This window comes from Stenella coeruleoalba (genome assembly GCF_951394435.1).
Source record: "Stenella coeruleoalba genome assembly, chromosome: 3".
NCBI classification, from domain to species: domain Eukaryota; kingdom Metazoa; phylum Chordata; class Mammalia; order Artiodactyla; family Delphinidae; genus Stenella; species Stenella coeruleoalba.
In genome coordinates, this window is record NC_137148.1 from 42074506 (window position 1) to 42132423 (window position 57918).

The 57918-nt window shown below is 39.6% G+C and overlaps 2 protein-coding genes across 3 annotated transcripts; one reads left to right on the top strand and one right to left on the bottom strand.

Moving 5' to 3' along the window:
- Positions 1 to 1847: 1847 nt before the first annotated feature.
- ESM1 (endothelial cell specific molecule 1) lies at positions 1848 to 9630 on the bottom strand. Of its 2 annotated transcripts, XM_079916996.1 has the most exons (3): positions 9297 to 9630; positions 6011 to 6163; positions 1848 to 2386 (listed from the first exon to the last, which is right to left on the bottom strand). In XM_079916996.1, exons 1-3 carry the CDS (start codon positions 9595 to 9597, stop codon positions 2286 to 2288), a joined length of 555 nt encoding a protein of 184 aa, XP_079773122.1. In that variant the 5' UTR covers positions 9598 to 9630; the 3' UTR covers positions 1848 to 2285. The 2 variants fall into 2 exon arrangements, with proteins under 2 accessions (XP_079773122.1, XP_079773123.1); XM_079916997.1 differs by lacking the exon at positions 6011 to 6163.
- Positions 9631 to 30599: 20969 nt separating this feature from the next.
- On the top strand, positions 30600 to 39076 carry GZMK (granzyme K). Its single transcript, XM_079918276.1, has 5 exons — positions 30600 to 30714; positions 30991 to 31138; positions 36081 to 36231; positions 37001 to 37270; positions 38686 to 39076. Exons 1-5 carry the CDS (start codon positions 30651 to 30653, stop codon positions 38845 to 38847), a joined length of 795 nt encoding a protein of 264 aa, XP_079774402.1. The 5' UTR covers positions 30600 to 30650; the 3' UTR covers positions 38848 to 39076.
- Positions 39077 to 57918: the final 18842 nt, after the last annotated feature.

Consider the following 57918-nt stretch of genomic DNA (forward strand, 5'->3'; position numbering starts at 1 on the left):
ACTATTCTTTTTTATAAATTTTACTGAAGTATAGTTGATTTACAATGTTGGGTTTAATACTATTCTTGTATATGATACTCTCAAGCTTCAAAGCTGTATGTTACTACTCTCTCTTTTTTATTTTTATTTTTTTTTAACTACTCTTTTATGGACACTGAAAGGCTTGTCTTTGCCAAACTGAAAGGTTTGTAACCACTTTCAAACACCAATAGAAGCTTTTTTGGTTTTTGGTTTTTGTTTTGCCTCTGTGGAATAGGTTAATGTATAAGGACCAACTTTTCAGGAAGCTCTAAGGCATCGGTTGACCAAAAACGTGAGGCAGAAATACATATTCTGTCCACCTCATTACAAATAGCTCAATTTCGTGGACTTGAGGATATAGGGAGGGAGAAGGGAAAGCTGTGACAAAGCGAGAGAGAGGCATGGACATATATACACTACCAAACGTAAGGTAGATAGCTAGTGGGAAGCAGCCGCATAGCACAGGGAGATCAGCTCGGTGCTTTGTGACCGCCTGGAGGGGTGGGATAGGGAGGGTGGGAGGGAGGGAGACGCAAGAGGGAAGAGATATGGGAACATATGTATATGTATAACTGATTCACTTTGTTGTAAAGCAGAAACTAACACACCATTGTAAAGCAATTATACCCCAATAAAGATGTAAAAAATAAATAAATAAATAGCAACAAAAGAAATACATATTCTGGTCTCACATTTTGACAGAAGATGCTTATCTGTTCAGAAAATTTACATGAGGAGCCTGTCCTTTGATATGTATTAAAGAGTTATTCACTGAATGAATCATTTAAATATTTTAATGATTAACGAAGTCATGAATGGACTCGGAGAGGCTGTCTTGTTTGTTTTATTGATCAGTAATAAACTTGTCCTTTTAAAACAAATCCTAACAGCTTATTCAGCTTACATTCAAAGACCCTGCCACACACACATTCACAACTCTGTTGGCAAACTTTGAGAATAAAATACAGGTAAATAATGAAATGATTCTTAAATAATTCTTCACTCCAAATAAAATATTTCTGCAAATATTTCCTAACAAAATCTAGTACAACAGTCCTGTTTGTGCTAAGATCCTTCCAAGTGTACTCATAATTCCACTTATCAACCAAGTTTAAAGAAAAAAATACATTAATATGAACTATATTTTAAAGTTGACATTTCCTGCTGAAATTGACTCTCTTCCAAACCTTCTAAAAAGCTTTTTCTACTTTGAATTTAAAACTCATCTATGTCACTGCACTTACTTTTAAATAAATTCCCTCTGTTGCTCATGTTTTTGACCTTTTATAAATCCATAGTGACTAAATTTTTCTAGGTTTCTCGTATACTTATTACTGTTAATATTACTATAATTATTAATAATAAATTTACCATGCCTTGGGTGTTTGAAAACCTTATAGAGTTATACCTTTATTCTAACCATTTTAAACAACAATATTATGTTTATTTTCTCAAGAGGGTGATAAATATGGGTATGGAGGATGACTTGTACTAACAACTGTTTACAAAAATATATAAATATTTACCTTCACACTTCCCCCAAGTGGGCAAAATACTTCCTTGCTCTCTCAATCTGAGGTGGCATTCTTTAAAACCATTTATGGAAGTGTGTGTTTGCCCTGTGCCCCAGAACCATCCTTCAGATGCGGTAACCTGGGAACTACATTAGCAGCCCTTTGAAACCTGCTTCAATTCAAGGCTACTACTCAAACTCTGCAAGTTTCCAACATCCCACTTCCTTCAGGGACTGTTTTGTTTTCACTTTTCCCAAAGTGAAAAAAAAGCACAATTAAATTCTACTGAGGCTACCACAAGGAACATCTAAATGTCATACTCTCCCACCCCCAGTGCCACCTTCTCTTGCTCCTAACTCTTCCTCCAGCCCATATCCCAACATTAATGTACATCAAGTCAAGAACCGTGGACTCGCTGTGGTCTTCAGGTTTGGCTAGCTTTCCCTTTGGCTGATCTCCCTCCAGGTTAAGATGATCTAAGTTGCATTTTTAGTTCTTCACTATTACTATAAACACATATTAAACAAATCTATACGCATTCAAATATTTAACAAATATCTAAGAGTCTCCAGTCATATGCATTTTATGGATTGTTAATAGCCTACTTTTTTTTTCTAGACCCACCCTGAATCACACTTATTCTCCAAAAGTTACGTGTCCATATGCTATAATACAGACAATTCCTAAAGTGTTGGCTGTGTGTTGAATGATCATTAAAATAGAGTCTTCTCTTGGAAATCCCACCCAGGATCAGCGTGGATTTAACCACTTCATTACAGGAGACCGGGCAGCATTCTCCTTCACGAGTTCTTCTCTCACAGCATTGCCATCTCCAGACGCCATGTCATGCTCTGAAAGTAGAAGGAATACAAATCATGTCCAAATGTTTGTAACTTCAAGATCAAGTACGGTTTTGTCTTATTTTTGTATTACAATGGATTTACAATGAAATCTTTAATAGATTCCAAGAGTCTATGCTGTGTTCACCTGCTATCAATTAGCACCTCCTTGAGTTATTTCTCTTCATTCTCCTATTATCACCTGACATTATTCTATATATGCATTTGTCTTTTGTTCCCTGTATTATCTCACTCCACCACTAGAGTATCAGCTCCATGAAGGCAGGGACTTTGTTTTGTTCACTGTTGCAACAGTGCCTGGAACATAGTAGGCACTTAATAAATACTTTCGGAATGAGCAAATGTTGTAAGTATAGATCTCTAAGTAAGATTCTTATACTATCTGATATGGAAAAGGAATTAGCTTATCGATGTGACTCCAGAATGCAGAAGGCAGACCAAAGGGCAGAACTTTTATAAAGATAGTTCTTGCTCTACATAAAAATTTGTAATATTTAGAATTTTTTAAATGAAGTTCTCAGCTTCTAAGAAAAATGAGGTGTGTTTGCTTTAGCAGTGCACATTCTGCTATATGAAGATTAGCATGGCCCAGTAGTTAAATGAATGTATGTAAATTCATGAAACTCAATAAATCTTACCACTACCCCGTACCCACCCCCCTAAAAAAAAGCTGCTTGTGAATTCCCAATCTTAGAAAGGTGGAGAGCTCACTACTAAACAGCAACAACAACAACAAATGAAGAAGGGAAACCAGGAAGTCCATTTGCCAAGAATGTTGTGACCAACAGGTAGAAAGTTAGAGAAGACAACCTCATGCAATCAAGGTATGAAAGGCACCTCCAAGGTCCCTGTGCTGAGGAACCTTGGTGCCATTTACAAAGGCTTTGCAGAGGTGATATGAAGCCCAAGACAGGACAGAGGCCCCAAGCCCCCTCCTGTAAGCAGTAGCACCTGAAGCCCAGGAAGTGGACAAAACAAAACTGAACGGAAGGGCTCCCGGGCAGCCTTCCCATGAGGTCTTTAGGATATTCTGCGCTCCATCCTCAACCTGACTAAGGATAACCGAGGTCACACTAATAGTCATCCTTAGTTGCTCCTTTAGCTCAGGAAAGGCAACACCTTAGGTCAGAAAATGCTTTTTCCATAAATTTCTAATAAGAATCTTGATACCTAATCTGGGCACAGAAATATTTTTTGTGTAACCCTTAATGTAACTTTCATCCAGCAAAATACAGTTGACCTTGAACAACGCTGGTGTTAGGGATGCCAACCCCCATGCAGTAGAAAACCCACCTATTGTTATACCTGCCCCCAAACAAAGGAATTGGTAAATGACTCACCCAAGGGCGGGAAGCTGAAACGGTTTGGATAGAATCAGGACTCAAACCCTAGTTCTTTGACTCCACGGATTGTGATCTCTAATCGAAAACAAACTGTTCCCCACACTTAGTTAATCTAAAGATCTGTAACATGACAATACAGGTGCTATGTTTATTAGGGAAAAAATGTGCATATACGTGGATCCACACAGTTCAAATCCATGTTGTTCAAGGGTCAAGTGTATCTGTTTCCAAGGCATCTATACAGTGGTCAAGATTTTTGCAGAATCTGCAAGCAAACGAGAGAGGGTGACAGGCCCGAGGGAAAGAGACTGCACAAGGGTCCAGAGGAGCAGAGGATGTGCTCCTGTGTGTGCAGCAGGAAGGATGGAGGTGAGACAACAGAGTTCCATCACTGAGGAATATTCCAGAGGCGCTCGAGAGCCCCCCAGACCTTCATCCCAAACAGCAACAAAGATTCACCAGGGATTTAACTCTCTCTTGGTGGGAAAGATTCAGGTGCAATCTTAAACGAGTGAAGAGGGATTCTAAAGGTGCTCCTTCAATGTTCTTTGTAGCCTACGGTTTTAAGAAAGCAAAATAAGACAAAAGGAGCTACAAGTGTTTGAGGCAGCTAGCTGTGCTGAGGTAATAGGTTTCCCTGCACTAAAGACAATCAAACCATTCAAAACATTCCTCGTGTCAGGGCTTCCCTGGTGGCGCAGTGGTTGAGAGTCTGCCTGCCGATGCAGGGAACACGAGTTCGTGCCCCCGTCCGGGAAAATCCCACATGCCGCGGAGCAGCTGGGCCCGTGAGCCATGGCCGCTGAGCCTGCGCGTCCGGAGTCTGTGCTCCGCAACGGGAGAGGCCACAACAGTGAGAGGCCCGCGTACCGCAAAACAAACAAACAAACAAAAAAATTCCTCATTTCCGAAAGTAGATTGGTGGTTGCTAGGGGTTGAAGAGTGGGAGTAACCGCTTGATGGGTACTGGTTTTATTTGGAGCTGAGAAAAGTGTTCTGGAACTAGATAGAGGTGGTGGCTTCCCAACACTGTGAATGTAGCAAATGCCACTGAATTGTTCACTTGAAAAAGGTTAATTTTATGTTAGGTGAATTTCACCTCAACAAAAAAATTTTTCCAAACTTAAAATTCAATTTTCTTCTATTTTGCTTTTCAAGAACTATAGGGACAAGTCATAAGTATTTATAATGTTAATACTGATCTCAATATCCAGATCAAGTATTCACGTAGATATTCACCTAATAGGTTAAAAACAGGTTTTCAATTTAAATTAATGTTTAAGGGCATAGCCACACTTAAAAATAATAATTCACTGAAAAACACAGTATTTCCCCTTTATCTTGATGTACTTAACTGAACCCACATGTAAGAAGGAGGTAAAGCTGGGAAATAAGCACATTTGTCAATATTTCAAATCTTATTTAATTTGAAGTGCAAAGAACCAGAAACAAAAACTGAAATAGATTTGGACTGTCAACTATTTGTATCTGAGGGGGAAAAGTATACAGTTTGTTGATACTAGCAGTTGCTCTGGCTACATGTTATTTTAAACATGTAGCTACTTCCAATTTAATAAAGCTTTACTGTACTAACAATTTATTCAACAAGATAACCAAATAGGTTAATAGTATAGTCTTATAGGCTGTATTTCTCACATTCTAACAACCTGTGTAAGAAATACAGAAGCACTAACAAGCAGTATGTGAACATTACACACTTTCATTCAAAGGTTTAGAGATGATTCCCAAATTTTAATCACAGATACTATCTCTTATTCTCTCCAAAAGCCACAAAAAGGCATGCTTGGAATTATTCCATTTAAACACTTCCATTTGGTTTAAAAAAAGAAATGTTTTCTATTTTCTATGTTGGCTCTTAAGTCTTATCCAATAAATTCCTCAGAGTACTCTTTCTATGTGAAGTTGGGAGAGAAGCAGCTTTGTCTAGTATGTATGTAAAACAGATCACTGAAGAATTTAAATAACTTTGTATATCTCGGTTATTTTTTATTACAGGTTTTTTCTGTAATCAATATTTATCCTCCATATAAACTGGATAAACTTTACAAAAATTATATAATCTTCAAAATTATTAATGAGGTTTCTTTGAAAAAAAAGCAACAAATTTCAACAGCCTCCCACCTTTCCTTTAAATTAAATAAAAGAAACTAAATCATTTAAACCAACGTCTTATTCTACTCATCCATATTTTTTCTTATTCAAACTGAAAATGAGGCTATGTTTCAATGTTTATACAGGAATCAATTCTTACCTGTGTGAGAAACAAATCTCTGGTTGGCAGCCTTGGCTACTGAATATTGGAAGAAGGGAAACTTCAGACATTTGCCGGTCACCCTGTCACATATGCCCGACTGACAGCTGCAGGTCTGCTTGCATTCCATCCCGAAGGTGCCATACGGACAGTCTAAGGATAAAGGGAAGGTTGAGAGAGGGAGCTGCTTGTTGTACATAAGCGTCCATCCTCACAGCCCGTATGCACAGCCTCAGGAATTGGACAAACCTCATGAATATTGACTATCAGATAAAACCCAATTCTCCAAAAATCCCAGGCTTTGAAAATTGAAACCTTGTCACAAATGTGAAATCACACACTAAGACCAGATAGTGGATGCCTCACTTGTAGTGTCTTGCTGTGAAGTTTAACTGAAGACAGATACACGTAACCAATATCCTTGAACCAGTCTTAATTCTGTCTACTTTCTGCTTAGATACCAAAAGACAAGGTCTCATGGGCTACCTCTGTGACAGCTCAGTGAAGGTGGGCAATTGAATAGACATGTGCATCAGCTCCTCACAGAGCTTAAGAGATATGATGCTGTATTTGAATCCCCTGTAATCACAGACAATTTACTGTTGTAAAGGTACAGGAAAGGGCTTAAACTAACCAGGGGCTAAGAGGGCGATCATCCTAGCTCTTCACGAAGTGGCTAAACCTCAATCTGCTCCAACTCTTATCAACTTCCTTATCTATCAAAATGGTGGTACAAATGTACCTAACTCCTCCAGATGTTAAGAGGATTCACTACTAAAACCCTCTGCAGAGCTAAGATCCAATATGCTAAATGAAAAGGAAGCTGAGAATGTATTCGTATACCTAACCAAATCTGGAAGCTTTTAGAGCTTCAATGTTTTCATACTTAGACTAAAACATACTATATTGAGCAAAAGAGAACAAACTCATTTAGTAAAAATGCATGGGTTTTATGATGTAAATAGCATCTCAATAGACTAACCAGGCTTGAACAGCCAAGCAGAATATTTATTCTCATGGCATAAGAATATCCTTGTAAATGTACAATCCCACATGGGTGAAGAAACAAGTTGTGAGGCATCTAAGTCTTTAGCAATCTAATATTCCACAGAATGATCAAGAGAGATATTAATGAACTATATTTTTTAAAGAGATTTAGGACTGCTGCACTCTGCATCCTACAGATTAGAGAAGCACCTGGCTTTAAACATTGGCCTCTCTGTTGGGAAGAATAGTTCTTAAAAGGGGTCCTGAAAAAAGTATCTGGCAGAAAAGCACACAGCATTGGGATCTGACTGTGTCTCCAGTGATATTGAAAACTAAAACTTTAGCCAGATTCTCAGTTATGCTTCTATTGTATCCCTCAATGTACTGAAAAATGCTGGGCAGATAGTAGGTGTTCAATAAATATTGTTATCTGGGCAACGCGACACCAAACATCTGAATATTTAAAAAACATCCAGATATGCAGCTAAAGTATACAGTTTTCATAGGGGTGTTCTTTTAAAAAAAAAGCTAAAGTAGAGAGTTTGCCTATAGCAAAATATAATGTATCTAACTGCTGAGGTTCACACAGCCTCACTATTTCCAGCAGAGAGTAAATGTTCGAAACCAGACTCACTTGCAATCTGAAGGATGTCCAAGAGCTATCCTAAACAGCTTTTAAAAATGTATCTTATTAACAGCTACCTCAATCATTCAGTGAATATTGGAGTGCTAAAGACTCCAGATGCCTTACAGCTTGTTTCTTTACCCATATGTAATTGGACATTTACAATCACACATACAGAGTCAATTTTTATGCCAAGAGAAAAAGCAATCCACGGCGTATACTTGTTATATCACAAGTATGATTGTGTTAACCACTTCCTCCCTAATTTCCCTGTGTGAAGTACTTTTTTCTTGGCTGATAAGCCCTATAATTTACAGAAAATAGAGATCCTACTCAGCTGAAAGAAATGTATGTGAATGTCCACCAGAGAAAATGTTTCCTCACTATTCTACTTTTTATTGGTTATAAACAAAAATAAGCTAAGCAAAAAATAAAATTCTCCTAAAAGTTCAAGCATTTATTTCCTAACCTTTAGTATGTTTTGTGGCCTAAAAGGTAATTGATTTATAAAATATTTTTCTAAAAGAATTAATGGGATTAGCTCAATACTGGATGATTACCATTCATAAAAGCTTACAGTTGTATTAAACACATAAAATAAGAATGATTTAGAAACTTCTCAGTCCCTTTAATTTTAAAAGCTTCTTTATAGCTGATTCACTTTACTGTACAGCAGTAACTAACACAGCATTGTAAAGTAATTATACTCCAATAAAGATGTATAAAAAATAAAAATAAAAGCTTCTTTGTACTGTAAAACTGATGAATGGGGCTATAACATATGTGTTGAATCTTAATAATAGTTCTTAACATGAGATCATGAGGTATCCATACACAGAGTATTTTAAAATCACCGTTCTTTCGTTTCTAAACATGTTAAACATTGTAAACTACAGTCACTAAGTTTGAAATAAATTTTACAAATGTTTAACTACATTGTTTAACTATAATTTCAACCTAATAAAGTTTTTCTTTAAGTCTGTAAGAGTGCTAACCTCTTTCTTTACAGAGTTCCAATTTTAGTTTTTCTTTAGGTGTTATTTTTCCTGGTCTTACACTCATTTTTCTAGATGACCAAAACCTTTTATAGAGTGGAATGAGGTTTGTTTTATACTTCAGGGTATCTTCCTCCAGGAATGTGAGTCATTTTGCTAGATGACTTAAGCTGCCCTATTTCACAAAGTGCATTAGTGTTCATCAGAAATATTTGATCTTGAGAGGTGCCCTCCATCCCGTGGACCCTTTTAAGATCAAAGAATCACTAAACCGCAGGGCTAGCCACCACTCCAAGAGGTTATCCAGTGCAGACCTCTGTAATCACTGACTGCAGAAGAGAGAACACCTAAACCATCCATAACAGATTACCTGTCAAGTTCCTGAAGTTTTCCAGAAAAGGAGGCAAACACAGTCTTCAATGGGAACTTGAAAAAAAAATCTCCCAGGCATAATGAGTGAAATGCTGTATTCCTTTCTGGGCTTTCTTGCACACTGGGTTCAGTTGCAATCTGCAGAGTTATCTTTCTCTCTCTCTATGACAGCATCAGTGTGGGACCTGGTCCCTAACCCACCTGCATTTTCCCTCTTTGCATTTTGAGAAAAGGCTCCTCATCTCTCGCGCTGGCTAAAAGCCCTCAGTGTGCCCTGGGCGGGGAGAAGAAAGGGGTCACTCTTTACCTTTGCAGATACCAAACTCGTCACCAAAATCATCCTCCTCACTGTAAAACTGACACCTCAGCCCGGGGCCACACTTCACGCCATCCATGCCTGAGACCGTGCGGTAGCAAGTTTCTCCCGGACCAGCGGCGCACACCCGGCAGCAGCCACAGTCGTCCAGCACCGTCCTCTTACAGCGCAGGCTGCTTTTGCACTCGTTAGTGTCACAGCGCTCCGGGCAATCGACCGCGTACTTGGTGCTCCAGGCCGCCGCCAGGTGCGCGGGGACCAGGAGCGTGGCCAGCAGCAGGAGGCTCTTCATGTTTCCCGCGGCGGCTCGGGCTCCGCTTCCCGCGGCGGGGTCTTTGCTGGCGGGAAGAAGCCGTCCAAAGTGGTAGCTGAGCCTCTGCCTACACGTTTATGAGTTTTATACACTGGGTTGCCCGCATGCTTCCCCGTCATCAATTTCCTCAACCCAGCAGCAGCGCTGTCCTCCTGCCAGGCTCTCTTGTTTTAGTTTATGAAATCCAGGATGAAGGCTGGATTAACATGCTGCTGCCATCCAGGAATTGAAAAGCCCGAGCTGATGTCATCTGTTATGTTTAGATGGTTGTTTTGCATGAGGACTAAAACACTCGCTCACATCCGTCTCAAGGGCTCAAGGACGTCTGTGAAAGGGGAATAAAGAAGGCTGCACACCCTCCTCCAGGACAGGAATTGTTCGGACACCAGCACATCAGTTGAGGCATAGCTTTGTCTACGAACCTCTGCAGTCATGAGGAAAATTATATCGACATGAATCATCAGGACCGAAGAAGCTCCTTTTAAAAAAATAAATAAACATTTGGTATTTCCTTTCAATAAATAGCTATGAGATCATTTGGAAGAAGAAAGGGTTATGGTGGGCCTTTTCAATACTTAGAAGAAAGAAAATATTTTGAAAGGGATTTTTTTAAAGACCCTCTCTTCCTTCCTCTCACCCCTCATCCAATGTTATTTCTAAAACAATTCACATGGCATATATCTAAGTTTATCAGAGATGTAGCTATATTTCTAGTAAGATGTGGAACGGCCGCTGAGAATTTCCTTTAAAATCAATACAAAACCCACAAAAGTGGTACGATGCTGCTGACACTGTTTCTGGCTTACTCAGTTCTGGAAAAACTTATCAGTTGGACTTGTCCTGACCCAAAACTCACTGGGGAGAAGACTCATCCATCACCAAGTCTGCTTGTCCAATGATTGAGCCCATTCAGAGCCCTTCCCCTCACCTCCTGGCATCGATCGGAATGCTCACTAAAAACCGCCAAACAAGGCAGGCAGCCCAAGGAAACAAATGAGCCAGCAGGCAAATCAGACCGTGGCCCAGAGAGGCAAGTCACAGGGAAGGGAAAACATTACCCATCAGGAAACAAGGTCTTCAAGCTATGGAGGGTCACAGGGCCTAGGTCCCACTGGGGAAGACAGAGCAGTCCTCTTAATATATTAACTGGATCTCGGCCTCATTAAGCAAGGTTTGTGGGGCAGAAAGAGCAAGTTTGAAAGAGAGAAGAGAGTTCTTACACTAGCTACATGTTGGAGTCCAAGCCCCACCACCTATGAAAATAGACATATTCCCACAGTCATCTAGTAAATATACAACCAACGAAGTCGATCGCTCTTGGTCAGTCACAAGTTAGTGATGGGCAAGCCACAGGGCTTCTCTCAGCCTCTGCTTCCCTTTGGAGAACTGACAGTATTAGGCTAGCTGATCTCTAAAGTTCTTGTCCCTTCTAGAAGATGAGGTCGAGTTCATTGGATGTGACTTGATGATTAGCCTTCAAATATGCAATTTTAGGAGGATGGAGGGAATGGAAACCGAACTGCAGGGAACTGAGGAGATGGGAAGTGAAGGCCAGCAACTTAGCCTCCAAATTTCCCAAATTTTTCATGACAATCCAATTTAAAATATTCTATCTTCATCTCCCCAGAAGCAAACAGCACACTCTGATTAATTGTTTTCAATAGTAGGTAACATCCACTGAGTGCATGGTATGTACCAAGCACTGTTCCAAAGCATTTTACATGTATTAACTCACTTGATCCTCACCCAACCTTATGAAGTAGACATTATTCTCATACCCATTTTACGAATGAGGAAAATGTGTCAGAAAGAGGTTAAATAATTTGTCCAAGATCCCCAAAATGTCAGAGGATAAACTTGAACCATGTCAGTCTTGTGTCAAAGCCACACTCTCTATTGCCTATTACAACATAATCATGCTTCCATGGCCAATGCTCTGATGGCCTAGTTCACAATTTAGGCCGACCCTGGGAAAGGTTTCTTGTTCAAACTTTGCTGAACCCCACTTTCTGAGGAGAGTGGTTAATTGGTATAGTGGTCAATAATAACACCTAACTATTATAGAAAGCTTATGAGATACTAGACACAATGCTAAGCACTTTATGTGGATTACCATACTTTCAAAACAACCTCAAGAGCTAGGTACTGTTCTTATCCCCATCTTAGAGATGAGAAAACTGAGGACTAAAGGAGTTAAGCAACTTGTCCAAGGTCACAGAGTTAGCAAATGATAAAGCCAGGACTCCAACCCAAAGACAGACCACCTCCAGAGACTAGAATAAGGACTGCAAAATCAAAGGCATGCAGGTGACCCAGTTGGGTGAGGTGGTGAGCTACACAAGGTGTCATGCAATAGGAAGGAGAGGATTTTGTCCACCTGAGAGTACACACCTTCTCTAAGGGAAGTAGCCACTCCGTAGGGCTGGCTGACTGCTACCATACAGGAATATGAGCACACTGTGCCCAATCTTCTAATTTCTTCAAAGAGAAGTTAGAATCCAGACTTTTGAAAGTAATCTCCTAATTTTTAAATGTTGACCAGCATTTCATTCAAATTAGAAAACATTATCTGTGCCTTCATTTGTTTTAGACTGGATCCAGTCTGCACACTAGTTTGGGCTTGCTATAAATTTTGGATTCTGTCAGAGCTGGATCTGATCTCCGCTCTGCCACTTACTCCCTAAGGGAACTTAGTTTAATGTCTCTAAGCCTCCATTTCCTCGTGGTGTACAATGGGGCCAATAATACCTTCTTAATAGGGTTATTGTTAAGATACGGGATGGGAAGTGTCAAGCAATATGCATTCAATAAATGATGGCTATTCTTCATTTTAAAAATATAGTCACCTTAGAATTGGCAATGAATAAAGAAAAATAATAAAAAGTAAGAACCTTCTGATTTTTACAGGAATTTAAGGAAGAAACAATAAAGGCCTTTTTTTTTTTTTTTTTTTTTGCGGTACGCGGGCCTCTCACTGTTGTGGCCTCTCCCGTTGCAGAGCACAGGCTCCGGACGCACAGGCTCAGCGGTCATGGCTCACGGGCCCAGCCACTCCGTGGCATGTGGGATCTTCCCAGACCGGGGCACGAACCTGTGTCCCCTACGTCGGCAGGAGGACTCCCAACCACTGTGCCACCAGGGAAGCCCCTAATAAAGCCCTTTGAATGTCAAAATCCCAAGTGTTAAGGGGAAGAAGAAGAGGAGCTTGTGGGCACCATCTTCTGCATTTCTCAAAATTGATAATACCTCTGGTAAATGATAATGACATAGAGAGAAGATATAAGTTGAGGATACCAAATCCACAGTAATAGTAAACCAAAACACAGTACACAGAGGGGTGAAGAAACTATGCTCAGCAGAGCTCATAAATGGTGGAACTATCTCAATACATAGTACCTAACAGCTCATTCTGGGGACTCCTTCAATTCCTTCCAAGACCCAACAAAGACTTGGTCCCCACACAGTCCCTAATGGATTCTTGTCTAGTTGTATTTTTATCTTTCCCAACTTTGAGCTTAGATCAACCTATCTTATGAAGAAAGCTAGCTATGACCACAAGGAGTTAGGAAATCAGAGCATGAGTAAACAAGCAGCCAACTTTAATCTGCACAGAAAAAAAATGATGTGAAGGCAGAGCTGGTGATGATGAGAACTTGAGGTCCCCCTTGGCGGGCTTGCTTTGAGCTGGGACTGACAAATCTCTAACCTGTTCTGTACATCGGTTGTCAGTGAGGCCAAGGGGAATCACATAAGCTTTCACAGCTCTGCAAATGCAAGTTCAAGCTATGGTGGGTCAAACAGACCATCCCAGGATCCAAAGGACAACACGTGGCCTCCTGCAGCGGGGGCCAGAGACACGATAAAACCACATAACAATTCAACCCAGTATACCTTGCACATTTAAAATATCATTGTAATTTTTTTTCTTAAACCTGATATTGTGCCAAGCAAGAAAATAAGCCTAGGTAATGTGCACTGGTATTTTGTATTTCATTGTGCACATTATAATTGCTTGTAACCAAATATCAAGCCTCTTTTCCAGATAGGTAAAATGGGAAAGGCTCTGAGAAGGTTCCAAACCCTCACGGTCAATTCAAATGGTACCATGCGTATTGTGCCTTCCTCAGAAATTTCTTTACCAGATAGGTTTGATTTCAATTGAATTACGAAGGCAGCCTTGAAGGTGAAAATTTCCAAGGGACAAGCAGAGAGGTTTAGGTGTATGAGACATTGTTTTTAGTTTAGTTTTAGTTTTTGCTTTTGGCACCATCTGAAAGTCTTCCTGTTTGACACCAGCTGATGGCAATTTTGCATGGGTCCAGGGCAAGGTCTAGCATATAATAAGAGCTTATACTTAATAAATATGTAAACATAATCAACTGTTTCCCAGAACCATTTTCAGAGAATAGTGAGTTACAGCGGGCACCACTGTGTTCCCCAGGGCAAGCAAAGCGAGACCCAGGTTCTTGGACGAGTTGGAATGAGGTAGAAGTTTCAGAGACAACAGAAGCAGCTGAGGGTGGAGTGGGGTCTGAACAGAGACATTGGTCCCATCATGTCAGCTCCTGCACAGCTAACCAGCTTTGTCCTCTTGACCTTCCAGCCTTGGGTGTGGCAGCACCACGTCCACCCTGAGAAGGAGTTCATGGAGCTCCTCATGGCCGATAGACCCTGATGAAATATATCTCTGCCAAACCAACTTTTACAGCAGTCACAGGTCAGCTGTCACAGGCCCTGGAAATAGCTTGCAGGAGTTCTAGAAACAGCCCTGCCACTACCAAGCTATGTGACCTTAAGAAAGTCACCTTAAACCCCTCATCTCTCCTCTCTACCTCAGTAATGATTTAAGAAGACCAAAAGGGGCATCATGACTATCATTATGAAGAGTCTAAATTTCTAAAGGTTTGCTTCATTCCTTAAAAATGATCTTATGTCTTGGAGTAAACATTTTCCCAAAAGAAATATCTCTCCAGTTCTCTAAGTTTCAGTTCTTAGTGAAGACAATTCTAATAGCAGAGAGGGATTTGATGTCACAGGAAATTTTCAAAAACTACACCTGCTTAGAAGAGTACAGAGAAGTGGACTTTTTAAATTGGGTTTCTTGCCTGCATGGGGTTCTCTGATTTGTCTTAACGAGAAGGTCAAGGCTGTAGGCAGGTGGGGGACAACCACAGTTGCTCGCAGCAAACAGCCCTGCAAGAACCGTGAGTGTGGCAAAGTCTGAGAAGATAAGCACAGGACACCCACAGCATCTCTGACAAACCTTGACCCTGAATCTCTGGGCAGCCCCCAAAGAACTTGAACACCATATCCATAGCTCTGATTCCAATGGAGTCCCCTGAGAAAGCAGCCACAGAATCAGGTTGTTTTTGTAACCCTGGCCAAATCTAGAAACTTCCACCGTGGGCTCAGACTGGCAGGAACTCTTTTAGAGTGAGAAAGTCTAGACTTGGGGACATGTGAGGAGCTCTCACTTCCCGGCTGCCTGCGTCTCCTCTTTACCCCGAGTCCCGGCAGGTGCTAATGTGAGGAGTCAGGCGAGTTTTGCTAACAGCTAGCTCTTTCTCAAATCAGGGTTCTGAGTCTATGAACCTATCTGCAAGATGTCATACAGTGTTCTTCTGCCTCCAAATATGAACCCACATCCAGAAGCACTGGGCACTTCCTGGATACCAGACGAGAGGCAATGTTGAGTACCAAAAGCAGCTCTGAACTTGGAAACAGGAGACCTGAGTTTGAGCCCAGCTCCACCATCGGTCTTGGTACAAGACACCAGCCCGCTTTCCTGATTAACATGATGTCATTTTTTTTTCCAGCAAAATAAAGGGATAGAAACACTGTCAGCCCTTTCTTAAAGAGATGTTGTGAAGATCAAAGATAAGGTAAATGTGAAAACATGTTGTCATCTCTAAGTTACCAGGTGTGAAACACTGTTACTTATTCTATAAGACAAATTATATACCAGGCCTCATTCCCCTCACCTTCTTCAAGGTGCAATTTTTCATTCACTCAGCTCACAGAATGATGGCTAAACGTCCATATTCTGGCTTAAGAGGACTCCACCACCTCTCCCTGCAGCCTCGCCCCATCTGGAGTGAGATGATTAACAGCCCACAAACTGCTCTTGTGGGCCCAAAGAGTTGTTTTTAATTACTAGTTTCTAAATGACTGAAGAATTAGCTTAGGCATTGGAAGTCATTTAGACATTAGAACTATCTGACATGAGAGAACATAGGTTTAAAAAGTCATGTTGGAAGTTATTGCTAAGCCACTTGGCATTTTCACTAGGAATTTTGGAAAGACTAGGGGTTCTGATTAACACAAGATCATAGGAAATGATTCTGCTACTTTGTTTCTCAAATAACGTGGCACTTCCTTTGCCTGACCTTAAACCGACCCCTTTTATAATGTAATAAAATATTAATCAGGACCACCCTCACCAGACTCATCAGAGTTTGTCTAGTGATGAAGAGCCTTAGCCTTTACATGATATGTGGGTTGAATAAATGATCTATTGTTTTTGAAAAAATATAAAGGTAAGCACTAGACGGGGAGAAACATGAAGCATACCTTCCAAGCCTCTTATTTAGAACTTTTTAAGGAAATAGCAATTTCAGACACACTCTCTAATCTGGTGTTGAAATATGTTGGCTCCTTTATTCCTAGGATGTTCTCAATGAAAGGCCACATTGTGATCTTGTTTTAAGTGCTTTCTTTTGGCTGCCATGGAGTTCATGAAGTTTCCAAGCTTACAATCTGAGAGCTTAATGTACACCAATGGTGCCTCAGGCAGGGCTTGGTGCAACGTGCTTCAAAGCACTGTTCCCCAGACCACCAGCATCCGAATGTTCAGGGGAGCTAGTCAAAATGCCACTACCAGGGAGTCCAGTTTGATGGGTCAGGGGTGGGCCTAGGAATCAACATTTTTAACAAGTAAGCCACTTGATTCTGACAAACTCAAAAATTTGAGAAACTTCTAAACTACTGGTTTCTCTCAATCACATCTCTTCACATTAGCAGAATTAGTACATGATATTTACTCTGGAGATTTCTGAAAGGAAAAGCCCATCTTTGAGGGATTGACCTAGAATTTTTAACTATATTATGCACTTCAAATTTTTTAGCATATTTTACTGATTCTAAGACATACATCTTCACACATTAAAATGATTGAAGTTGGGATACAGCCATTACGATGTAATTATCATTGCTTACATATGCACATCAGAACGTGCAGGATGAGTGCCAGTCACTTGGAAAAGAATCTCAAAGACAAATAGTGGAGCTAGTTGTTCAGAAATGCTGCATTACTAATCATCTCTGTGGCCCAGGGGCCTATAATCTATCAAAAAGATATGACATTGACTTGTGATTCAGAAGGACCAGATATGAATGTGGAGTCATTTAGGAATATTCTAACCAATTTACTGAATTTATATTTTTTCCTCCTATGAATGTTCAAAAGTTCTAAATGATAGAAATCTATGTCCAAAAAAGCCTACAAGAGTACTTTCAATAAGTATAAATAAAAATACTAGTGATAAAAAAGTACTGGAAGAATTTCACAAATTCTTCTAATTGGAAGAATTTTTTTCTTTCTCAATGGTATATAAAATAATGGCACATAATATACTGATAAAATTTTAGATTTAATAAAATACAGTATTTGTCTAAATAAAAATAGACCTGCTTTTATTTTTATTGATCCACCATCAATAGTTTACTTAGCAGCAGAATGAAGTGTTTCATCAGTCTTTAATCTTCCACTAGAACCTTATATGATGAAATCGAAGCCCCAGCTCTTGCAAGCTGCCTGATAAACATCATCCTAACCTGATCAGGTATTTCAGGGTTCGATATATGTGCTGTAAAGCCCAAGTTTAATATCGCACTCTCAGTTCAAAAGTGCACGCGTGTGCGCACACACACACACACACACACACAGCTTACATTTCTAACAGTGGATCATGAGCCTGTGTACACATCACCACTTCCAGACAGCACGCTGAGCCTGTCTCCTTTGTAAATATATTTAGGAAGTCGTCACTGAATAAAACACCAAACAATGTCTCCAAGAATGAAAGGAATCCAATGTACTTTGGGCTTTCAGCATTCAAAGTGTTCTCAAGATCAAAATTTCAACCTTCATGTGGTCTAGTCTAGGAAGGACCAAGAGTATAACAAATGGATAATTTTGGAGCATTGACCCACGCTGGGTTTTTTTTAGCATTAATGCCTTCATTTTATAAATTTAAATAATGGGACTTCAAATAAGGTCACGAATGATCACCTTTTAAGCATCCCACATCCAGACAAGAGCTTATACTGAAAGCAAGAAAATGTAGGGTACCTGATCCTACCAGGGAATATCTGGCAGGCACTGTTGAAGGGACCTGAGAGGAACCAGTTAGTAAAACTGTTGAGAAAGGGAAAACACATGTTGCACGCTTGCCTTGATAAGCTCTTCCTAGTTGGTTAAAACACAAGCACACAGACACACATGCGCGCACACACACCTCATAAACGCAACAGCAGCAGCAACAAAAACAGTTAGGGGTTCACTCTGTCAAACAATCCTACGTGGTGAGCTTTCAAAACTGTTCACCTGCAATTGGAAAGCCATAGAAACCTGCTGTAGGAAGACAGGCTTCTCCTTTGAGGGGTGGATACATCATCAGAGTGCTTCACATTCAGTTAGGAGCGTTCAAAACCTCAAAACGCAAAGTACAGCTTCCCTCCACATACAGTCCCACTGCCAGGGCAACTAGAATAAACAGGTAATCAAAGACCTTTAGTACCTGAAAAGAGGAGAAAGGGGTTGAAGCAATAAATGTGACCCCAGAAAGTGTCTCAAGACCTAAATACACCAGAGCTTAGAGCTAGAGAAAGTCTGAATTAAGAAGTGTTTCCAGGTAAGTTGTTTATTCAACTGCCAAAGAAGTCAGAGTTAAGAAACAGTTAATAACTTGGGGTTTTATACTTTATTTTTAACTAAATATTGTTTTAAACTTCTGTTTTTAATCTTGACCTGTTGTAATTATACAACACTAGTATTTACAGTTGAGTAAGTATTTCTCGTCATTGAAAACAAAAATGACCAGATTGGGGCTTCCCTGGTGGCGCAGTGGTTGAGAGTCCGCCTGCCGTTGCAGGGGACACGGGTTCGTGCCCCGGTCCGGGAGGATCCCACATGCCGCGGAGCGGCTGGGCCCGTGAGCCATGGCCGCTGAGCCTGCGCGTCCGGAGCCTGTGCTCCGCAACGGGAGAGGCCACAACAGTGAGAGGCCCGCGTACCACAAAAAAAAAAAAAAAAAAAAAAAAATGACCAGATTGTAGGCAGATGCGTCCACAGTTGATGACAAATGTGACCTGGGCTGAGTCTGCTCCCCCTCTTTTCTCCATCCATCAAAACACTTTGCCCCTCAAGGCAGAAATGTCAGGGTTTGTATGATGCCCCCGCTGAGCTCCTCCAGGCCAGAATGGACCCCTCACCCAACATCGCATCTCGGCACTCCGAACACAATTCTTGACGTGCAGGGGGCCCTCTAGTTCCGGTGAGCAGGAACCATTTTATGATCATTGTCGTGATCTTCACGATGCTTCCCTCAGGTCCTGAACATCCAAGGGGCTCGAGAAATGGCATAGGCTCTAAAAAGAAATAAGCAAACTTCAGGGACAGCCTCACAAATTCCAACCCTCACGTAACAGTGACTGAGACAGCCGTCCCCAGCCCCCAGCATCCTCCCACCCTGCCGAGTTCTCAGGCAGCCGTGGTTGCAGGCATGCTCTTTTCACTTCACCCTCTTCTGAAGTTAAAACGCTAGAAACAGCTCCAGCATTACATCACGAGCACAGTAGTGAGAAAGAGTTTATCAGATCACTTTCCTTTCTGCCCCCACCAACCCCTCCTGCTGCACGCCTACCACTCCCCGTGACTCCTAGCTCCACTGTTAGGAATTAAAGGGAGGTAGAAGCAGCAGATTTATTTCGCTATATAGAGCAGTGCCTAAAAAAGTATGATTTGGGGTCAGATCACTTGAATTTGAATCCTGAGTCCACAACTTTTTAACAGAGCAAACTGAGCACATTTGAAATCTCTAAGTCTTGATTTCCCCAGATGCAAACACACATGAGAATACCTACTTCCTAGGGTTAAACTGACACACCCAGCCAGCGCATGGTAAGTAGTGAGCTCTCAAAATATACTCAGCAGCAATGGCTCCTGAGCTTGCATTTCCCTGGGGCCCTTTACCTTGCCCGCACCTCTGTGAGTCGTCCTTTCATTAAAGTCTCTTCATTTGAATCACTTGGGTCAGATTCTATTCCCTGACAGAACCTGATTGAAACAGGTATCTTTCAGCAATAATATCCTGTGATTCTAACACTTGTAGCCCAAGCAGACGCTTTGTTGAAACAACATCCTGAAAGAAGTACATTGTGGGCATCAGAATTATGACTTGCAACTCAGGTGGGTTTTGTTCTGCCCCATGAGTAAGTAAACCTACCTGGCTATTTCTTTACCTTTAGACTTCAGGCTATAAAAGGATGTATCTCATTATATCAAGTTTACTAAACAGTTACCTTTAAAAGCATATATAATATATATATATATATATGAACATATATATACATACTAAAATAGTATTACTGGTAAGAGTTCAGGTAAAAACTTTGTGTTTGCTAATGAACTGGATAAAACAGAATAATCCCTGTTGGAGACTTGTCTGAATTGTCCCTTGTCTCTTACTTGCACTGTCCGCATTCTGATGACCCTTGTGTGTACGTTCCATGTTGATTTTGTTTTGCGTCCAGGGCTTGGTTCGCGGTCTGTAAAGCGAATTTCAGCAGGGACTAATCCTTCACTGCTAAATTGCTATGGAGTCTTGGCTTCGCTCTGACACACTTGGCAAAATGCTGGCTGCCTACTTCTTTTATTCCTTGTTTTCCCATCGGAAGAGTAACCTTTATTTAATAAGCTTAAAATATAGCTCAAGATGCCAACTATTGCCAATGGTTATTATTACTACTTTAAAACTTGAGAATGAAGAGACTTTACCCAGGAAATGATTTTTAAATAAAATACAGGTTTACCATATGTTGGTTTCTGACCCAGAGATGTTACATCAATTTTCCTGACCATTTTCCCCAAGAGGACTGGCCACTTGGATGCACACAATCTTTCTCATCACCCGTCTCTTCTCTCTCTGTATCTCTTCTGACACTTTCACAGAACAACAATGTGAGAATAAAAGCCTGAAGAATGAACAGTGAACAGTGTTCTTGATGTCTGGGATGGAAAGCTGGTAGGTCTACTAGGAGAGTTTTCCTTCTTCCCTGAACTATGAATTATTAAAAGTCTCCTCATCATATAGAACACCTTGCACTTTGATTTAGATCCCACAACAAGCATCCTTGACTTTGGTTTGGGTTGGTTTCTTTGCATGCTGTCAGCTGGGGCTGCAACCTGCTGGCTTGGATCCTGTCACTTTTCTAAGACTTCTGAATGTATGAGACTTTGTTCTTACAGCAGGTGTCTGAGAGTAACACAAGGGAAGCACCACTTAGAGAAGGACCTTCTTTCCTAACACCAGGCTACCCCACTGCCCAGCTTCCTATACCCTTGGTACATAGGACCTGGAAATGGCTTGTGTGTGTGTGTGTGTGTGTGTGTGTGTGTGTGTGTGTGTGTGTATGTGTGTGTGTTGGTGCCATCTGTGAACCAGAAGCCCACGCTGTTCCTGGAGCCCTCACCCTTTGTGTTCTTTGCTCCTTCATAGGGATATTTAAGTGAGTAAAGCACTCTCTGATTGAAGTCCAAACTTTAAAATATTTCTCTTGCCACTTCCCACACGAATATTTCTCTTCCCACTTACCCACATGGGCAGAAATACATGTGCCTTAGCATTTGTAGTGTGACTGTTTTAAACATCCCCCTGGCAGCAGCAGTTCAGGAACTTCTGGCTTTTCAATTACCCAACAATATGCAAAAAAAAAAAAAAAAAAAAAAAAAAAAAAAGTCATTCCTGGAGCCAGCCTGTTATGTACCCAGAGTAGGTGATGCCTATGTGATGTGACTTAATCGGAACAAGGAATATTCTCTACCCAAACTGTCTCCATCCCTGAATCCATACCTGACAGTTCATCATTAGAGATGCTTCTTCTGAATATTTAGAGGTTTTTAAAAAATTATTTAAGAAACATTAAATAAAATGAGAATACACTGTAAAGTAGCAACACCTTAAAATATTCTTGAGCTATGAGATGTTGGTGGGTATTTGCTGACAATAAATGCTTGCAGATGAGGACTGTTAAGAGAAGTAGGAATTCTGAGAGTGGAGATGAAAGAGTCCCCACGGTCAGTTTTACCTGCTTCAGAATGTGGTCTTGACCAGTTCTGATAATTCTGGTTTTTGCCAAATTTTAGAAAGCATAGAGAGAACCAAAAGACACATTTTCAAACTTCATTTTGTTTATTAAGGGAGAAATGAGCAGAAGAGGATTTTGAAACATGTTCTTTCCTGTTGACACATGTTCAAAGAATGTCTGGAGGAAATACTAAATTAAAAGACAGACTGATTCAACTACTGGCATCATATCACTTACAATGAAATATGGTTGCTATCTTGAATATGAGGAAAAAGAAAGAGAAGCTTCCCAACGTTATAATTTTGTTGATGGAGACAATGAAAATCTTAATTTAAAATCTATTTTATGTTTACGTTTTGATTTTATCATTGTGAATTCCCTTGGAGACATTTACTCAAAATGGTTCTATTATATTCCTTTTTCCTGATACTACTGGTGTGAAGAGTACGGGAGGTGGGAGGAGGGTGCAAAAGCTTTAATATTTCAAATATAGAATTAACAACTATAAGTGTTCACCTATGAATATTCCTCCTTATAAATCAAATTTTGAATCTTCCTCCTAGAGAGTCAGGAAAGGTAGAAGATGGGTAATGAGGTCTAAAATCTTGACTAAACACATTATTTGGCATACCCCACTGTCCATCCTTTTACTCACTCAGCAAATCTACAGAATGTGCAGTGCAATCTGTGGGGAACTGAACAGGATATTAAGGTAGAAATTTACTTCTGCCCATTCCCACCTTGCTAATGGAACCCCTATTTTTTCAAGTCTCTATTCTTCATCAAAGATGACCCAAATCCCAGCTTAGGAGATGTGTCTAAGCCAGTCCGATGGAAAGTCCCTTGGTTTGGGGAAGGCATGTGATCTTGTTCTGTCTAAATACATGTGGGAGTGGAGAGGTGTCATCATACTTCTAGAAAAGATGTGAGATCGTAAAATACACTTACAGGAAGAGCTGTGTCCTTTAACCTTGTAGAAGCCACATGTGACACCTGGGACCATGAGGTTAGTGAACATGAGGACCGAGGATGCACACCTGAGTCCTGATAGTAACACTGAGCCACTGGATTCATCAGCCCTGGTGCCCCGCTACCCCTGAGCTTCTTGTCACATGAGAAAGTGAATGTCCTTGTTGTTTAAATCCCTCTGGGTTGAGTTTTCTATTACTCACAGCTGAAAGCATTCCTTGCAGGTACAAAGTGCATAAACACAGTCCTCAAGAAGTTGACAATCTCGGAGATGAATAGACTGAATAAAATAAACACCATAATAACATGTATGAAGATGTTAACTATTACTTCTAAGGGTTCCTCTTGCTTTGGGAAGAGGGAACAAGCACCTCCACCTGCAATGATTAGGAGATACTTCATGGAGAAGGTGGCACCCCCTATAGCACTTGAATAATAAGGTAAGTGCTTGGATGGCCTAGAGGTGGTGAATAGAAAATAATCTATTCCCTCTTGAGAGTAAGGAGGCTAGAGAGTAGAAGAAAAAGTTGTTGGAGCAATATTATGAAGAGAGGTCAAGGTGGAAAATCGGAAACTGTACACAGGTTTCCCACCATGAGGTCTAAGGAATCCATGTCCCTTGATATGCTCTGTGAAAATAAATGTTCTTTAGTCCAACAAGTCTGAGACACTGAGCATACTATATCCCTACGTATCCTCTGGGATATTAACAATACACATTAGCATTTAAAGGCTCTGAGAAGTCCTGAAGACTAGAGCTACATTTAACTTTGTTTAATTGCTTTGGGACAGGCTGGGCTTAAGAGAATAGAAGAGACTCATAGAGAGAATTTGGAGAACAGAAAGAGGATGTGGCAGTAAAGAGACAAATAGTGATTGAAGCGGTAAAAAATGTCAGAACAGAGAGTATGACAGGAGTCAGGGGCAGAGGATGCTTCAAGGAAAAACTCGTCAGCAGAAAGAAAAGATGCAGATAAATCAACAAGAATGAGTATTGAGAACAGCCCACAAGTTTCACTGATAGCGTGTTTTAGCAGTGAGAAATGAAAACAATTTGTTGGGATGACAAGAGAGCAAGAAATTGATTATGAAAGAAAAAACTCTGATTAGGAAAGGAAAGGAAGGATAAACTGAGGATCAAACATGTTCAAGTGAATATCTTTCATGAATAGATAGGTCTGTGTGCTTGCATACAAAATTAATGTAGAGATGGATGGATGGATGGATAGATGGATGGATGGATGGATGGATGGATGGATGGATGGATATTGAAGGATTGAGCTAGTGGAGATGTAGAAATTTAAGTTGCTTTATAAAGAAATAAAGACCTGGGAGATGAGGAGAATAGAGGTGTCCCTCTATGAAGGTGTTCGCTTGGCCAGGAAGAAAAGATGAGTAGTTAAATAAAAAGAGAGTGTTCACCTTCAATGTCTGAAGTAGAAGGTGAAGTGATGGAGGGAAAGGGGGGCTTGGGAAAGATAGAGTCTGGAAAGGCTATTGTGGCCAGTGATCTAGAGAATGAAGGAGATAAGTGAGAGGATTTCTAGAGTACAGTGAACTCTCTACTCTTGAGCTGGTGGGCTAGCCCACTAGGGTACTGTGATTTTCTGCAGCAGAATTCTTTAACCTAGAATCTGAGAAAGCAAACGGGAAGGGAGATGTATGGTTGGGCAGTTCCACAGTAGAAGGTTAAGGAGGCATGATACCTGGAGTTGATAGGTGGGCCTTGTTTGGGTTTTTTTGTTTGTTTGTTTGTTTTGGCCACGCCCTGAGGCATGCGGGATCTTAGTTCTGCAACCAGGGATCAAACCCGTGCCCCCTGCAGTGGAAGTACAGAGTCCTAACCACTGGACCGCCAGGGAATTCCAGATAGGTGGGCCTTGTTAACATGACCATCTTGTTCAGACTGAAAAGAGGTCAGATGCGTCCAGAAGAAAGCTAGTGGACATGGGTAAATTGCAAGAAGGCCAATGATCTGAAATTCTGGTGAGAAGAGAAAATATGTGCTTTGGATTTTGGAGAGAAGTAGAGATGAATTAAGGAAGTTGTGAAAGGAAAGAGGATTTACAGAGTTCAAGATCTAAAAGAAAAAAGCACGATCATTACATTGTTGCCAAAACCCATTCACTGACTTGTCAACCAACAATGTGAATGTAGTAGATTATACTTTGGTTGATTTATATCTTCTCAGCTTGGTGGTCTTTTTATCAGCACTTGCTATAGTTTTGCCATTAGTGCATCAAACTTTTACTTACTAAGACTTGCAAAAATGTGAAATGTGCTTTATTTTCTATCCTAAAATCATCAATATTTTTAAAAAATATTATGTATATGCTAGGTTCCTTAAAAGGAAATTTAACTAAAGCATTATTTTGTTTATACTTATACTGATTTGTTCATTATCAAGCTCATTTATTATTACTCCTATTTTCTTTGATGTAGTTGTAAGAGCTCTTCACATACTAAAGATATTATCTTTGGGGGGAATGTTTTATCATATGTCTTTGGATATTGCCTCTGGTGTTTTTTGCCTTACAAAAGTCAAAGTTTTATATACTCTTATGTATTGGTTTCCTTTATGTCTTCCTCTCTCAAACATTGCTTTTAACTTACAATTTCATTTAATGTTTATAATGGTTTCACTTTTTTCATAGAAAATCTTTGATCCACCTGGAATTTATTTGTGATAAAGAGTACGATAGGGATTTAGGTATCAGTGGGTGTGGGGCAGGGGAATGTGCAAATGTGTGTATGTGTATGTGTGTGTGTGTGTTGTTTGGTTAATCATTCGCCTTTGGGAAAAGTATTTCTATCACACTTAGAACTGTGTGACAATTTCTACTTGAATTCATTGTAAGTGAAAAATTAAGGAATACTGAATCAATGGATTTATTGAGTTCCAGCTTGGCTACAGCATTTACTGTGTTTCCCTTATGAATGAATCTGATCATCCTCTCTGAAACAACTACTAGTTTTCCTGCTTTATTTTATGAAACCAATCTGATTCATTTAAACAGCTTAATTGCTTTCAATGCGATAAGATTATTCCTTTTAACAGATGTGTTTCTATTGTAAAAAAAGATGATATATTTGGCTTGGGACACATCACTGTATCTGAGATGTTCAACTATAAATGGAAGTGTTTCATTGTAAGGCCTCCCATCCTCCATTGACTGTTTTCTTCTTTCCTCTGCAATATTTATTTCCTTCCTTTCCCTTCCTGCTTCCACATTTCTTCTGGTTTCTATCACCAAGTTCTTTCCCTGACATCTTTCCCTTGACTACATATGGACCCCAGTTTTCTTCCCAAAGCCCCACCAGGTTCATGCAAGTCCTCAATTCCTCTGTGCAAGGCCAGTGGCCCTACAAGTCTGCTGCTGGGAGAGAGATCAGGGCTACAAACCTTCCTTTGGCAGTCATCCCTGTTGAAAGGATTTTCACATGTGTAAATCTTTTAGGACAAACACTGCAGACAGTGTGAGTGATTATGTCCAGTGACATCACAGGACCACACCATGTGGGACTTTCCCTCCCTTAACATTTCAACTCAGTGAAAATGAACATCAAAAGCCACCCTGAAGAAGAAAAGAAAAAGAAGAGGTGTCACAAAAGGGCAGCTTGAGGCCTGGAGAAAAAGCTGAGATTAGGACAGTATCTGGCCAGGCAGCCAGCTCCAGGTATACTGGAAAATCCCCATCTGCCAGATTATCAAGCTGTTTTCGTGTGGTTATTCCTTATGCCAAGATACCGTCCATACTTACCCATTGTACCTCTCATCCACTGCAGTTATTTCATAGTTGACTTGGAGAGGAGTAAAGGAGGAGGAGGTTAAAGGACTATTGTGTTACTTAACTCAATAGTGGTGAGTAGGAAACATACTCATATTTAATAAAGGAAGATGATCAATACGCAAAATATGTTCTGATTAAAAGGCAGAGAAATATAAAACAAATTTCCCTCCATCCTACTTTAATCACCATCATCATTCCACCAAAGGGAGATCATGGAGCAGTTCTCTGAAGTATTTACAATGAAGTAGCTTAGGAAAAGACAGGGCTCCTTACGCTCCAACGCAGCTTACCCAGTTTCTCTACACTGACATTAAGTCCAAAGCTTCAGGTATGAGTCAAGGGATACTTCGCTTTCCCTTGCGGCTGTTCTCAAGCTCATCCATTTGGTGGAATCTCATGGAAGGAATGGCTGTAATCTGAAGTAGGATTTGTCTTCTGGGCACCTTTGGACATAATGTCATCATACAGCACCCCAATAACCCTCCCTACTCCAATTTTCAAAACTGCCATAGTTTCATCATAATTCTTAGCAGATGCGTTTAGCTAAGTCATTACTGGACAGAAACCAAGGCCCAGAGGGTGGTGGTCATAAAGGAAGGACCCAGTAGAATTCTGCCAAATCTTGATCTCAAGTGCCTGGTGCAGGACAGCCATGGGAGTCTTGGAAACCTTGGTGTTGGAAAACTTTCCAAAGGAGGTCAAAAGGGAAGAAATGGGAAGGGCTTGAAATAGACATGCTTTGCATTTGTGTCTACAGAGCAGTACTCAAACTACCCATGGGGTAGACCAGGTATGTTTTGAAATTTTGTTTGTTTGTTCATTTGTTTGGTTTTTGTTTCAATTCATCGTGGACTGATACTTTTATACAATAAAACACAGATGAGTAGGAAAATTAAATTGAAAATTTTAAAAGGCATACAAAATGCATGCCTTATTATATGATTAGGTTGGACAGACATTAAATTACATTTCATTAAATAAAGTAAATTAGTACAGAGTCATGATAAATGACTGTAACAGCCTCTAAACTCTGTCTCTCAACTTCTGTCCTCATCTTGCCCTAGATGGGTAATAAACAGGTCACACACCGGCAACAGGTCTGGTAGCCATCCTTTGAGTGACAAGGCTTTAGAGGGCGTGGCTAATGAATGTGATGGAAGCCCAAAGGAGAGAACCACATGTGGCCTTTGGAGCTTCCAGACAACTGCTCTGTATGGGTCTCTTGAAACACAGAAGGGTCGAGAGAGAGTAGGGATGAAGGAAAACAAAAACCCGGAGCTCAAAATCAGCATCGCCAAGAACAGCTAATAGGGACAGCTGAACACAACACAGCAAAGGAGAACCTCAAGGCCCCTGACCTGTGAACCGGTCCTGCTCAGAGCACCGCCTCACACTTGCTCAGCCCAGCACAGCTGCTACAAAATTCATCCAAAGCAAACACGGCTCTCCCCGCAGCAGACTCAACAGAACAAAAATCGACACCAAGAAATAAATTAGATGGTGGAGCTCATCATGTTACACAGCTCACTGTTCTCAAATCCAGGATCCTGAATGTTATAACAAATGATGCTATTAACCCCCGCATCAGTTTAAAGCCCAAACCAAATAACTCCTTACTATAAACCAACATGATTCTCAGAATTTTCCAGGACAGCTACAAGAAAGAGTTATGAGACCGTCCGGAAAAAAAAAGCCAAAAATTCTAAAGAAAAAAAAAAAAATCCTCCCAATTGAATTAAATCTCACCATGTCTAATTGCAGTGTATATGGCTAAATCCTTTTTCCCTCTGCACAGCCAGCTTGCCTCTTAGAGCATCTAAGCCCCAGAACTTGTCAAAGTAGGGCAGGCATGTGGTCAGGTTGAAAGCCACATGGACCCTGGAACCAGCACCTAAGGGTTTAAGAACTGATCTGCCACCTGCTAGGTCAGTAATCTCCAGCAAGTCTTTATCCACAAAACAAGACGAATGACAGCCACCTCCCAGGAAATAGAGTTGAAAATGCCTAGCAATTTGTAAAAATCTATGTGGATATTAGTCCTTACCTCACAGAAGTAAGCAGCTGAGAGATTTTTTAACCATGCCCCCCCTGCCACCCCGGCAAAAATGAAGCTTTGTCTTTTACACAGTTCATTTCTTCCTCACAGCTCAAATCACTTCCAAATGTCACACGTTATCTTTCTTATGTTCCCAACATCACTGCAATACAGTGGGGAGCTGGCATCATCAAGCCCACTTTACAGCTTGCAGAAGTGGCACATGAGGAATCCATCAAGGCACACCAACAGTGACAACAATGACTTGCAAAGTAACGGGACCTTTGGCTGGAAATAACAAATCTGCTTTAAGTTTGTGGCTTTTCTTAATCCAGCTCCTCCTTGTCTCACCCACAGGTCTATGAGACAGGAAGTCACTACTCTGCATTGGTTTTGTTAATTCTTCTTATTTACCATGAAGGAGAGCTTTACTGTTGCTGCATCCTGGTAGAGTGCAAACAGGATACTTCTCGAATTCTGTGCTCCGGTGGTATATTTATTAACATACAAGTTATTTCAGATCAGGCAAATGATTTGGTCCAGCTTGTATGCTGTGTAAACTTAGGCAAATTACGTAGCCTCTCTGAACCTATTTCTTCAGTTGTAACATAAAAATAGTAGTTTGTCCTGCCTTTCTCACAGACATAAGACATGAAAACATATAAATGATCATGTAAAGAGAATTTTGGAAATAATTTAAGACACATTAAATTATAATGTAGAATATACGATATAATATTGTTTTGTATTATTCCCACTGTCTTATGCTACAGAGCAATTTAGTAGGAGTCTTTCACAGTCTGCCAAGAAAAATAGCTCTGTATTTCAATTCTCCTTTATAAAAAAAAATAAAAGATAGGACACATATATCTTAGAAAAAGGAAAATAAGATCTATTAATTCAAGGTAAATTTTGGTCAGTGTTTCTGCAAAGTGTTGGGGGTCATGCACGGTGCCTGACTTGTCTATCCATACTCATTTTATAACATTTGCACTATTGATCAGCACCCAGCACAAACAGAATCTCGTAGACTCTTAAGTCGAATACCTTTCGTAGTGAAGGAGAAAGTACAGTAGAAAGCCTGGCAATGTGTTTCATCTGTTCCTGGGGAGAGTGACAAAGTGCAGTCCTTGATTTTTAAAAGATATTATTATTAAGGCCCTGGATAAACACATGGTCATTTTCAATTAAAAATGAGTAAAAGAGACACTCAGAATTAGAAATATGTTGCCAATATTCCCCTTTAATAACATTGTTAAATTTTCCAAAACTGTAATGAAAATTTAACCAAATTTGGTCAAATTTAGAGAAAATGGCATGACTACGAATAAATTTGCTACAAAACATATGGGTTTCTCTGGATGATGTTCAGGCTTTAGCTAAGCCTTATTGTAAAGCAGCCGTGATTTGTGAAAGGTTCCACGTCTCTCTACATAATAAATCTATGTCCAAATGAAAAATAGAGAGAAACTAAATATGATAGGCATCATTTTCTGCCAGGAAAAATAGTAAGTATTACTTTAGAGCAATGAACATCTTTGAACTTCATTAAGTTCTTATGGCTTGCATATTTTTTATTCTCTCACCATTTATAACATGAATACTACTTATACAGATATTGAAAATGGTTAACTACAGAAATGAGTACTTTATGGCACACATACCTTGCTCTAAAAAGTGCTAAAAGCACAATTCCGAAACTCCCCAAACTGATATATACCTTTAATCTTAGGTGTGAAAAACTTTACCTCTAGAACACTTGTGGTGAGAAAGTTAAATCTGCAAAATCGAAACTCAGTCTTCACCCTCTTCTTCCTTCACCAATACAGTCACAATATTTCATCTGGGCTTCTTAAATCTAAGCCATTGAAATGACTAAGTTTTCTTCTTTTTTTCTATGTTTCCTAATAGCCGGGACTTACATGACTCCAGAGTGTAAGTATCTCCTATACCTACCACATGTGGGAATTAAATGATTTTCTAGTGATTGTATTGTTACATTATAAATGAAAATAATTTTTACTTCCATGTCGCTCCCTCTAAACTGTAATGTATTATACAGTTGTTCATCAGTAAAATTATAATAACTATTAGGTGACTGAAAGACTTTTTTTAATCTTTGAAAAATTATATAATGACTGTCAAAAGAAGAATTACATGAAATAATCTGCTTAGATCTTTTGCATTAAATCTTTTGGTTTTCTTTTGGAGGTTTCAACATGGAGATCATCGGTGGGAGAGAAGTGTCGCCTCATTCCAGGCCATTTATGGCTTCTGTGCAGTATGGCGGCAATCACATTTGCGGGGGCGTGCTAATCCATCCACAGTGGGTGCTGACGGCGGCCCACTGCCGCTCTCGGTGAGTATTAGGCTTACTGTGTTTCCTCAAGTTGGCTAGAAAAGAAGTTCGCCTCTCCCAGGAGAGAATTTGATCTACCCTTAGCTTCTGTGATAACTGACCAACTGGTGGAGTTTATTTACCCTCTCACACATCCGCGATTCTGCCCCAAGTTCTCCTTTTCTGGGAGATCTAGGCAACCCAATAGACAAATTCAAGTCCTTCATGTAATGCCTGGGAACACAGCAACAGTTATGAAGCGGCAGTATTCCTGACCTTGTTAGGGGAAATCAGACAACCTGAGTTTGCACCCCACTTTACAAATGGGAAATAATAATAGTAGTATATAACTGCTTCATGGGGTTTTGAGGATTAAATAGTATCTATTTAAATATTTTATCATGCTTAGCACCTAGTGAGCTGCAAATAAGTTGCAGCTTTTATTACTGTTATACGTATGAGGAGCCTGCTTTGCTAATAGACTTTTGAGACCCCTTACCTTAACTCCTCTGCTCAATGCCCACCGCACAGTTTGGGAATCACAGCTGTAAGGGGCAACAATCTAACTAGGTGAAAAAAAAAAAAAAGTATAGATGATTTACAAAGAAAAAGAGAGAGAGAGAGCTATTTTTTCTGGGATACGTAAAATGAAAGATTTTCTAAAGACGGACTATAACCTCTCATTCTATGATTCTCTTACTTCAGCTAAAAAAGTCCAAAACCCTTCTTGGGATGCCGCTACCATCACAAAAGGAAAAGCAATAGAAAATTAACTTGGCGTTTGTTGTTTTGTTTGTTTGTTTCGGCTTGGGGGGTGATTTGTTTGTTTGTTTGTTTTGCGGTGCGCGGGCCTCTCACTGTTGGGGCCTCTCCCGTTGCGGAGCACAGGCTCCGGATGCGCAGGCTCAGCGGCCGTGGCTCACGGGCCCAGCCGCTCTGCGGCATGTGGGATCTTCGCGGACCGGGGCACGAACCCGTGTCCCCTGCATCGGCAGGCGGACTCTCAACCACTGTGCCACCAGGGAAGCCCGGGGGCTGGTGTTTGTTTGTATGTTTCTTCCTTATGTTTCTTGCCTGAATAAGCTAAGAAAAGATGGGGCCTTCTCCTTTTCTTACACATATGACAGCACTTCACTTAAGAACCTCTTAGCCATAATCATTTACTCTCTAGGCATCAGTTATATCTAAATGGAACAACTGAATTGACTTGCTTCCCATATTTTGGGGATTTTGCTTGGTTGCTCCATTTTAATGAGACTGTTTGAACAAAAATTAGAAATTCTGAAGCCTGCAAACTGTGAGAACTTCTGTTTTATTTCTAAATAGCAAGCCACTAATTTCCGATTTAACATGGCTACTTCATTTAAGCAGGGTTCTTGCTGTCACAGAAATCACCCTTGTGTCCTCATCAGTTCTGTCTTTTCTAGGGCACTTGTCCCCTGGGGACCAGCTAAGCAGAGGGTGACTATCAATAAATGTTCATTCAATTCAGAATATGCACATCTTCAGATATGCTTGTGGTTACACATTCAAATGGATTATAACCTCCCCAGACACAGAGCTTGATTTATTATAAATGCTGAACAAATGCTGGATAGAAAAAAGGAAATAAATTGGAGGGGAGGGGATTTTTTGGGTTTTGGTTGTTGCTAAGCTAAGTGAACACTATGTGAAGTCCTTCACAAGCCATAAATTGCTATCCAAAGGTAAATAGTATTATTAAGTTGAATTTTAAATTTTGTCAAGTGAACTTGACTCAGTAGAAATAGATTCCCAAATTGAAAAATTGGGAAAAAGAGATCCTGGAATTAAAAAAAAAAAAAAAAAAAAAAAAAAACTATTGCTAAATATTATTTTAAATGGCTGTAGTTTAAAGAACTGCAGAATATGTGGATCAGATTTCCTCTACAGGACACTTGGGTGTAAAAATGTAGGCAGATTGGTGCTTAGAAAAACATTAAGCTTTGTGAAATCCAAAATATTTATGAAATAGTTCAATGGTGGCTTCCCACAAATGGACTCCCAAGTATCCTACGAGAAAAGCTTACTAACTCCAGGCCCCTCTCTCAGCAAAATGGTGAAGGGGGCCAAATCTGGGGTGTTCCCTTCTCACTACCCATCCACACTAAGTTCCTCACTTAGTCTCTTGGCCCCTTTATTAGTTGCCATGCCAATTATAAAAGGAAACCAGTAAAAAATCCTCTTGTATAACATTTTCAGCATTTCAATTTATCAGAAGCAAAACTCTCACCAACTCTTGTCCACTGTCTTCCCTAGTCTCCTCCAATGCCTTCTCCCACTGAACACTCCCCCATCCTTTCACCTGCCTAGCCAGTGAATAGATGGAACCTCCTCGCTCCCACCCAGCCCCTTCCACATGGCCTCACTCCATCCCAAATCACTCAAGGCTCCCAGAGTAGAATGGTTACCAATCCAGACCCCAGGTTCAAACAAAAGAAGCTTTAATCCCCCCTGCATTTGCATCCCAGAGCCTCCGCTTAATATTGGTGGGACTTTCTCAAGTTCGTCAATTTATCTGATCATCAATTCCCTCATCTGCAAAATGGGGATAATCATAATACCTCCTTCACAGGGCTGTTGTGAGGTTTAAATGAGGGAAAATATGTAAAATGCTTAGCACAAAACCTGGCACACTACAGTAACCTAATAAATGTCATCTAATGTTATATTAATATCTGTACCTTCCATGGTAATCACTGAGGAACAAATATCATGGTCCAGTCATGTTGATGGGATAAAACCATGACAGCCCATCTCTGACAGCCAGATAGTTCCCTCCTCTCTTAGGCAAGAGAGTTCCAAAAATAGGGACCCTACCTTCACTAACACACCCAGAGGAATGGGTCTAAGCAGAAACACTGCTCAGTGCCAAAGCAGAGTGGCAGAGGAAATAAGAGGCTTGAAGGGGCTTGGCACGGGGCTTATAGAGGCGCCATGCAGCCAGACACCTCCAGATGATTCTGACGCAGGTGGTCCAAAGACCACCTGTGGAGAAACACTGCGCTGTGCAAAAGAGACACTAGTATTGTCACTTCTCCTCAGTGGGAATTCATACCTGGATTTAGGTAAGGAGGTGGGATCCTAGAACTCAGGTAATTCCAGGTATCCTGTGGGCAGAAAAAAATTGACCTCTGTAGTACAGATTACAGTTGAAGTATATCTAGAAATGGAAAGTTCAGAAAACATTCATGGTCTGCTTGGGTTGTTTTTGGTATTCATATGTCCCAGTGGAGACAAAAATAACTAAAACACTTCAAAGCCATTAACAAATCAAGGAAATTGGTAAAAGATGAAGGAAAAACAGACATTTTCTCAGCACCCTTCCCCTACTCAGAATTCATCTTCCACTTCCTGCATTTGTATCTCCCAGCCTTCCTGTGTTAGTTATTTATGGATGTATCCATCTTTTCTATTATATCAGTAATCCCAGGGATTTTATATCATCCTTCCCCTCCAAAGCTTTGGGTTTAGTGAGTACGCTGAATTTGGGTTTGAATCAATCCTGAGAAATCCAATCTACATCCTTTGAGAAATTTCATCCCCATCCTGATTTTGCAATAGACAAACTTTTCAACAAATAGAGCTGGAATTCCCAAAATAAACCAGAATAAACTCTTTTGGTAGAAACCAAAAAACGGTAATTCCCAGCAGTCACAGCCTTGCCATACGCAAACCCACCCCAGCATAGCCATATACTGGCTCCCCAAACCTAAAACAACCTCTTATTCCTTTTTCCGTATGTTTCTGTGCTCTTTTTAATTTTTATTAATCTTTATTCATATGTATATATGTGTGTTTATTGGGTATGTGTGCTTTTCTTGTAACCTGCCCTGACTCTTTTCCACATGACAATGAAATAGTTACATGTAAACAAATATAATTATTTTTATCACCTTCCTTGTTCCAAAAAAGGATTTGAAGTCGTTTCCTGAGAACACACATTAAAATGGGATATTTTTGTAGTGTGCAAATGGCTCCAAGGTGTTGTCAAGATCTCAAAAAAAAAATTTATATATTTCATAACTAGATGTAAATATAATTTTATTCAACATACAGTAAATCAGATCAACTGTTGAAATACTGGTACTAAAATTGTATATGACTAGAGATTTAAAAAAAAAAAAAACTGTTGTTTCTTCATCTGACTCACCAGTTTTTATCCTCTAAATCTCCACAATGGAATTTTCAATGACTACTAACTCTAAAGTGTCTTAATTTCAAATGATTTTTCACCTTGAGGAAAGTTTTCCCTTCTTGTCTAAATCCTCTTTCTAACTGAGGGGACAGAACATATGAGTATAGTTGAAAGCCATCTAATGGACCTTACTTCTCCATATTGCCCTGAGATGAGGTTTAGACATACCAGATTAGCAAGTGTAGAGTTGTGCCTTTTTACCTTTTAGTTATTAAAACACTTAACATTGGGAAGATGAAAAATTTCTGGATATTGATGGTGGTGGTGATGGATGAACAGCAATGTGAATGTATTTAATGCCTCAGAACCATTTAAAAATGGTTAAAGTTATAAATTTCATGTTATGTATATTTTACCTCAATAAAAAAAACTTAACAATGGTGGATATAAATCACAACCCACAAACTCGAGAAATATAAGTTCCTTTATTTTTATATAAATTAACACAACTTTATTGTAAACTTGATCTCAGTCACTTAGTATTTCACTCCTTTTTCCCCACAGTAGGGTACAAGTCCTAATATTCTTTTGCAAGGCTGGGGAATTGGAGTGGGATGGGTTTGGCCCTTGTTATCATCCATTCGTGATTGGGTCCACTGACACCTCTGTCACTCCACCTAATCCTACACAGGTTATCTTGGAGCTGGTCCTTATTCCTGTAGGTATATGGCCTCCTCCACCCTTTCTACTCCTCACTGGAAGATTTGAGAATCATTCTGTGGTGTCTATCCTCTTTGCTTTTTTCAGGTTTGCCAAAGGCCAGTCTTCCAAAGTGGTTTTAGGAGCACACTCTCTCTCAAAGAATGAGGCCTCCAAACAAACATTTGAGATTAAAAGATTCATACGATTCCCAAGATTTACATCAGATCCTAAATCAAATGATATTATGCTGGTTGAGGTATGTAGCATTGCATTCCTTCAGTTTCTCCAACATTCTTATACAGCACAGTTCAGTTGTTAAATCATCTACACAAAAGGATGTTGTTGGCACTTTCCCCTTGTTCGAGGTGATTGTGACATATTTTATAAGGGCCCATTATACTCCATTTACTGCCTTGAGAGAAACAAGAAGTTATCACAGATGCATCTGGGCTGTGTTTATACAAGTTAAAACAGCTCTGATGCTCGCATCCGTGGGAGGAGAACACCCCAACAGGCCCAAGGATCCACGCTGCAAGCTTTTTCCCCAATGCTTTTCTCATTAGCAAATGAAAAATACAAGTCACTTATACAACAGAGCCAAGCAAGTGACTTTGGGGATATAGAAGTGAGTTACAACTTAGTCTAGACCATACTTAGTCTAGTCCAAACTTAGTCTAGACCATACTCAAGGGTCCTATCTAGCAGGAAATAGCCCAGCCCTCAAAGGCATGACCTATGGATGTTATTCCACAGCAAACCATCCAATGTGGAGCAAAGGCCAGTTTGCTAGAGACTGGGCAAAATTCCTGCTCTGTGTAAGCTCCCTCCCCAAGGATCACTGAGCTCTAAGGGAAATGAAGAGCATGTTCAGAAAAGCAACAACCACAAATGCAGCTGTGGGCTACCACCAAAGTAGATTCAAGAAGAGGGACGCCCTCCTAGCACAGAGGGACCACACATACATCACTCAGGCTAATAATACTACTGGGGACAAATGATAATTTATTCTCTTTTCAATCTGTCAGCTTCACACGGCCGCAAAACTCAACAAACATGTCCAACTGCTCCACCCAAGAGCCAAAAATGATATTAAAGCTGGAACAAAATGCCAGGTTATTGGCTGGGGAGCCACTGACCCAGAATTTTTAAGGCCCTCTGATACCCTGCGAGAAGTCACTGTTACTGTCATAAGTCGAAAAGTTTGCAACAGCCAAAGTTATTACAACCACAACCCTATTATAACTAAAAACATGGTATGTGCAGGAGATGCCAGAGGCCAGAAGGATTCCTGCCAGGTAAGAACCCCTCACTCAAACAGGCATTTCAGGCTGCTGAGCTACAGTCAGGCCCCACCTGCACACCCGCACCGAGGAGGAGAGGCGTGGAAAACATCACATCACAACTCCAAAAAGTGCCCTCCGATCCTGCACAGTGTTCTCTTTGCTTTCTCATCTACCGATGCAAATGAGTCATAAGTACTTGCACAACACGTAGTAAGCACTCATTAAGTGTTTGTTAATCAGGATAGTTAACTATATCTGATAACTTTTACTGAGGGGTATTACTGCCCTTAGAAAGCCTACCAACTCTGAGGTCAGTAGTGGTGATTAGAAGATAACTTCTCAACCCCCCATCATCACCACCTTTAAACTAATAGGTCTTCTAAAACTCAAATGCAAAAAGCTCAAATGTATATTATGTGTTTCTTAAATAATGTTGACTAACTGCTAACTGACTAAAAGGAACAACAGTCATGCTTTTCAAAATCTTCTGTTTCCTGAGGTAGTAAAAAAAAAAATAGGTGATCATGTTTACAGGTGATGAAGGCTACCTAGCACAGATGGATTACTAATTTTTTTAAAAATACAATATAATATTCACATTATACTATATTAAGCATTATCAAGGGGAGGGTATGATGATGACAAAGATCATGTGTAACTGCGGTGCCCCAAGATCATCAACCCCCTCAGCCTCTATTTTCACAGCCAACCAAGCACAAAGTACTGCAGTTTTTGATGTGATTGGCAGCAGAGGCAAAGACTGCTCTTTAGATTTGAAAGCTAGCTCCTTATCTGAAACGCCAGGCTTCCCACTCTATCACCTTGTCACTTTCCTTGACAGAATTTTTGTTTATTGTTTTGTTGTCAGAGTGAGTCCTCAAGAATCAGATCATTGAGCAAGTATTTACTAAATGTTGGGTATGTGCAGAGCCCCACATTCAATCATATGATGATAGAAAAAAATAGAGAAGATAGAGTACCTGCCACCAAGACATTTACTTTAATACATTGCTCTTTTCTACCAGTCTCAATAGCAACTTGATTTCAAATCCATGAGCACCAAAATGGAATTCATAATTATGAAAATTTCTTTTATTTCCATGGGTTATTTCAAACTTTATGCCTACCCATTTCTTCGTGAATAAAGTTCAGCAGTCACTGATTACCAAAGGATGTAAATATACATAGTCTTAGACAGAGACAGGGACATGGACAAAGAGAGGCAGACAGACAAATGGACAGAACCATGGTCCTGGATGGAGACAGAGACACAGAGAATCTATACTGTGTCAGGGGCTGTATCAGGCACTCTGCAGGACACAAAGAAACCAAGGACCCAGATAATAATCCTTTGAGTAACTAACAGCTGATGGTTGAAAAAGTTCAACAGCTACTTACCAAGCATCTTCCCGTTTTCTTCTTTCCAGGGTGACTCAGGGGGCCCCTTGATCTGCAAAGGTGCCTTCCATGCCCTAGTCTCTGGAGGTCGTAAATGTGGTGATGCCAAGAAACCTGGAATCTACATCCTATTAACCTGGAAATACCAGGCTTGGATCAAAAGCATCTTGGCCCCATCTCATGCAAACTAAGACGACACATGATTTTCTTAGCTCTACCAGTTGCTTGTTTTTGTTTTTGTTTCATAATATGTTCCAAAGGCCAACTTATCTTCAGAGGTAGTTGAATGTAGCTAAAGTGGAGCATAGTTAGGGTCCACTCCTGACCCATTAGGACTGATTTTGTTAAGGAATCAAGTTCTTTTTCACATGTACCACTGATGTATTTCTACTCTGCTGATCTTATTCTGAATAAAATTTCAAAGACTATTTGCTTGTCTTGTATGGAAATAAGATACAGGGAATGATATATCCCCCAACTCCACACACTCTCCCCCAAAAGGGTAAAAAGGTGATTAAACAAGACAGTAATGGCATCACCTTTAACCAGGTTTATGTTGTGATTTCTGCTGGATCACCCTAAGCTGTATTTTTAAAATAAGAAACACTAAATTCAAGCACCCTAACTCAAGTTAAGAAAAAATCATAAAAAAAAGAAAAGAAAAAATCATCAAGGTTTATACAAATATTTAGATAGCACTTATTATTTTTTTATGTCACATTTTGTTCCAAACAGGATTTAAAGCAAAATACAAAAATACCTGCAATAAAACAATACATGAAATTAAAAACAATTTTTCCTCAAAAAATTAATAAAAATACAATGTGATCCAGCAATTTCACTTCTGGATATTTGTCTGAAGAAAATGAAAACACTAACTCAAAAAGACATATGCACCCCCATGTTCATGCAGAACTATTTACAATAGCCAAGATATGGAAAACAACTTAAGTGTCTATTGATGAATGATGAATAAAGAAACTGGTGTATACACACACACACACACACACACACACACACACACAGGAATATTATTCAACCATAAGAAAGAATGAAATCTTGCCATTTGCAAAAAACATAGATGGACCTCAAGGGCATTATGCTAAGTGAAATAAGTCAGACAGAGAAAGACAAATACCAAATGACCTCTCTTATATGTGGAGTCTTTAAGAAAAAAGAAAAAAGCTCTTAGATACAGAGAACAGATTAGATTGGTGGTTTCCAGAGGTGGGGGATGAGGAGTAAGAAAAATGGGTGAAGAGGGTCAAATGGTAAATAAATGAATAAATACATTTAATTAATTAAAATAAATAATAATTTGGTGAAGAAATTGAGGCAAGGAGGAAATGAGAGTAAGAGAGATTAGATGAAGATAGGAATGCTGTTAACACCCAAAGTGCCATAATTTTCTCCCTACACTTTTTTTTTTTTTGCGGTATGCGGGCCTCTCACTGTTGTGGCCTCTCCCGTTGCAGAGCACAGGCTTCAGACACGCAGGCTCAGCTGCCATGGCTCATGGGCCTAGCCGCTCCATGGCATGTGGGATCTTCCCGGACCGGGGCATGAACCCGTGTCCCCCACATCGGCAGGCAGACTCTCAACCACTGCGCCACCAGGGAAGCCCTCTCCCTACACTTTTGCTAGAAGGAGCCATATTTGGCTCTATGTTTCATATGAGTCAATGCAAAAAGATCAACAGAATCAGTTACATGAATTACAGTATCCAGGAAATAAAAATAAACTATTTTCCCAGAAGTAGGGCCACTGGTGCTAGAACTAAAACTAAACAGAACTTTCTTCCGTGATCCTCTTAAGAAGGACACTGTGCCATGGTTCCTATGTCCCTACCAAAGGTATCAGGATCACCTGAGAAGACTGTTTGGAATATAGATTGTTCTGAGTCCTTGCCTAGAAATTCAGATTGAATAGGCTTGAGGTGGGCCTGGAAACCTGCATTGTTTAAAAGCAATACAGTTGATTCTGATAAACACTCAAATCCAAAAGCCACTGATAATGAACATCCTTAATAACATATTACAAAAAAGAACAGTAAGTTCTTGGCATTGTTTTTTATAAATCCTTCAGTGTGAACTGACAATAGAAGACCAAAGTGCAATTCAGTAGGGGCACTTTAGGGTCTCAGCTGTCCTTGACTGTGGTAGTCCAGTGATTAGATTGGTAACTCTTTCTAATTTGAGTGGGTGGTGGTGGAGGACAGTAGCATCATTTCAGGCTTCTCCTTCAATGGTCAGAAACCAAAAGGTTCATCTCAGCCTTTATATTTAATTTGGGTTTCAGGAGAAAAATACCACTTATTTCCAAGTACCACCATTGAGTTTTGTTACATTCATATAGAAAAGGATTCTTTTATGTTTGTTTGTTTGTTTGTTGTCATGGCTTTTAGAAACCATTAACCAGCACTATTCTACTATGAATACTTAGCCAAATGGAAGCACTGCATTAAAAAGCAACCTAATTAAAAGTATAGAACTGCTTTGAGAATAAAGTAATAAAAAATTTCTAAATATTCCATTTTGTGTCATTTTGATTCATTAAAAATATACTGATTATGACCGAGAAATCCAAGACTATACTTCATAAGAAAAAGGGGGGTGGAGGAATTGTAGAAACTCTGGACTCACCATTAAAAAAATAATTATCTCATCTAAATTTCAAATCCATGGAACATATTGTTGCAAGTCTCTTTAATGTAACAAAAGGACTGTTGAGATTTCTTCGGATTGCAGTTGGTGAGTATCCTGAAAATTTGTCACTAAAACCTGAGAGCTGTGTTTTGATTTTAGGCTCCATGCTGTTCACATCCAATAGTCCAACCAGATCAGATTGCCAAAGAGGAAGCTTCTGTCAACAGCTATGGAAGGTCTGGTGACTCTGAAACTGGAAAATAAACAGTTTATTTTGAAAAGCAGCTGATGATGGAGGCTGCAATTGAACAGTATCCCTGATCCTTTCAGGGAAGTACTATTTTATTAAACATACCAAAATCTTTCCAAAATAGCCTAAAATAATATAACATTTTAGTTTGGGGAGTTCTGTCTTTGAGAGCTTATTTGATTCCATCTGTGGCCTCAAAGACAAGTTGAGAGTCAAAAATGAGGCAAATAAACAGACTTTAAAACTGCTCCTATACTTCAATTTAAATTTTTTTAATTAAAAGAAAATTTTTTTAACTGCTCCAAGGTTTTAGGGGAACTGTTGTCATTCTGAATTATCCCACCTCCTCCCTTCTTCATGACTGTAGACAGAGCATATTTTCCTTCCTCACAGACACAGAAAAAGGCTTCATGTTTCACGTCCATCCAGTTTTAATAAAAAGTGACAGCACTGAAAACAATTAGGTCCAAATATAATGCCTGAAACAGATCAATATTAATTCAGGTGAGCAACTAAACCAGCCTAGAACTAGGTAGCAGAGTTAGTCTCCCTTGTAGTTTTTACACAAAATAAATCCCAGCTCACCCTGAAATGATTAGAACTACAGTGCTTCAGAGCTTGATTGTTTCAGAAAGTATCTCGCTAAAGAACTGCTCTCAATCAATCAGGGCCCCTCTTCCTCTTTGACTAAGCTCTCAGTTTGGGAAAGGACACACACGTGATGAGGGAGAAAGCAGACTGTCCAAGCACAATGTACTCAGATCTCTCAAAAAGCTTACACTTCCACAAGATTACTGAGACACCACAAGATTACTGAGACACACATGAAAGCTGCCCATACGTTGTCTTAAGAGTTCTTTGAGTACCAAGTCATGCTGGCTGAACAGTTGGGTTCCTCGAGTCTTGGATGATTCAACCCTGGTTTCAGGTTTTCACACACTGACTTCCTGTTTACAAATGTTAACTTCTTCAGTCTTTTTGCTAAGTCATATCAGTCAACTCCAGACTTACAAACCGTCCTCATCACCTTTTATCCTCTACCATGAAAGCGTCATGTTCATTTTGTGGTTTTAACCATAAATGTCTATATAACAGCTTATTAGAGGCAGCCTATGGGGCTTATACTGAGGCATCTCCTGAGAACTTAGAAGTAAGTAGAATTAAACTGCCCTCTGAGAGTTAAAATTTAAACTCCATACATATTGGGGTAGAGACAGTGAAGTTCCCAAGCTTACAAGATAGGCTGTAATCTGCTTGAAAGTTAACAACTCTGAAGAGTGTCCCAGTCAGAAGGGGTGGAGGACATCCGTGGATACAGGGAAGAGGAGACAACACAGGCAGAGGTCTAACAAGAGCTGACGGGGAAAGAGGGGAAGTGAGCCCTTCAACCTGCCTTCTGATCCCACAGCAAGCCCATCCTGCCTTTAGCCTGATTCCCTTAGACATTCAGAGGAGTTATCTGGTCTTTTTCTAATTCCACGCTCACCAAGCAATCCTCGGTGAGCATTTTGCTCCCCCTGACAGTTACTTCTCATTGCAAAATAATAAACGTTTTGCTTCTCTACATCTATGATTTTTTTTCTTTACCTTTAAGTTGGGGTAATTTGAATTTCTCTTTAAGACTCAAATCTACTCTAGTGTGCTAAAAAAAAAAATCAAGTTTCAATCTCTACAGTAATGAAGGTCAACTCTGAACCTTGATAAATTCAGCAACATGATGAATTTTAACTACCACATGAGACTTTTAAACAGATCAACAACCTACTTTTCTCCTAAAGAGTACTCTGCCATCCCTGCTCTGGTCATGGGCATAAAATGTGCTCATATCTGGAGTATTTATACATGCATATCCCCATTGGTACTCTGATCATCCAATAACTCCAAGAAGTATTATAGGTTTTTTAGCTGTGTTTTATCTGTTTCCTTCATAGCAGGGCCTGCTGGTTTGTTACTCAACAGCCATCTCTGTCTTCCCTGTTAACAAAACTCACATTTTATTTGGAGTCACAAATGTACACAGCTAAAAGATGGTCTTTTCCAGCCTCTCTCACTGCTAGTAATGGTCAAGGAGATGTAAGTGAAAATCATTGGCTGGGAGCTTCCAAGAAGTTCCTTTATTTTTTTTTATTTAAATTTTTTAAAATTGAAGTATAGTTGGTTTACAATTTGTGTTAGTTTCAGGTGTACAGCAAAGTGATTGAGCTATACATACATACGTGCATGCGGTCACACACACACACATATATATAGATTCTTTTCCATTATAGGTTATTACAAGACACTGAATATAGTTCCCTGTGTTATACAGTAGGTCCTTGTTATCTATTTTATATATCGCAGTGTGTAACTGTTAATCCCAAACTACTAATTTATCCCTCCCTCCCTTTCCCCTTTGATTACCATAAGTTTATTTTCTGTGTCTGTGAGTTCATTTCTGGTTTGTAAAAAAGTTCATTTGTATCATTGTTTTTAGATTCCAAATATAAGTGATATCATATGATATTTGTCTTTCTCTGTCTGACTTACTTCACTTAATATGATCATCTTTCGATCCATCCATGTTGCTGCAAATGGCATTGTTTCATTCTTTTTTATGGCTGAGTAATATTCCATTGTATATATATATACCAGATCTTCTTTATCCATTCATCTGTTGATGGACATTTAGGTTGCTTCCATGTCTTGGCTATTGTAAATAGTGCTGCTATGAACATTGGGGTGCCCGTATCTTTTCAAATTAGAGTTTTTGTCTTTTCTGGATATATGCCCAGGAGTAGAATTGCTCAATCATATGGTAAGTCTAGTTTTTTGAGGAACCTCCATACTGTTCTTCATAGTGGCTGCACCAATTTACAATCCCACCAATAGTGTAGGGGTGTTCCTTTTTCTCCACACCCTCTCTAACATTTATTAACTGTAGACATTTTAATGATGGTCATTCTGGCTTGTGTGAGGTAATACCTCATTGTGGTTTTGATTTGCATTTCTCTAATAATTACTGATTAGGAGCATCATGTGCCTGTTGGCCATCTTTATGTCTTCTTTGGAGAAAGGTCTGTTTAGGTCTCCTGCCCATTTTTTGATTGGTTTGGGGTTTTTTTGATATTAAGCTGTATGTTTATTTTGGAAATTAATCCCTTGTCGATAGCATTGTTTGCATATATTTTCTCCCATTCTGTAGGTTGTCTTTTCATTTTGTTTATGATTTCCTTTGCTGTGCAGAAGCTTTTCCATCCAAAACCCACGGGACACCACAAAAGCAGTTCTAAGTGGGAAGTTTATAGTGAGAGAAGCTTACTTCAGGAAGCAAGAAAAATCTCAAATAAACAACCCAACCTTACACCTAAAGCAGCTAGAGAAAGAACAAACAAAACCCAAAGTTAGTAGAAGGATAGAAATCATGAAGATCAGAGCAGAAATAAATGAAATAGAGACTAAAAAAAAAATACAAAAGATCAATGAAACTAAAACCTGGTTCTTAGAAGAGATAAACAAAATTGATAAACTTTTAGCCAGGAAGTTCCTTTAAAGAGAGCTGATTCAGCAGGAAGGAGTGCCCTTTTCCCCTTCCTCCTTCCTACTGTCTGGATTGTAGATGTGATGGCTAGAACTCCAGCAAAAATGCTGGAACCATGTGGCAAACTTGAATAGAAGCCAAGTGTTAGTGACAATGAAGCAGAGGGGAATCTCTATACTAATCCTGTACTCTTACCTGAGAACTTCTTTTATATGAAAGAAAACAAACATTTATATGTTTAATCCATTATTATTTGGAACTTTCTGTTATATACAACCCTGCCCAATCCTAATAGGTAAAATCAGAAATCTAAAATTTCTATCCCTCATATATGCTCCAAACAATGGCAAGCATATGTCTTTATGCCCTTATGCCCAGATCCTCCAAAATCCAAAATGGTTTTAGCTTTCTACCAGGCCCTATTTAAATAAGAATTGATTCAGAAAAGTAACCTTTAAATGTTATAATCAATAAATCACTTCCTTCTCATTGTTTCATCCTGTGGCTTAACATGGAGAAAATGCCCTCACTTAACTTGAAAAGATATTTTTATCTTAACCACATACTGCTGCATGGCAAACATTCTTGTTCCTGTTATAAAAATAATACATGGTACTCAGTAGCCTGTAACACTATTTTCTCCTTTTGTGTATATTTTGTAAGTGGATCTTGTAGAACTGTTTTTTGTAAAGCTCCATGAAAATAATGTTCTCTGGCACTTGAGGTTATTATTTGTTTTACTATTTCACAATCATTTGAAATAATATAGCAGCTTTTCCATCCAAACTACAAAAGCAATTCCATTGGAAGAACGTTGGATATAGTAATACCCTGAATATTAGCAATGTTGTAGAAAACCAAAGCAGACCCACATGTGGTCAGACCAGTCAACAGTGCAAAGAGTGACCACATTAACAACCAATCCAGATAGACTTCTGAGTCCTCACTATTGAGCATCCAGAGAGATTCCCTCATTCATTCATTCATTCATTCATTCATATAACAAGCACTTATCAAGCACCTCTATTTACTGAGCTGGTCCCTGGAAATACCAAGAAGAAAAGACAATTCCTGCCCTATAGGAACCCATGGACTAGCGAGCAAATATGAACATGTAAATACACAAATATATTATGCTCCAAAAATTATTATAAAGGTGACATGCATAGAATAGTCATAATGGAGACAGGTACAAAACAACTTTAAGACAAAAGTTGTTCTAATGGAAACAGGAACATGGGAACAGAAAGCTAAGTCAAGTGCGGGTCATTCAGAATCCTTGCAGGACAATTTGTTCTAACACTCTTGTCCTGTACAGATGAGGCCTGATTCACTAGTATTTTGTCAACAATTTCCCAAGGTAAATCACCAGATCTGTACTACCCACCTCCGACCAGATAAAAAGAACAAATGCTACAGGAATTTCTGTAGTAAAGTCATGTCAATGAAAATAAAGGTGAACTCATTTGCTCTTTTTGAGAACTCAGCTCTCTCAGGACCTAACCTAACCGTAGAGACATCTAAGACTAAGCAGTGTGAGCCGATACATCTCTGGAAGAAACGTTCCATTTCAGCAAGAGATGATTCAGCTTGCCCTGTCAGTCAGGAATGATTATTTATCTGCCCTTTTAGAAGCTTCCATGACCAGGGAACAGAAGAAACATTTGTGAACCCCAACTTGACATGGAAATTCTAGGATAGAACCATCACAAACTTTAGCCTTGCCTGCAACCTCTGTTCTCTTAATCATTAAAAAAAACCAACCAACAAACAAAAACAAACAAAAACCAACTCAACAAAACAACATTAAAACAGAAGTGGGCTAATATATTGATTTCCATGGGCCACTGCCTTGCTTTGCCAAGCAAGGGACTGGTATACCTCATAGTGTGATCTAACCACATTAACCTGCACAGAATACAGGTCTGGGTTTGTTGAACTCAGTTGTAGTTAGACGAGGTCTCCATTCTCTTTCCAAGTGTTCTTACCTTTACATCTGTGTAGTTGAAAGTATTATACCTCAAATTAACTGTCTGACTCTTAATTAAGAAAAGCATATTTCACAAATTATTTTAGAAAGAAACAGTATAATCACAGAAATCTTATTAGAATTTAAGCTGTAGAATTCACTATACCACTAGCTCCATAAGAGCTGGGACCCAGATCTGTTTTGATCACCACTGTATAGCCAGAACTTACCATAGGACCTGGCATGTGGTGGTTGCTTAATAAAAAGTTGTAAATAGAGGAATGAGTGGGTGGATGAATGGATGGATAAATGGAAGAATTTATTATATTGATGGATGATTGATTGAAAAAATGAATGATGAATTAATAAATCTCTACTTCCGGAACCATTTAAGAATATAATTATCATATGCTTGAAGTCATTTTAAAAATTTTTTATAAAGGCAAGGGGTAAAATGGTACTGGGAGTAAAGTAGGTGACTTAGAAAGTTCCATGATTATTTGATAATTCTTGGAGCACTATGGTAAAAAAAATACTATATAAACATTGAATATTATTATTAATTTGAAATTTCACTGAGCTATTCTTTATATAAGACTTGGTAAGCACTGTCCTTACTTTGTAAGAAGGGAAAATAGGTTATAAAAATAATTAGTATTCCTGGCCTGAAAGAGATTACTTTCAAAGTTACTTGTTTTGGCCTTGTCATCATTGTCTAAATACCACTTAGCTTTTAGCAATATTGAAATTTAAGTGGTAAATTATTTCATTAATTTTCATAAGATGCATGTTCTCTTCAGTTCATCATATACTTAAAGGATTTAGAAATGTTAATATTTTCCAATTCTGTATAAAACTATACTTTCAAAGGAGCCTGATGAACTTGATGTAATCATTATAGTACCATCTGGGTCAGTAAGTCTGAGAATGGATACAACCTGCAAATCTTATTGATGGTGGTATTGATGCAAGAGAGGTCAAATAACTTGCCTCCAGCCCAAACCTGAATAACCTGATTTCATTTAGGAATTGGTTGTCAAAGAAGGTTGAAGTCCTGAGCTCTACAGAGAAGTGGTTTTTTGACATTTTTCCCCTTCCCAAGTGTCATTCTATGTGGCTCACTTATATCAGGAGGGTTCTGTGATCCTATTAATTCTGAATACCTATTCCTTACTTACCCCAGGGAGATTGCCATAGAAATATTAGTAGGTACATCAGAAAAATAGCCCCTAAATTTGGAGGTAAGAATTGCAGTTGGAGATGTGGAGAATAGAGAGAGGCAGAAAGAACAAGAGGCATGGGGGAACCCAACCAAATACTCGAAGTCTGCTATCTTGGTTTGGGCTTCCGCCAAAGCAAATCCTGCAATATAGATTTCAATGTGAGATATTGTGGTTTATAAGAAATATATATTTGGTCACTCAGATGACCAAGATATATTTCTCATATATGTTTGGTCTTTGTCCATGGTTCCTGGCTCACAGCTCCCCAAAGCCTTGGAATTTCCTGAGTGATAAGAGCAATGGGAGCATCCTTTTTTTTTATAATATTTGGTTTCCTGTCTTCAGTTCCTGAAATTGCTTCAGAGCCATAAAGCTGAAATGGGTGTCTTGTTACTCATAACAAGCCCCTTTCCACCACAACTGAGTTTATGTTAATGAGATGACTTTTGGAAAGTACCAAAGGTTTGGGGTCTGGTTGCCAGGGGAACCAACCATTAATAGAGGGTTGGAACTTTCAGTTCTGCTCCCTGATTTCTGGGGAGGGGAGAGGGGCTAGAAGTTGAATCAATCACCAATGGCCAATGATTTAATCAATCATGCCTATGTAATGAAGCCTCCATAAAAACCTAAAAGGAGGTGGTTCAGAGATCTTCCAGGTTGGTGAAGCAGAGCCCTTCCATATGCCAGCATTCCAGGCCCAAACTCTATGGGGACAGAAGCTTCTTTGTGCAGGACCTCGCCCTATGTATCTCTTCATCTGACTGTTGATTCGTACCCTTTAGTATCCTTCGTAATAAATCCATAATTTGGTGAGTACAAGGGTTTCCTGAGTTCTATGAGCCGCTCTCACAAATTAATTAAGGGAGTCATGGGAAACTCTGATTTATAGCCAGTAGGTCAAAAACACAGGTAACAACCTAGACTTTCAATTGGCATCTGAAGTGGGAGCAGTCTTACGGGACTGAGCCCTTAACCTGTGGAACCTGACGCTATCTCTGATAGGTAGATACTATCAGAATTGAGTTAAATTGTAGCACACCCCAGCTGGTACCAAAGCATTGCTTGGTGGTATGGGGAGACCTCCACATACACACATTGAAACTGATACCAGAATTTTAGTGTGCAGGTAGCCTAGTTATGAGGCACACCGAGAAACCAATAGGAGAGCAGAAGAGTAAGAAGGGAGAGAATGAAAAACCAGTAAAGGGTACTTTTCATGCTTGTTACCACTATGGGCAATGGAACTCAATCCTATGGGGAAACTGGGAGACAGTATAGAACACACCTCAGAGTTATTCCACCTAAGGGGATAGGAAGCTGGGATATTAGCCACCAACTCCCCCACCATCATTGATAGAGAGTCACTCCAGGGTCATTAATATTCCTGCACTTTCAGCTTGCCCTGCTCATGGGCTGAATGTACTCCCACAGCTAGAAAATAAAGCACCCTGAGACAGAGTTCAAGGTTTCTGAGCAAGCAGCCTTCAGTGTACAGAGGTGAAAGCTAGGGGGATATGGGCGCCAACAGTGTCTGCTATAACTTCTTTGGAAGTACTCATCAGACCCCCTCAATACTGTTCTCGACTGTGCTTCCTACCATAAAGGCTTGGCTAACTGACTAGCTCTCTCAGATGATGAGTGAATTGATGATGAAGTGTTAATGAGTTATGTGATTACACTTACTACTTCTAGATAACAATTGATTGTAACATAGTCTTTAACTTCATTCACCAGGGCTGAGACTTTCAGGCACTTTTTCAGCTCTAGATTGAAGGAGACTTTTAATATCCTAATAAGTAGTTTCAGCAAGCAGGCCCTATTTGAAATTACCAAGATACCTAATGATCTCCTATGTAGGTCCTGCTGGTTATGCCCAATGACTGCTACTTGCATTCAGTCTTAGGTCATGGCCAACACTGACTGAACGGCCCCAGGCCTTGGTCTAAGAGTTTTACTTGTACTGACTCATTAAGTTTTCACAATGACACTATGATGTTGCTATAATTATCATCATTTTATAGATTCGATACAGAGATTGATAACTTGTATAAGGTCACACAGCTAGAAACCTGTAGAGCATGGATTCAGTCTCAGATTATCTGACTCCAGAGCCCACTTGTCCTATAAACTCCTTCCTTGGGATCTGGCAAGTACAAACTCATGCTCTGATATGCAGCTTCCTTCACTACCAAGCATGAGTCACAACTCCCCCTAAGGAGTTTCCTTCAGCCAATTATGCTAACTATTTTATTTTATTTTCTTTAACATCTTTATCGGAGTATAATTGCTTTACAATGTTGTGTTAGTTTCTGCTGTATAACAAAGTGAATCAGCTGTATGTATACATATATATCCCCATATCCCCTCCCTCTTGCATCTCCCTCCCATCCTCCCTATCCTACCCCTCTAGGTGGTCACAAAGCACCAAGCTGATCTCCCTGCGATGCATATGCTAACTATTTTAAAGTCACACACTCCCCTCCCCACCAACACACACTTTACTAGCCCCTTTCCCCTTGTACTGGAAGAACAGAAAATTCCACATTGCAATAGAATGTTGCTCCAGAGAACTAGTGTATCAATTATAGGGAGTTCAGACCAAGACCAAAGAAACAAATCAAGGTCCTACCCACTCCAGATGCAGTGTGGAGGAAAGGGCACTGAACTCTGGAAACTGGCAAAATATGGGCTCTGATCCCAACTCCTCCGTGAGCTCTGCAACCTTGACCAAGTCACTTCATGTCTCTGGGCTTTCATTTTTTCATTTGCCACAAATGATTTGGACTAGAAAAGCTATAAGGTTCTAATAGCCCCCAAAACCCATGACCCTAGATTCAAAAATGTTTCTCAATTACTATGCTACACGGGGGCAATATTTTATGCTCTTCATTATTGAGCAATTGCCACAGTCCTGCTGTTGGACTTCCCTCCTTTTCAGTTGCCACATCATTTCCAAGCCACAGCCACAGATGGCTGGTGGGTATCAGTATCAGAGACCAAGTGGAAGAAGCAGAACCCTCAAGAGCAAGTCAGCAACCACACGAGGCTCCTTACTCCAGTCTCAGTTTCACAGGTTTGGCAGCCCCCAATTTTTCTTACATTAGGGGAGCACACAGAAAAAGTATCTACACAAAGTCATTTTTGTTTTTATAATAATATTTGTTGGTATCTGAGGAAACGGGAACCAGATGACAGACCCTAAACATGGTCAAACCAAGCCTAAATGAACTTAGAAAGTAAACCTTATGTTAAGTAGGTTGTCATTTTTTGTTATTAACCTTCTATTATGAAAACTTTCAAACATATGCAAAAGTAGAGAGAATGCTATAATGAGTCCCTGTGAACCCACCACCCAGCTTCAATAATTTTCAATTCATGGCTAATCTTATTTCACGTCCATCCTATTCAGTCTCCCCAACTCCGGAATATTTTGAAGCAAATCCGCATCTATATCATGTCACCTATAAATATTTCAATATGTATCTCTAAAAGACAAGGTCTCTTTTTAAAAGGGTAACTATTATTGTGGTTTTTAAAACTTTTTAATTAGAATATTTTAAAATTTAACATTAATTCATTAATATCAAACAATGTCCAGTCAATGTTCAAGTTTCACCAATTGTCTAGTTTTTTAAACAAGTAAATTATTCAAGTCAGTATCCAAATAGGGTCCATATATTGAAATTGATGAATATGTCTCTTCAGTCTCTTTAAATATATAGTTTTCCTGCCATCACTTTTTTTCCCTTGTAATTTATTTGTTGAAGAAACTGGGCCATTTTTCCAATACAGTTTCCCAGAGTGTTTTTTGATTATTGCATTTCCATAGTGTCATTTAACATGTTCCTCTCTCCATTCTATTTTCTATGAACTGGTAGTAAGATCTAGAGGCTTGATCAGATTAAGGTTCAGTTTCTATTTCTATTAGGAACACAAAATACCTGTCTGTCTTTCTTGTTGTAATGTTAGCAGTTATTGATCATTGCCTATATCCATTCATTCACTAGAGTGTTCCTGGCTAGTGGATCAGTCATCATTTCTAGGCCTTTTCGGTGGACACAGACAGGAAAGGAATTTGTTTGTTTGCTTGTTTGTTTTAAGAAAACACATAACCAGTTCACACTAATACTAACTACTTGAACTCAGGTCCACAGGGTATGTACTTAATCTCATTCTTGCATTCATAGCTCCTTTTTCTCATGCTGAAATCCCAGCTCTCAATGATAAAAAACACACACATTTGCTCTTTCACAAAATACACACATAAGGATAACATCAACAATATCACCAAAAATATTGTTACTAAAAACAGTTTAAGGGTTTTTTGGTTTTGTTTTGGAGAGGTGTGTTTATTTTGCAGGGCTTTTTTTCCTTTAGGGTATATCTCACTAAGAATTTACTGACAAAATCCTGTATTATACAGACACTTAGAAGAGTTTTTATTTGTGTGGTTATGCAACCAACTTGACACACAGGCTTATTTGTTTCTTAATGCTTTCAATTGTTAGAAATTAGTTTTTTAATTGAACTTTGTTTTCAATTATGTGAAACATTTATGTGGTTTCAAAGTCTAGTCTACAAAACAAGAAATATTCAGAGAAGTATAGCTTTGATCAGAGTCTTATTCCTTTCCTTTCTAATAAGTAACTATGTTCTTATTAAAACTTCTATTTTTATATGATAGCATACTTTACATGCTTCACTCCCTTTGCTTTTAAGTTAACACTGTATTCTAAAGATTACACCATAGAATTATACAGAAATATTTCTCACTTCTTTTACAGCTACATGGTACACCATTGTATAGATATACCAATAATTTATTCAACCAGTCATCTACTGATGGACCTTTGGATTATTTCTAATCTTTTTCAATTCCAAATAATGCTGCAATAAATAGGATGTCTCTCTTTACTGTTTTTTTAAATTTTTTTCTTGTAAGATTCACACGTAGAGAGTTGAGGGAGAAATTCTCCTTGCCTCTATTCTCAACCCTCTGTATCTTCTTTATCTTTGTGTCCCTAAGGCCTGGTACAGAGTCTGACACAAAATAGATGCTCAATGAATGTTTGCTGAGTAAAAAGCACAATCATTCATGTGTAAAATCTACAAATATACCAGTTAATTTCGTGAATAAAAGTTGGGAAATGTTGGTGAGGCAAGCACTAATCCTATAGGTTAGTGAATATTTTACATACTCAAAGACTCTTTATCTTAAAGTACTGTGAATTTAAAAACGTCTCCTAGCTACTTCATCATGAGGATGTATTTTTTAAAAGATACTCTCAGTGAATCATAGAACCTTGGGTTTACCTTCTGGGCCAATTTTTGAATTGGCCCAAACTCAATTTTTGACCAAGAGGTTGGAGGTGTTGGTAACCAGTGTGGAAGAGAAGAGTCCGGCTCCTAGGTAGTTGTACATGTATACAGCAGGCACCACCAAAAGGTTAATGATGATGTGGTTCTCTCATTATACTGTTACAATTTAATAGCTCTTTAATTATTTTATCATGCTATAATTCATTTGTTTCTGTGAAGTCTGTGTTCCCTGCTAGAATGTAAGTTCTTGGTTGGCAGAGATCATATCTATGTCTGTCTTGCTCTGAATTTTATCCTCAGTGCCGCACAATGACCCTGACGCGTGGTAGGTTTTCAGTCAACATCTGCTGAATAAGTAAATGAATCCAGGGTTTTAACAGGAAATACCTCTCTTCGGTGCAAACCAAAAAGTTCCTGGGTAGCAAACCTGATTTTAACCTTCGTCTTTAGCTGTCTTCCTCTGACACAGCTCCAATGAGAGGAGAGAAGATGCCACCTCATTCCTGGCACATGGAGGAGGAAGTCCAGGTTTCCCACTTAGCCTTCACTGATCCCTGAGCAAGGGAGCCCTCCATTACTGCTGGGCAGAGGGTGCAGTTCTGGCTTCCCACTAGGCCTCCACTGATATCTGTCTGACTGGGAGGGTTTGGAGTACCTCATTAGTGCCCCCCCACATGCCCTCTACTTATACCATGTGGGCACAGGCGACTCATTACCTCTCAGTGGGAATGAAGTGTCAGCTCCCTACTCAGCTTTCTCTGTTGTCACCCCCCCACACCCCCAAGTGGGGGGACTTGAGAAAACTTATTACAAACCAGATTCCCACCTGGTTTCTGCTGGCATGGCAGGGGCCCCAGAGGTTTTTTTGTGGAGGTTGGCTGGAGTAGAGTAGTTATTGTCTAAAAGTTTTCTGTCTTTCTAGGCTGCTCCTTTCCTGGCTGTCTGACTAGAGAGAGCAGGCTTTTACTGGGGCTTTCTTGGTATTGGTATTTCCAGGTTGCCAGCTTCCTCAGCTATAAGTCTGGGGTATGAAAGGCAGAAAGCAAACCTGAAGAACTCACCCCTGAGTTCCTTGGATCCCCAGGTCCTAACCAGTCTGCCTTCTTTTCTCCAACTTTCAGACTCTTTTTATGCTTATTTTTTATATAATATCCAAGAAGGAATAGGATAAAGTAGATATTGTGTCTTCCCAGAAGTGCACTTTTTTATTCCCTCTTTTTTAAAACTGATGTGTTAGGCAGTGTTTTATCACTGTGACATTGTACGTATTCTCATCCATTTGTTTGTTAATTCAGTGAGAATTTATTGAGCTCTTACCACACGTTCAACACTGAATCAGTCCCTGAAGTTACAAGGATGAACAAGATCTCACTTTCACAGTCCAATAGAGGAGACAAAACAAAGTAACGCAGACTATAATAGGGATCTGTACAAAGTGCTATAGGAGACCCAGGAGAAAGCAATTCATTGGAATGGGGTGCAGGTAAGGGTGGAGTAGATTTAGGGAAGTCTCCACAGAAGAAGCTGTTGGACTAGATTAAAGAATGAGTAGGAACTTTCAAGATGGATAAGAGGGAAAATTCATTACAGGCGAAATAAACGGCATGAACAAAGGCACAGAGGCATGAAAGTGAAGGGAACAGCAATTAGTTCCATGTGGGAGGAGCATGGGATAGGAGAAAAAGGTGATTAGAGTGGAAAATAGGTGTGAGGCAGATCATAGATCATGTCACAAAAGGCCAGAGTCACAGTTTTTCTCAAGCAAAACTTATGCAGGCTGCACTACATGGATGGCAAAACACACTTCCCCTTCAGATGCGGCAGAACTGAGTCTCCTCCCATACTTGCTTGTTATGAATTACTCTCTTTATCCAGCCAAAGCACATTTCCATCAACAGTTTGTCAATTCCAGGTTCCCCAGGCATTGCCACAATCATATCCCAAAGAGAGAGGACTGCTGTGTGTCTCTCAACCAATTAGTGGTCCATTTGTGTCTGCCAGCAAGTTGAAGCCTCAGAAACAATTTCCCATGAAGTTTATTTATGTCGCTGCTGCCCTAAAAACAAAAGATCAAGAAAGTAAGAAAATAAGGATATTAAGGCTGGAAGGAAGACCTTAAATGAAGGCTCCAAACTTAATTTTATTCCTAGTGGGAGGTCCATATATAAAGGAAGTGGGCCTGAAACTGATGGGCTTTGGCTGGAACAGCATGTTCATCTGACAGGCTACAGAAGCAGCAGCTGTAATCAAGGGGGAGGATATGGCCCTCTGACAACAATCAACATTGCTGTTGGGGCCTCTCCTGGACTGGCTGTTCCCTACTGTGGTCTGTTTCATGACCCTTTGACCTTAAGGCAGGACCACAAACTTCACTCCTATTAGATCAAGTTTACTGTCCATGCTTTGAGGGGGAAAAACAAAAACAAAACAGAACAGAATTTACAAAAAGTTTTCCCAGAGCTTTAAGCTCAACTTCTAACTTATGACAATAGATATATAATATATGTAGTTGAGTGTCCAAGCTCATAATTTAGAAGACTCAAGATAAGGAAAATATATGGTATTTATCCATATTTTTGCTTGCTATGTTCTTTCTTCCATCTTGATGTTCCAAGATTCCTTCTTTTATCATTTCCTTTCTCTTGAGAGGACTTCCTCTAGACATTCTTTTAGAGTGGATCAACAGAGAACAAACTCTTAGTTTTTCTTCATCTGAAAATGTCTTGATTTCTTCTTCATTCATGAAAGATATTTTCACTGGATATAGGATTCTGGGTTGACAATTTTTCTTTTATTCAGCATTTGAAAAATGTTGTGTGACCTCCATGGTTTCTGATGAGAAATCATCCGTCATTTGAACTGTTTTTTCCCCTAAAGGTAAGGTGTCAGTTCTCTCTCACTGTTTTCAAGATTTTTGCTTTGTCTGTAGTTTTAGAAGTTTGACTATGATGTATCTTGGTGTGGACTTCTTTGGATTTATCCTGGTTAGGATTTACTCGGCTTTAGATTCATGTCTTTTGGCAAATTTGGGAAGCATTCAAGCCATTATTTCTTTGAGTACTTTTTCAGGCCCACTTTCTCCTTTCTCCAGAACTCCTATGACATGAATGTTAGATCTTTCAATATGGTTCCACAGGTTCTTCAGGCTCTGTTCTTTTTTTTTTTTTTTTTTTCCAGGTAATTTTCTCTCTACTGTTCATATTGGGCAATTTCTATTGTTCCATATTTTAGTTCACTAATTCTTCCTCTGTCTCAGACGTGGGGAGGGGTACACTAGCCCCTTCTCCAGGGCATCAGGCTGGGGTCTAAGTGGAGACCAAGGCAGAAGATCCTGGGCCTGTGGGTCCCAAGGGAAGCCACACCCAGTAGCTAGTTGATAATCACTCTTCATGTTATAATTCCTTTTTCTTACCCTTGAGTCATCAATAATATCTTTTAAAAGATACAGCCTGGCCAAGCAGTTCTATGAGGAATTAAGGGAAAGGATATGTTTACTTGTGGCCCAGAGAAATAAAAGGGCAGCAATAGGAGGAGCTGGGGAGGGGCATCCAGAACTACAGGCACAGTGGCTAGAGGCTTAGCAAAGAGGCAGTTTTCCCCCAGGTGACTGCAAAGACACAGATGTAGTGGGACCTGATGAGGCGACACCTGCCAGTCAATCCCCCAGAACCTTGAAAAGAAGTGGAGGTCCTGCTCTCACCAAGTGGGAACATTCACCCAGTAACAGATTTAATATAATCTCCTTTATATACTCAAACAAGTGAGACCAAAGAGTTATTTGGTCCACACCCATTGTATAGTTGAGTAAACTTAGACTTAGGGGTGATGACAGCAATAACAGCCAATAGTAATAGCCAGTAAATAACAGAGCTGGCATTTGCACCATGTTGGACTGACCTCAAAATCTATACTATGTTTACTAAAGGGGAAGGGGAGGATTCTGAAAAAATGTGTGGAGGACTAGGCAGATTTAGTCAGACACCATGAATAGTATGAGAGGAAACTTTAGAAACTGAACACTCCAATGGTGCTACCTGTTAAGAAGCCTGCAAGTGGAGACCCAGAGAATTGGGAAGAGGCAGAAGTATCTTTTGCCAGGGAGTGACTGGCCAAGTGACCAAGACAGAGCTAAGTCATGTGATCACTAAACATGGGCAGTCACACATGTTGCTTCAAAAATGATGATAGTCCATTACACAGCATCCACTGAATGCACTCAAACTTCACAATTCTAGAGGAAAAACTGAGAAAGTAAAAAGCACAGTGTCCAGCAAGATTGCTGCTTGGCAAGTGAACCCACAAGAGTTTTGATGGCCATGTCTCTCAGCCTAACCTCAAA

What these genes read in the sequence shown, in the direction of transcription:
- GZMK (XM_079918276.1), top strand. Translation starts at nt 30,651, where the DNA reads ATGACTAAGTTTTCTTCTTTTTTTCTATGTTTCCTAATAGCCGGGACT. An exon ending in GCGGCCCACTGCCGCTCTCG is followed by an intron (nt 31,139 to 36,080) that starts GTGAGTATTAGG and finishes TGCTTTTTTCAG; the next exon opens with GTTTGCCAAAGGCCAGTCTT. An exon ending in GCCAGAAGGATTCCTGCCAG is followed by an intron (nt 37,271 to 38,685) that starts GTAAGAACCCCT and finishes TCTTCTTTCCAG; the next exon opens with GGTGACTCAGGGGGCCCCTT.
- ESM1 (XM_079916996.1), bottom strand. Translation starts at nt 9,597, where the DNA reads ATGAAGAGCCTCCTGCTGCTGGCCACGCTCCTGGTCCCCGCGCACCTG. An exon ending in CGAGTTTGGTATCTGCAAAG is followed by an intron (nt 6,164 to 9,296) that starts GTAAAGAGTGAC and finishes CTTTATCCTTAG; the next exon opens with ACTGTCCGTATGGCACCTTC. An exon ending in GAGATTTGTTTCTCACACAG is followed by an intron (nt 2,387 to 6,010) that starts GTAAGAATTGAT and finishes TTCTACTTTCAG; the next exon opens with AGCATGACATGGCGTCTGGA.